Source organism: Calypte anna, chromosome 1 (genome assembly GCF_003957555.1).
Source record: "Calypte anna isolate BGI_N300 chromosome 1, bCalAnn1_v1.p, whole genome shotgun sequence".
NCBI lineage: Eukaryota > Metazoa > Chordata > Aves > Apodiformes > Trochilidae > Calypte > Calypte anna.
In genome coordinates, this window is record NC_044244.1 from 10,915,327 (window position 1) to 10,987,415 (window position 72,089).

Genomic DNA, 72,089 nt, shown 5'->3' on the forward strand with positions numbered 1-72,089 from the left:
GGACATCAGGAGTTTCTGGTCCTGGATTTCTTGAGGACTTCTGGTTTTAACCCAGTAAGAATTAAAACCAGTATAAAAAGAGTTCTCTATCTCTCAACCAGTATTCAAAGTAGAGCCAAGACCACTTTCATCATTGTGGATTAGCATACTTTAACTTAGTTTGAAGGAATAAACTGAATCACAGGATACTCTCTTCATTTGAATTGATGCTTGAAATAGATTTACATAAAAATAGGAGCTTCTGGGACCCACACAATCCATATTAACTTATTTTTACTGTTAATAAGCATTTTGTACATCAGATATGGCTCCTTCAGGACTGTACTAAGTACAGATGATCTTACACAAGAGACATACGTGTACATTCAAGCAAAGCAGGTGATGCTCCTGGGTACTGCCTGGAAGATTAGTTGGCTGCTGGAAAAGATTTCCTCAATTAGCCTGTTAACTGCACTGACTTATCATTGAATTAAAGTATATACTTTACCAAAAGTTCTTTCTTTGTGCTTTTCCCCATAGCTCATAGGAAAAATAGAAATAATTAAAGGGTCCTGGTTCTCCTTTAGTCCTTGTTTTCTGTCAGTGTGAGTCCATGAATGTCAGCATATTCTTCAATTTATCCTGCTGAAGACAACCAGGCTGAGGTTCTCAAGACTGCAAAATAAAATGCAGGTGCTGCCACATCATAATCAGTGTCTTTGTGCATGCCCATGTGTGTGCAGGCATCAACTGTAGTGATAACTTCTGGGTTTTTTTAAAGCAGACCCAGTGCTTGACCACTGCAAATATAAATATATGAGTGGATATAAATATATGAGTGGATAAAGAGATGATATACTTCCATACTTGTGTTAAGAACACATGTAATGCCTGGATTTATATGTCTGTACCCGAAAGTACCTGTACTTTCAGAGGTTTTCATCGTCCACTGGTTTGAGGTGTCAGTTATGTTTTAACTTCTGACATGAAAGTATCAGCAGGCAAACTGACCTTTAAAAGCAACCATATATGCAAGTTTTCTATTTGGAAAAATCAAGTAAGGGTAAAATGCAACTTTTGCAATCATATGAATATTCTAGTAGGGCTGAAATTGCAGATGTGTTTAAGTTGCATCCAGATCTAAGTCACACTAAAGAGAACACACATGGCTATATTTAAATCCTGACTTGTTCTCAAATCTTTGGTCAGATGGATGATGCTGAGCAAGAAATAGAATCCTGGAAAATATGGGTGCACCTGGTTACATCAAGCATGTATTTCACAAATCAACAATTCACAGAAATCAAGGAAAACCTTGGCCTTAGCCACACACTCCAGAATATTAATGGGCATCGAGATTTCTGTCCTAGTGCTGCAGCTGTCGTTCAGCAGACACATAAGATGTGATTTTTCTCTCATTGCTTTTAAAAGGGTGTAACTATTTCTGTTGGTGTCATCTGGAAAAGGAAGCAACAATTACTTTTATTTAGCATTATTTTTGACTGCCTACGCTGCAATGAAACAGGAGGACTTGTGAAAAACTGTATGACCTTTGGGTGGCGCCTATTGCAAAGCATTTGGTTTCTTTTCTTACATGATAGAGCTGAAAAAGGCCCCAGGTTGACACCAGCTGGGTAGGCTATAAGTCCCTGACTCATCTGGGACTGCAAGAGGGTGTGACCACAGAACACCAAGGCATCTCTGTCAGGCAAAAAAAAAAAAAAAAAAAGGAAACAGATAATAGAAAATCAATAGCATCTATTTATGAATGTAATTTGCATTTGGTAAGTGTGACTTATTATTTGAGTCATGGTTTTGGGTTTTATCTGGCTACAGGAAAAAAAAAACCAAAAACGCTCTAAAGATATTTTATAAAATATTAAATTTATTAGTTAAAAAAACAATGTTGATGTGTACAACCATGAATAAACAAGTCCTTGCCAAGTCTCACAGTTAAAATATGGAAAACATCAATTTTCTTTCTTTTTCAGGACAGAGTAGCATGTTTACATTACCTAAGCAGACAGTGGTAGGCTAGGTGAGAAGAACAGGTTTTAAGAAAGGCTGTGGAAGCATAATTATACTCAGAGATCAAGATCTGGCACACTTCCTTTGCAGTGTAAGTATGTGGGCTGCTAGATCATACATCTGTCACAAGTTTCAAGTTTCAAGAAGATGAGACAGTTCAGCTCCAAAGAACAATTTAAAGTTTAAAACACCTAAATTTGTAATTGTTAGTCTTGGTCATTGATGAATTTTCAGCATAAACTTGTAACTCTAAAGAATACAAAGAAAACAAATTAAGTAGATATAGATTATAGAGATAGACATAGAGATAGAGATAGAGATATAGAGATGATATATAGATTATAGATAGATAGAGATAGAGATAGAGATATAGAGATAGAGATAGATAGATATAGATATAGATATAGATATAGATATAGATATAGATATAGATATAGATATAGATATAGATATAGATATAGATATAGATATAGATATAGATATAGATAAGCGAGTATCAAATTTCTCCATCTTTTTACTTGTACACTCCCATGCTTTCTTTTTTATCCAGTATATACAAACAGAAGGGACACCAGTGTGTCCCTAAGGAATTGTGATTCTGTTTAAGCTTCCTTGCAGCTATGGCTCTGCTCCATGCTGGACTCTCTCATTTTGCAAGGAAAGGCTCCAATACTTAATAACTCAGTACCTTCTACTCTTAAAACATCTAGTTCCAGTGAGACATGAAAAGGAGAGCTACATGATCTTCCAAGTGTTTAAAGAAAAAAAAAAACAAACCTCAAATTAACCCAACAGCCTTTAAAATGACTTTACAGATAGATTTTTTTTTTTATATGTGGCATTATTAAATCAATATCTTAGCCTTTCTTGCAGTTTATGAAATCTTAGATCTATCCCATATTGAGTTAATGTTGATTAGCAGGCAACTGCTAATATGTGAAACACATAATAACTGGATGAATTTTTTACTTACTTAGATTTTCTTAAGTGAAACCAATTATATTTTTATTTATGGTCTCTATTATAGTTTTTCTCCTCAAAAATTTCTTATCACTGAAATATTTATGCTGAAATATCTAAAAATGTTTAGTTTGATTTTTTTTCCCCACTGGCTAATTTACCTTAAATTTAACTAAACCACCTTAGGAGCTTAAGTTTTGGGAATGCTTTGAAATAAGCAGTTTAAATACTGATCCAGAATAAGCTGACAGAGGAGAGAGGGCAGGAATTGCAAGGGAAACTCCAAGATGCTCATTTAATGCAGAAGCATGAATGACTCTCTGGACTTTCCTATCAATTTACTACACAAGGTGGCATTGGGAGTTTAGAGTACTCGTCTTAAAGACAGTCCCTTTGAATATCTTCTTTATTCTCTCTCTTTGTTATATCAATAGGTTTAATTCCCTTTATCTTATACCACCAGGTAACTTTATACTGAATATCCTGACTGTTACTGATATGTTGACAGAGAATATGCTTTCTCCTACATGTAATTAAAGCCCTTTTTTCCAACAGGGATCTTTGTCTGAAATAGTGAAAGACATAGAGTCCAGCAATGAATGATTTGTGGGTAAACCTAACTACAAAATGTGAAAAGCAACTCACTTCTATCCTTCTGCATTTCTCCAAATATATAAAAAAAAGAATTGCAAGCCAAAAAAAAAGGAAAAATTAAAACAGAATAGTGAAGTTGGCAATGATATCATCAGGCAATAAAAAAGCTAGTAAAACAATCTTAATAAGTTATTTGTACAGAAATAATGAATTATGTGAAGAAATGGGAAAATATTTTACAATGCAAAAGATGAGAAACAAATTTTTTTAGAAATTTACAGTTAAGTTTTACACTGATTGCCCAAGAAATCTTATCTTGGGTCAGATCTGATTTTCACCATTGATTCTCACCTGTAAGAACCTGGAGTGTGTGGGGAACACAAGGCTTGAGTGTAGCCCAGCTCCCTCCCTCCCTGCCAGGCCAGCAGAGTCAGCAAAGGCTGCTGTGTGCTGCAGGATGTGCTGACGCCATCCCACCAACACCTCCAGCTCAAGGGAGTTGAAAGCAGGGCTCTGGGGGAGCTTGGTTTCTGGGATTGTTTTAGAATTGCTTTAGTTTAGACATACTGGTGCTCAGCTCTGCCCAAAAAGTCTTCTCCTTTTTTGTAATCCAGAGCATAAATGTTGTATATCACTCATAATATATCATGCAGCAATGTGAAATATATGGACCTTCAAGCAGCTGTGATAAGCTCCCTTATTCATCAATTTACAAAATCAGTGTCCAGGAAAAGGAAAGACACCCAAAGGCCAAGAAAACCACCAGGGCTTATTATCCAACATAGAAGACTTTATTTACAATTACAGATAGGATCTCAGAAAGAAGAGTTTGAGCTTTATTTTATTTGTATTGACTTAATTAACATTTCTAATAAAAGCTTATCCAGTACTGTTTGAACAAATGTAAATACTTAACATTAGCCTTAATAACATGAATTAACAATAACTGTAACCAATGCTATTAACAAAATAACTATTAATGATCATTCAAGTGCAGTCTGGGTGCTGAACATAGTTTAAAAGTCCAAACTTGCATAGAGATCAATGAGATTATACATATGAACAAATGTATTTGTGTGCACGCAAAATTGGGTCCTGAGACATTTAAAATCATGGCCTGACTTGCTGGATCACTGCTGCTGGAACACCACATGGCACTAAACAACACTAGGAGAACAGATGCTAAGTTGCTGACAATGACTTGAAGCCAAAGAAAAGGAAGCTGAAATGCTAGTGCATCAAAAATGACAGGAGCATTGCTGTTGTTCCTTTGGTGAAAAGATCTCACTTCTAGATTCTGGCATAACAGACCAGTTTTAATAGAAAAACTTGGTGTCAGCTTTGAAACACAGCAGACCTGTGTGTATTTCAGAGGAAAAGGTGACTTGTGGTCCTAACACTTTTTTTGACCAGGCCATAGGAGGACTTAATTTGTGTCAGACTGTCCCCAGATTAATATGAGAACAGAGCATCACATATGACAGCAGCAATAATGTAGAGATGAGAGAAAGGTCTTATTTTTCCTTGACTAGCAAGCACCATGAGTAATCATAGGCATTGGCTCTTTAAGTGAGAGCAGATCTTCCCTTGAGTGCCATGTGTCCTTCAAATCTCCTGCCCTCTTACTTTGAATTTAGAGCTCATGGCTGGAAAAAGAGAGTGTGGCCACATACCACATAGACCTTGCCTTCAATAGACTTTGCCTTCAATAATCTCTTGGGATTTCATGATTCATTAGGTCCTACTCATAGCTACACAACTTTGTCCACAAGGAATATGGGATTAGAATAACAGCATTTCAGTTTGTTGGGTTTGTGCAAACACCATACCAATGATACCTGCAAAAAGATACTATCCTTTACTCGCAAGATAAATCTTTCTGGTTTCAAGTCCACTGCAGCAATATTTCCAAACATTAAGCTATGACAGGTTGTCCATTTTTAAACTCCCTTTTTCTTTGCAGTTTTTATTTAAGGAAACAAAAGATCCAAGAAGAAATCTTAAAAAATGTTGAACTTGGGCTCTCATTCTGAATTCAGAGAGTCCTGGGAAAAGGAGAGACTCCACCACACTCAGTATGTGCCCCATTGACTCTCATTTCATATGGCATTCAGATTAAATGAAAAAGTAAACTATTTATGCAGATGGCAGTGTTTGTTGCCTGTCTACAGGCTGATGCACCTCAGTAAAGAAATGGTTGGACAGAATGTTTTGTGGCAGATGGTTTATCAGTAAAGAAATGGGGCTACCCTGTTTTCATTTATGTTCTTCTATAGCAAGGAAGTGGAACCCTCTGATATTTGATCAAAGTCATTAACTCAGTCCTTCCTGTGTCTGGAGCATTCTGGAATATTTTATCTCAACCCTAAAGGGGACACTTGAGATCATTCCAGAAGGGAAGCTTTGGGCAAAGTGTGGTTAGGGCAGAGCAGAGGATGGTGTTGAAGCAACAGTCAGAAAGAAGAGCACTCAGAAGGCACCAGTGAGAGCAGTGGAGCAGGTTGGGAGTTAGTGAGTAGCTCAGGCTGCTTAACAGCTGTGGAGCCAAATTTTATGAGTTCCATCAACATACAAATGATTGTGATGTGTCTAGAAGTCATCTCCATATAAAATGTATAAACCACATATTTTAGTAAGTCTTTTATTAACATCATGTATTACAGTTAGTAACTTTACATAATAAACTTCACATTCAACACAATTCACATCCCTGAATAGAGGACAGAGCAGTTCTATTGCTTCCAATCCTTGAAGGAACAGAAAGAAAAATTGCAATGAGAGTATCTAGAGCACAGCATGAGCTCAAAGGTGTTGTCATTCCCAGTCTGTGCTCAGAGACAGAACATCAGCAAAAGGCTTTCATTTGTCTTGCATATCTCAATATAAAAAAGTAGGAAGTCGCATAAATCCAACTAAAATCCAACTGCACCTCATCTTCAGTCTGCTTGAGTGTTATTTAAAATTTGTAGCAGGGTTCAAATAATCAGTTATTTGAAAGCATAGTTTCCATGGCAGCCTCTTAAGTGATATCAGAAGTGTGGACCTTCAGAAACATTGGCTTATTCAGTTTAGTGAGTTGTTCTTCTCAAAATGGAAAAGCATGTTGAATTCCATAGCATGTGGGCTTACTGTGCCTTGAATCATACCTTTTGTCTCTGAATTTTAACACCTGCTTGGCTGGAATTTCAATTAAACATTGTCTACTTCTGAAGTCTTTTGTCAGCTGTAATGAAATAAAATCAGAATTCAGCTTGTGATGAGCTGTTTTCATCTTAAGCATGTCTCTCACTGCAGAACACTTTTTCACCATAACATTCACATCTCAGCACTTTTTAAAATCACTCCAAAAATATGTTTGTTTTCTTAGCTATTTGTACATCTGTTGACCACTTGGTTGTTCTACTCATGATGAGAGAACATTTAGTCTTAGTGAACTAGGTATGTTAAGGAGATGTTTAGACTAACATGACAGTGATGCATGATTGAGAGGAAGAAGTGAGAAACACTATGCAACATTTCATTAAAATATCATTTACAGTGGGTTCTCTGGACCACAGATAAGGTTACATCCTGGAAGAGCACAAAATCATCTGGATGTGTGGCCTCTGTCCCAGAGAAGTACTAGAAGATACTTAAGAACAGTGTAGCAGTCTTGGATAAAATGTCTGTTTTCATAAACTCACTACAATCACGATATTTTGAAATAATTTTTAAAATTTCTGGTCTTCTCATATAATTCCCAGTAGCCTCTCCTGAGTGTGTTAAGAGTGTCCTGAAATATTAAGGCTAGGAAGAGAATTTAAAAACATTATCTACATTATCTGGGTAATTTACCACCAAATAATTACTAGGTTTGTTGCCACTCAGAAAATAATGAGTGCTAATATAGTAGGATAATGATTCTGAATTTCCTGAAACCCTGAGGAAAAGGTAGTACTGAGTACCAAGCTGTTAGTTCTTACTTACTTATTTTAATTTCTGTGAACTGCATATGAAAAAGGCACCCATGAATGCGATGAACAGCACGGAACCTGCGATCATTAACGCCATCTGCAGCACACCCAGCAGCTCCACTGGACCTGTGACTTTCTTTCTGAACATTTCTGCTTTCTCATCCCCAATTACAGCAGACTGGAACAGTGCAAGAAAAATGTCGGTGAAATGTAAATTTGCAAGCTCACACTTGCTGAATATTTTCTTGCCATGTGCAAATCACAGCATGAGTTTTATTGTCCAATTTCAGGGAGACAAGACTGATTGAGCTAGTTTTTTGTTTGGATTTTTTTTGTGTGTTGCTTTTTTTTTCAGTGAAGATTAATAGGCAGAAAATATACTAACCTCATTTAGCCAAAGAACAGGAAAAACATAAGGTTTTTTAACTTTTGATAAAGCTCTGAAATGAGAAAATAAATACAATGTGTTACTTTAAGTTTGGTGCATAAGACCAGTCTTTACTTAAAAAAATTTCTTCTCCTCTAACTACATTTCTATCTTGAAGATAGTTTTGGACTGAAAAAGAAATAAGCCTACAATTAATAGCAGTCATTTTACATACTGGTCAGCCATCTCCTTCTGTCTGGTCTTCCATGTGTGGGGAGTCAGAAAGAAGGAAGGTTGGACACAACAAGGTCTTGGTGGGAGAGTCTGCAGGTCTGTGTGGCATTCACTTGCCAGACATACAAGATCCCAAAATGTATGTCTGTACAGTTACATTTGGGCCAATGTGGAAAAATGTGGAAAAATTCACCTTATGGCAGAGCACACATAAATTCTCTCTCCCGTTGGATTTACTCCAGAAAATACATCTTGCCTTCTAACTCATTCTCATGGTTCCCATTTGGGTTTTGTAATAATGTTATTTTTAAGAACACATTGCCTTGTATGCTTCTATGGGAAAATCAAATGTGTGTTTAAATATTTGGGCAGTGCCTTGTTCAAGGTATTCTCTTTTGATGAAATTTGTGTGCTCTGAAAAGTCATAACTATGACAGAATTTTTTGTTAGACAAATAAAAAGACTTTGGGATGGCATTTTTATTCCTTCTTTTCCCAATCATTTCTGCTGGTATTTTCATAGACCGATCAGCCCTCTTGAAAAAAGTCTTTAAGAACAAAATAGTAAAGCAGTACTTACTCAATTTTTGATGTAGGCCTCACAAGAAGGTTTACTTGCAATCTTTTTGCAAACTGTAGTGTAAAACCAGTTGTCTAAAACCAGAAAAAAACCACACACATTTTTTTTAATTAAATACATAAACTGAGGATATGAACTGTGTCAAAAAGCACTTCAGTAATCTTTTATCCTTATGCTTTGAAGGATTCAATTTCTATGAAATTTTAATATTTCTAAGGGTCTCTGGTTTCTCTGAGAAGTTCAGATTTTGTGGCTTTACCATAGCTGATTCTGTAATTTGCAAGTAAAACTCAAGGCAAAAAAAAAAAAAAGTTAAAAATACAAAATCAGTCATGAAATGTTTCATATAAAAATGTTTTATGATTTCTTTATCCATTTAGAAATCTGCTGAATTTTCTTTTTCAATATGAAGAATGTTTTGTATAGGGTCAAAACCAAATACTTCATATCAGAACAAACGTATCAAATAAGTGTCAGATATTTTCATCTCCTTTTTCATAAAGACAAGACAGGGTGTGATTCTTGAAAATTTCATATCAGATTTAGGAAATTGTGGTTGATATCTCTATTCCAAATAAAATGAAAAAAAGATTTAACTTCAGATTTCTTCAGTGAAGTTACATAGCTTAACTGCTAAATTATATGACTGAAAGATTTTAGTGAGAAGTCTTTAATTTTTCCTTTTCATTCAAATTCAGAGAAAAATTGTATTTTGGAACCATAGAAACACAATTCAGAAAATTTTGAAAATGCACTTCAAGGTAAGAATTGGAATGGCTGCAACAGAAGTAGAGGTAAAATTGGAGGCAATAAAAATCAGAGCTGTCATAAATTCATTCAGATTGGAGCTGTATTGGACAATCCGTCACAGAGACTCTATTAGGTCTGTTGTAGACTCCTGAGTTTACTCTTCTAGCAATTTTCTTGGGAAACAAATTATCTATATTTATTTAATATCAGTTGACATAGTAATTACACATAAATGTCTAGTTATAGATAATGAGTAAAATAAGTATAGAAGGAACAAAAGAACTTTCACAGCAAAGAATTTTAAAGTACTTGAAGCTCACAGAAAAGCTATAGCATACTTTAAAATTTGCAGCATCTATTTAATCTCACATTCCCAAGAAGTAAAAATCAAAACCTATTTTCCAAACTTTAAAAGTCAGAGTGAGATAAAGTTCTGCTCTAAATTTCTCTTGCTAAAAGCATTACACTTTGGTGAGGAGATCATGGAAAAACAAGCATGAAAATATTTCAGTGTCTGCTTGTCCTCCTATTAGGTCTTACTTTACTAAAATTAAATTTAAACATCACAGGTTTACTGATATACAGTTATTAAATATTTGGACTTACAGGCTCTATATCTAGAAATGTCTCATGCTCCTTCTCATCTGGGCTCAGGCCTTCAACATCGTGCAATATAGATTCACTTGCATGAAGAAAATGTGGAAGAGAGATATAGACTGGTCTTCCTATTGGGAAAAAAAACACCTCACCTGAATCATTAAGCCCCCTTTCATGTTCAAAGGTCATTTTCCATTCAAGCATAGTTTTCTATGTGGGCACAAAATCCTGATAAAAATTATAACAGCTCCACCTCCCCCCCAAAAAAATATTGAGCATTTCTTTGATTCTACTCTCAAGTGGGAATTTTGCATGGTGAAATAAATTGTTATTACAACTCCTGCTTGTCTGTGCTGACACAGTGGTGCTGGCAGTGTTCCCAGTTTCACACTGAAGGGAGAACCTGGCTGTTACTGTTTCCCTCCATCTTCATAATCTTTTTCTAGTAGAAAGCAAGTCTGAGTTCAATCCATGCTGTCCTCTCTGCACCAAATGCAGACTCTGTGTACATTTATTTTATTGTACCAATTCTAAACTAAGCCAGCAGTGTATCTCAGTCTCTGCATGTGTATAGAGTTGGGTATACACACTGTATGTGTGAATTATCACAAATACAAAGACTGACTATCTCTGGCTCATCCAGTCACCTCTCCTTTCCTCTCTATCTATCCATTCCTGCAGTTTCAGTGCACAGTCTGTAGTACCATAATTTAGCATAGCACTCTGGAAAATACAGAAACATTACAGTACTCATTTTACAAAATATGGCTGCAGAAATCTGAAGGATCTCACAGACAACCTGTGGAAGAATTCACAATCACACACAAACATCCTGGGGCTTTGAGTAACACCTTATCTACGGGACATATGCTTTCTCCCCAGTTAAAAGGTTTGTTTGACAGTACCATGTCACTACTATACCTGCTTTGCAGGCACCGATGTCTAAGACTCCAGCTAACGTGCAGTTCTGGGATATGACTTGATCTGTACAGAAGCAATAATTATCTGCAACTTCAGTGGGAGATGCAAATGCTTCACGAGGAACTGCGAAACGATAGAGTGAGATTCCCTTCACATTCTGCTTGCCCTGGTAAACTCCATAGATTGATCTGAATTAAAAAAGAGTTACATGTTTCAATTATTTGGCTTAAAAATCCGTATTCATGGCAATAATCTGTAAGGAACCCCTATCTGTCTCTTAAAAGAAACAAGTACTCGAAGGAGCCAGTGCCCAAGCTCCCTTCACTCTGCTCAGCAGTTTGTAGGAGTGTTCTGTCATGGAGAATACTCCACACTTTCCCAAAAGGATGTATAAACTCAGAGATGAGCACAAGAATATAAAAAAGACAGACAAAAATACTACTAATAAACAATATGCACAAAACTAACAAATTGATGAAGAGCTTTTTTTTCTGCACATTTCTACATCTGCTCTTATTGTGAAAATTTTGAAAGTTTTGGGACTGCAGGAAAAGGATACATATATATCAGTTCTGTTACAGGTTTTTGCTGACCTGATAATGCTAATCGAAGTAGTGCAGGCAACATTCTGCATATAACTTTATTCCATTGCATATGAATCAGAATAACACTTAAAATTCTTTTTGCTGTTACATTATCAACTGATATAGAGATATGTTTGTTACACAGTCATATAAACAGGGAAGAAATCCTGTATTGCAGCCAAAGAAAAAGAAGGATTCTGGGTTTGGCAACATGGACAGAGCTATTTTCTGTGACCCATTTAATCATGACCTCCAGGTGATATTTACTGTCCTTCAATAGTCATTAATTGTGATAATTAAATGGCCAGGGCAGTCTTGCAAACTGTGAGTAATTTATCCTAAAAATTATATCATTGACTTGTGCAATATTTTCCAGTTTGGGGATACAATTGCTGATCTTAAAAAAACATCTGCAAAGCAAATGGCCCACTTTAAACCTATTCAAAAGGAAACAGCTGTTTCCAGGCAGCAAAATAAATAAATGGGTCAAATCTCCCAAAGTAAATACACTGTGATGCACTTTAAATTTTTTAACATTGCCTCCAGCAATCCCTCTGGAGAACTCAGGGACACTGGATAGCCACAGAAGAACCAGGCTGAAAAGCCATCAGTATGGATTGCATTAAGCATGTTTGTTTGTTTGTAAGTACATAAAAATAAAATATGTAAAAATATCCTGTGAGAATACAATTTTGAGTATCTAGTGGATGACAGCAAATCCTGCTTGGCAGAGATGATGTTCCAGAAATGCAAAAAATGAGCCCAACTGTCCCCTCCTTTACCTGTTGCCTTCTCAGACCAAATAAGGCAGGTTATAGGCTGGGTTCTGATATTAGAAGAAGTTCAAGACTTTTAACCCTGTTGCCCTCTATGTCTTTCATAGATCTGTAACAGCTCAAAACAGTGTCAGATATTCCTGAATTATAGATCTGTAACTGTCTGAAATAAAAAAAAATAAAATAACAAAATACACTGTAAATAGCTTGCTACTTGACATAAATAAAGCTGGTAAAATCAGGTTCTGACTCTGAGCACAGCTCATTAATTTATTTGTGCTTAGGAGAAAAGATTATATTGAGCTGCCCCAGTGATCTGGGCCCCAGCAGAGCCACTGGAGTTGCCCTCTGAGAGGAAAGAGCATTTGGGTGGCACCCAGAGGGGGGTGTGTGCACCAGGAAGGGACCCCCCCTACCTGCAGATGTCGGAGGAGAAGAAGCGCAGGATCTGACTCTTCTGAACAAATGGTGGGAATGATGCCCCATCTGCAAATCAAAATAAAATAAGGGCTTGAAAACAATTCCACTTTGCAGACATGATTTGATTTCTAGCTCAACTCTCAGCTGTTACTTTCCTATACAGCTGTGAAGTAGATAAACAAAATGAGTAATTTATGAGGAAAAGATTTATGTGTCATTGTACAATGACAGGCTCTCTACAGACAAGATTGTACTGGTTTTGAGAGAGCCAAATTATGTCAGCTTTTTTCTTTTTCTTTTCACAGGAAGCTATATGATGAAGCCCTTTTAAAGATGATACAAAACCCAATTCTGCTTAACACTAATCCCAATACCTGTTGCTGTTGCTTCAAGGTTTAAGCAGTGTAAAGACCTAAACTTTTGAGATGCTTGGTTCACCTGCCATAATGGCACTCATAGCTAACAGGAAACACAGCTTTAGACTGCAAAACTGCCTATTTAATAATTGCTGCTAAACCTTTTTCCGCTGGAGATCCTGAAGCAGACCTCTTCTTTGTAAGCTGAGATCCTCCCTAACTAATGGAGAAAAGGAAACACTTCTCAGACACAACTCATCTCACCTCACAGTAGATATGCAAAATAGTTCAGAGGAAGAGCACTTTGGTGGTATCTTTTTTTCCACTTGTTACAAAAAGAACACAGCCAGTTCAGCTGCATGCTTGGGCACTGTAAGAATCCAGTGGTACAAGGACTGCCATTTTCCCAAACAAGATGTTGAACAAACCTTTAACCAGTACATTTTTTATTTCTTACTACAATTTCTGATTAGTTTCTTGGTCAGCAACCATAACCAGGGGTCTGAAAACATCCGTGATATCTTTTAATCTAGTTGGCAAGAGCAGGAAAGCCCAATTGCATGCTGTGATTTGCCCACTGCTGACAGAAGTACTTTTTCTTAAATAACATCCAAGATCATCCTAGACACACACTTGATTTCTACATCATTCTTGGAGAGTTTGCAAGCATGGACTCATTACAAACCCATACAAGATTGCTGTTTAATCTTTGTTTACCTAGATATTTACTTATTCAATATATGCTGCACTTTGGTGTGAAAGCTTACAAGATAAGAAGGAATTCCCATGCTCCTAAGATTTTTTTTAAACCCTTTGCTTCTCTAAACACATGGTCTCTCCTGAGAAGTTACCCTGAATGCTTTTGTAAATTCTGTGATAACCTTTGCTAACAAGGAAAAAGTCCCCATTTCCACATGTTGGAGCACTAGTCTAGTTAGCCAAGTATGTTTATTCCATCAGCTGTGGAAGAAGGAAAACCAAAATCCTGACCCTGGGAAAAAAGTTTTCAGGCTCTATAAGAAAGACAAAAAGTCCCAGAACCTAACAAAATATTGCCTCTTATAAAGTTAACTAGATAGTTTAAAAAGGAACTCATACTTCCTGCTTAGTAGACTTTTGAAGTCAAGTTCTGTGATGTATTTGAAGTATTTCAAAATAACTTGCCATGTGCTCTGGATTCTAAGAAAATTTATTTATGCCAGGTAAAGAAGCACATAAAAGTAAAAAAGAAAAAATTAAAATAAAATAAAAAATCAAACAACCCAGCCCCAAATCCTGCTTGTTTTGATACCTGCTCACTGAGTGCCTACAGCTGTCTGCAAAAGCCTCCATCATGACATCTGCCAGCCTCAGCTCATCAGATTGAGATTCTGCTGTCCTCACAACTCTTACACTCATCAAGAAAAATATCATCTTGAATAAACATATTCTTAAACAATTCAACTGTTTTCACGTGAATTCCAAAACCAAATTAAAAAATATTCCTCTCTAGTTCATTCATTCAGCCAAACTAATTCATCCCTTTTCACCAGCTTCCAAATCACTTGCCCGAGAACCTTATCATTTGCCACTTCAATTCCTTTTAATTTCTCATAAAAAAATTCTGCTCATTCTGGTGCATTTATTTTTGTTTTTCAGCACTGCATGTGAATGTACATTTTTAGAATGCAAAGATAATTTTCAACTGCTATAGAGAAGACAAATAATATTAACTATATTGTACCATAAAGGTAATTAGTAGAAACAGAGAGCTGGATTCTCTTCTTATGTCTCTTCCGCATTAAGTCTAGCTGAAGAGGGTGTGTGTACCCTTATTTTGTATATACAAAATAATGGATGTACAATATCATATATATTATAATAGATAGACACATATGCATGAATAGTAAGAGTACTATGTACACATTAAAAGCTAAATAGGTATTTAATACACAGAATTCTCAAATCTCAGGGGAATTAACTTAAACTTTGCATCTCATTCCCTTGCAATAACAACAAATGTGCTGAATTTTTAAAAAGCTTTAGGAGGCTCACCTGTGCCATTAACCAAATCACAGCTACCTTCCCAGTATGAAAGATCACTGTAAGATAAAAAATCAGGTTATATGTAGCATATCACACCATTTAATCCACTTCATTAACTGTATTGCTAATAACTCCTCCATAATCCTGATTCATTAGCAAAGTCAGATGATAGAGATGTTAATTCATTTATTTAGATAAAGCATATAACACAGTAGAAGAGGATAAAATGAATCTAGCTACTTTAGTATGCAAACCAGAAGTAACTATTTGTATTAAAAGTAATCAATACTTCTTTTAAACCCATGCTCCAAACAGAATCATGAGTAGCTGAAAGAGGAAGGAGGTTTAGCTAAACCCTGGGCTTGATCAGGTTTTCCTCAGATTCTTGAAGATTTTCCATTTATTTATAGCTCTTAGTGAATCAAGCCTTAGTCATGCCTTGAAAATACATATGGTTTTTAATTATACAATGCTATGATACCTTTTGTTTTTATAACTTTCAATTACTGCTGTTTTTGTAATATCTTCTTTCCCAGTATAGACTTTGTAAAGTCCATCGAATGTCCCATTATACTGTAAGAGACGCAAGAGGAAGGAATAAGAGTTAGAAAAACTGAACCAGGCTGTATCATTGTCACATTTTATTTCCTCTCACTTGCTGTCTTAATTGTTATTTACAATGATAAGTGATGGTTTTGGCTCCTCATTGATTTCGCTTACCGGGTAGAAGACTCCAAGAACAGGGTCCAAGGGGAAGGGGACCTTGTTTAAGAAGGGATCTTTATACCCCCACAGTAATTCTTTCACTGTTCTGTTCTGCAGCATGGATGATTTAGAAGATTTAATCCAAGTATTCAGTAGTAGCTGTACAAAACCGCTTGGATACATTGAAGGTGCAGCCTAAAACAGCAACAAAATTAATGTTTAGCATAAAAATCTGCATGTCCTTTAGATTCAAAACATAGAGACTGACTCCAAGAAATATTTGGCAAAGCCAGTTTCCAGAGTTGCAACTTGCTATAAGTTTATATTTAAAACTGACACTCCATAACAAAACCATTATTAGGCATAATTTACACAAAGGCAGACAGTTTGGCTTTACTTATTCCATGGGTTCACAAGACCATCCATAATCACAGAATTAGAAAACAGCTGAGAAAGCAGCTGAGGGCAGGCATCTCTGGAGGAAATCTGGTCCAACACCTCTGCTCGGGCAGGACAGGGCCACTGAGACCTAGTTGACCAGGATTATGTCCAGATGGCTTTTGAATATTTACAGGGAATAATCTCAAATCCCTATCTGTATAACACAGATTTTACCACTTTTGCTTTTCTACACCTTTTCTGTCATCTCCATATGCCACGTACTTCAGACCCATTCACACTATAAACGTGTTAAGTAAAACTATACAAGCCTTGTTACTGGGTTAGATAGGTGGTTGAGATTTGCTGTTACAATAGCAGCAGTATAAGCATATCCTGCAAAAAACTACAAGTGCTGAATATCCATTATTTCTTTACTTCAAAAGAATACATACTTGCAAAAAAAACCCAAGTAAAATAGCTATCCTCAGTATAGCTGACACTCATGTCATCTGAGTTCATGAGTGTTCTCTGGCAGTTTCACTATTACTTATTCTAACTTCCCCCATTTCCTTCAGTATCTCAACAGTTAAATATGGGCACTGTTGTTTGCTTTTTCTTTACTTACAACAACTGCAAGGTTGAGGCATGTGAAGGTATCATTTTCTGTCCCAACAGACATATCAGGTTCAAAACGAGCAACATTAGGCAACATGTAGGATATTGTGCCATCAGCGTTTTCCGTGATATTTTCTTTGGGTAAATATCTCACTCTTGAAATACAAAATGAAAACAGATTATTTTTTACATTTGAGATTTAATGTTTGATTAACATGACAACCCATAAACATACCTGACTGAAGTTTTCTGAAATACTCATGCATATGTTTGTAGAAGAATGCTGAACATTTTTAGTTGCTGAAAGCATTCTAAACTTTTCTTGTGAATATATGTAAAAATTCCATTTTCTTTACAATAATTTCAATTATGGACCATATATATTTTTATATTTTATTTTAAATTAGTTTTCATTTGTCACATTTTTTCTAAGCTTTTTCATGGTTTCTCATATGTAGAATATAACTCAGAATGTTAATAAACATTCTAAATTTGGATCTGATAGACCCATGTTGCAACAAAACAGATTGTAAGTTAAATCTGTGATGGGAATCCCTTTGATAACATTTCATATGTATGTCAAGATTTATAAGAAGTCTTTCAGCTCCACTGAGATTCTCATAAGCCTCTCAAGGATGCTCAGTCAGCACAACACTAACATACACATTTCTGACCTGCTGCAGTTTTAGTTCTAGCTCAGCTTTTCAAGGTCCCATCCTCTTGCTGACCCTTCTGTGGGGGCAGCACCCAGGAAGTATAATGTGCTTTAGTCTGTGCTTTGGTTCCAGCTCCACCTGAGAAGGGATAGGTTCTTCCAGCCTGGGCTTGAGGGGAAGTAAAGGTTCTGAGGGCAACTTCCCCATTGTCCACTCATAGCCAGTACAGGTGGACCTTACCTTAAAGCAGCTGAATCTTTGCTTCTCAAGATTGGTTTGTGTGCATATCATTTTAATTAATAGCTCAATGTGTAGAGCATCTACCTGAAAGTTGGGAGATTTTTTGTTGTGGTTTTGTTTGGTTGGGGTTTTTTTTTCATAATTCATGTTACTTCTAATTGAAAACAAAATGCCTAAAGCAAGGTTTCCCAACAGAATTTAGGGGACAGCTTCATTTTCAAAACCAGTTGTTCTACATTGCAACAAATAATAAATACATAAAGGTAAGTTGAGAAAGCTTGAGAGAGACTCAATGTTATAATAATTCATGTAGACCCAACACCCCTGGTGAGAATGACTGCAGCAGTAAGAGCTTTAATCATCATTTCTTATACAGTCTCAACCAGGCTTTGGGAAAAGATTTGTTCCTGAGAAAAAGGGCAGTAACACAAGAATAAAACATTTCTGTTTGGTGAGAATTCACCTTCTGCAGTGTTTCTTAACTGGATAGCTTCCAAATTCCTGTGTAACCCTTTCCTACACCTTCCCAAGTACTCTACAAAGAAACAAACTCTCTGTTTCCAACGTGAAAGAAAAAATATTTTAGGCATATTTAGGCACCTCAGATGTAAATAATGAAGTGGAAAAACCATCTTGAGAATATAATATGCATTTTCAAAGATATTAAGAAAAAAAGTCTCATTTTTGGAAAGCAGTTTCAGAACAAGGGTGCCAGTGGTAACTGGCAATTAGACTTAATGACTTCATTAGGGCTAGCATCAACTAGCCCTACATGAGCTTCACATTTAAAACTAAGCAAACTATTAAAAGCTTCCCTGAAAGATGCTGCATCCAAGCTCTAGCCAGTCCATTCAGAAAAGAATTATTTTCAGAGGAAAAATGGAAAAAGGAAAATCTGTAGAGTAAAAGTATGTCTTAACAAAGCAAAGAAAAATTATGTTATTACAACAAATATTAATTATACACAGATGATAAAATAATCTCATTGTTGTAGGGCATCTAGCCTATTTTCTTCAATAAAAAAAGGTTTGCAAAAGCTGAACAGAAACAAATGACACAAGCCTCTGTGTTGTGGCAAACACCTTGTCAATGAGCAATCATCTTACACAAGAATGAACAACTTCAACTACATACCTATTACTACATGTGTTTTCCCCATGTGAGACTGAATACAGAAAGTGTTAGTGATTGCTGTGTGTAACTGCAATTTAGGCATTTTTGTCAAGCTCAACTAAAATACTATGCTGGAATTTAAAAGGAAAATTTTATCTCAGCAAAACTTGTTCTGACTTTATCAAAACTTCTGCTATGACATGTAACGTAGTAAGGGGTCTTTGCTTACCTGTATGTGTAAGGTCCTTTTTGTTCAAGTTTTGGACGTGCTCCTTCATCTAATACTTCTGAAGGATTTAGCACATGGAAAATCCAAAATTGCCTGTAAATTGAAGTTCCTGGCACAACCCAGTTGGCATAAGCAATGGTACCATTTGTAATGACAGCTTCCTAAAAGGACAAAAATCAAAGCTAAAATTAACCACAAAAAATTAGTTACTAGCTCTATTTACTTTCAAGAAGATTCCCAAACAGGAAAAACTATTTTATCATTAATATGAGGCATACAGCATACATTCACCCCACATCTGAAGGCAGCCTGATATTTCTGCTCAATAACAACAAAAGTGAATCCCTCTAAAAAAAAAGATTATGTAATTGATACTACAGATAGTAGCTAAATCTTCCTACTTCTGTGGCCAGGCAATGCCTTAGATCCCAGATACTTGCAAAATCCACTGATTATTTGTAAAAAGAAATTTTTTGAATGACTGAATGACACCCAGTAGCTTTTAGAATCCATAAACTACTATCTGCAGATAGCCCAGGGAAGGAAACAAGAGTTATATCCGAACATAGCTCAGGCACTAAGTATTTGTACACCCAGAGAACGCACATGGTTTTCTCTCAAGACTGGTTTTTGTCAGAAAACTCTTGTCTCCAGAACTGAGATTTTTTAAGGAATCTCTCTTGTTTTAATAACATTTCATAAGGAAAGTTTCCTATGTCTGAGGAATGAGGACAATATATGGCTGTAAGGACAAGACAGGATGTAAGGACCCACCCTAGACAAAAGTCTATTCAGTCCCTGGGAACGTACAGTGAGAAGAAGAGTTTGAAGGTAAGGCTCCTGTATGGCCAGGAGAATGCCTGCTTTGCCTGGTCCACATCAGGCCTCTCTCTGTATGATTTTCCCAAAGCTCTGTGATAATGTAGTTTTTCCTTTTGATAGTAAAAATTCAGAAAAATATTTTCAACAAAAAGAAAAATCTAGGCTGAGTGGCTCCAACATTTAAAACACTTTTTTATTAGAGTTGTGTGCTAATAATTAATTAATTTTCACAGCTGCTGGAGTTCCAGGAAACAGAAGGCTGGAATCCCTCAAGAGAACAAGAAAAGATATTTTAAATTAGCAGTTGCTAGATTTTCATTCCACCTCAATTTCATGCCTTTAGAGTTTGCTTAACAACCACTATAGGAAAAAAAAAAAAAAAAAAAAAAAAAGAAAACCAAACCTGATAAAATTTACATGCATTTGTGTGAGAGAGAAAGGAAACCTTGCCAAAAATGTTATCAGTTTGAAGTCTTGTACTCAGACCCAAGATCTAAAAATCTCTTCAGCATGCTCCAGCACAGATATGATCCTGTGTGGGACAGATCATCTCCTTGGTGAAGAGAAAAGTTTACATGATTTGGAAATCATCTTTTCATTTTCCACACAGAATTACTCAAAGGATCTGGGAGAAACAGACTGATATAAAAAAAGTACAATTCAGTCTGCTCAGAGCCAGTCTGCTCAGCAGGCTCCTGGGATGGAGGCAGATGCCAGGATTTGTCCTCCTGCTTCTGCGTAACTGGGGTAGGGAAAAGGTTAAGGATTCCCGGCAGCTACATTGTGAATAGGACAATCTAATCTGTCTGGATGACTACAACACACAGGTACAGGGGCTGAACAGGGAAGTTTAAACCATGTAACAACAGGATTTAAAGTCATGTTACTTCTTAAGAGATGTCTTCTCCTTTCCTTATATCCCTCTGCTAGGGGTTACAAGATGATACACTAACACCTCTGCCACAACAGCACTTGCCCAGAGGGCTTTAGCCATGGAACCTCCCATCCTGGGCAAGCACATAAATAGTCCCCAGCTTGCCTCCAGATTTAGACATTTCAGGCACTTTCAAAAAACATTTATTCTGCACTTGAGATTCTGTGTTGACTTGGAAGAATATGAGGAATATGCTTCCTTACAGCTTTCTCCATGTAAATGATCTTAGTTTTTCCAAAGGGTGGATCATCTCTCTACTATTGAAGGGAAAGCTAAGTGTGTGCAGGACTTTATACCAGCTTTTTAATATAATCAGGAGAACATTCTTGTAAGCTGAAAAGCAGTCTGGGAGAGGAGCCTTTTCATTTACTTTTTGTACTGCCCTTTACCACATTTTACTACTTATCAATCTAGAACAACTTTACTGTCCACCTAAATAGTAGGGGTGGTTCTTGATTTTCCATGCAAGAATAACTGCTATGGCAATAATTGCTATACCCTTAGGAAATGCCAACATTCAACAGAGAAAAAATACTTTGGACATTGCTTAAAGAAGTCCCTTTGGGACCTGAGCACATGGGACAGGCAGGTCACAACACATTACTGTGTGGGTTTGCAGCCCACCATCTACTCTGTGCCAATAACACTGTGGACACTCTTGAAGGATGGTTCAGGGGGGCATCTGATCCAGCCTGACATTGCTGCAGTTAGAGGAGCAATCCAGGACCCACAGCACCTGAGCCATATCCCTTCTCCTTCCTTTGGGCCAGCAGTCATTCCTTCATTCCTCAGAGAGCACTTTCTGGCTGCTGGACTGGAGCAAGGTTATTTCCTTTTTTTTTTTTTTTTTTTCACTGGATTACCTTTTTACCAGTGAGCTACTTGACTTGGTGGTGTGAGCAGTGAGCAGGAGGAAGGATTAGATGAGAACCAGAGCTAAAACAAGGGAAGCAGCAGAACAAAAGAGGGAGGGGGAGGAAGGGAGCAAGACTATTATCTTTGGTGGCATTCAGCCATCATTGTTAGTACCCACAAAGGAGGTGTATATGATTCTGCCGCACACACAGAGACTGCAAATGATGGGTTAAAGTGGAAGAAAATCCAGAGCTCTGTCTTTATTTGTGTCTTCATTTGATAAAAATAATATAATTACACCAGCAAGCCTTTGAGTTTGATCACTGGTGAGCCCAGCCTCTCTATGGCTGGCCACTTGTATATTTCCCTAATGACACTGCCATGTTTTGTGATACTACGAAAGGGGGGGCATTTTGGGAAACTACTAATTTGAAACTGGTAATATGTTGGGGGGTATGAAGGCATGAACTCCACTCATGCTTAATCAACTTACTTTATTGTACAGAATTCTAATTAGAAAAAACTAAGGGCAACTAAGCCCAGAGAGAGTAAGCCAGAGCCTGAGCCAGAGTCTTAGCCCCGTATCGTGAATTTGCTACAGATCTATAGACAGCCAAAAACTACTGAATGATTAATAGTTTTGTTTGCTGCATACTCAAAAATACCCTGTTCCAAAATGATATTCTTAACTAAACCATTACAATAGGCTGCACCTGGCACATCACAACACTCTTGAGAAGCCAAACTCCCCCAAGAATTCCCAGGCTGTGCATCTCTATCTCATGTGGCTGCATCTGTTCTCATGGTGGTCACAATAATATGAAACACCTCTCACCTCCCTAGTAAATCTACAGCAGCTCTAGCATCTTATGCAATAGTTAACTGTTAGCAAAAGTAACTATCCAATATGTAATTGCTACACAACCAAGTTATCTCATGACCTAACTCTGCCAGACTGAGAAAAATCAATGGGAACTTTAATCCTTTTTGTTTCTGACACAATTTTTCCCCCAGTTGTGGTGTGTCAACTGGCACTACATAAATTCAAGAAATGCTGAGCAGTCAGCAATATGAACTTGCTTGGGTTTTGTTGCTTAACATTCACCTACATTCAGCCATCATGATTGCTGATGAAGAAATATGAAATGTAAGACAAAGTTGCTGTCTTAACAAAGGGTCTGGTCACATGGACAATGTCATTTTCTGGGAACTGAGAGATGCCATGAGTACTTTAGGCTGTAACAAAATTGTTATTAGTTTATGTACTGTAAGTGTTGAGCTGCACGTATAAGCTGGAGGAAACACACAGTTCTGTAAAACCAAGTTAAGTTCCAGGAAAACAATTAGTCTGCTTTCATTTTTTAACTGAAGTATCAATAGCCCTTTATTACTTTGTAAGTGATGATTATTAGCTTATTATTAGCTTTCTATACAGACTTTGTTGGATCAGTGTAATTTCTGAGTCCCTGATGATAAAACATTAAGGAAGGCAATCAAGATTATCATTTATAATGCTGGAATACATGATTAAATCACTTATGTTCTGCTGACAGACAGCAGTTTCTTTAGCTTCATTACTTTAGATAAAGAAGTGGCATATCAAGATCTCAAACACAGTTTTAGATCAGAAGTGTTTCCTATGCCTCCAGCAGCTAAGGAGATACAATCTGTTCCATCACAGATAACAGATATGTAGAAGACAGATGGCTAAACATAATAGCTAAAATCGATAGGTTTATTTCTAAAAATAGCAGAGTTGTCTTGAGGACTGCAACAAGAAAGCTGCTCTGAGCAAATATCTGGCAAATAAAACATGGCTCTGTGTTAGCAATTAATCATGAATTTAATGTGTTAAATAGCATTGTGTTGCTTTTTGTGTTGCACCTCCCCCCTCTCTGGGTAGACTTAGTGCTTAAGAAAACTAGGAATTTTGCCCTTTGGTATTGAAGTCAAATGAAACCTTTATAAGAGTGAAGGCTCCATTCCCTGAATAGTATCAGAGCTGAACTAGCACAGCCCTGATCTCTTTGGATGGATCCCTGCCAAGATGCTGATGGTGCTGTCACTTTGAGTGTGCACTTCATGTGACAGGTTCTTTAATGGTCCTTAAAAAGGTACAGAAAATCTATGTAATGTTGAGAGTCTTTAAGCTTGCTGGACACAGGTGTAGGAACAACTTATTCCAAACAGATCTGAGACACAGGTAAAGCAGTCTGGGGTTAGAGCAGGTAGCAATGTCTTTTGTGTTGAAGCACAGATGATAGTTTATAAACTGGAACAGGTTTAGACAGTTCATAAACTGGAACACATGAAGAGGTGCTACCTTGGTGTTACTTATTACATGGAGTTTGTTTGGGCTGTCTACCAATGGACTGCTCATGGGGGGATAACAGTACCTGCCTCCCAAGAGATAACAGCCAATACCCTGAGAGTCTCTGCCAAATTTCTGAGGGTAACTGATATTGTCCATATGCTAATGGGGTCCTTTCTCTTTGCTGCAACAACAGTATGCAGCCTTCCAAGAAAACATGACCTGCAGTGTTTACTCAGTCTCATCTCTCAATGACTGTAATAAAGAAGAAATGATGTTGGTAGGGTTTAGTAAGCTGTAAACATGTGCTTAGGGGAAGAGCACTCAAGCTCCTGCTGGTAGCAAGAACAAGAACAGAAAGAACTATTGATTGTATTGATTTTTGAAATTAAATTTGACCCTGCTTACTGGCAGATGCTCAGAAGCTCATCTGGACTTGCTTGAGTGTAAATTTGGGACACTGTAATCTGACTAGTAGGTCAAATGTTGTGGCCAGCAGGTTGAGGGTGGTGATTCTTCCCTTCTACTCTGTTCTCGTGAGACCCCACCTGGAGCACTGTGTCCAGTTCTGGAGCCCCTATAACAAGAAAGACATGGATGTGCTGGACCATGTCCAGAAAAGGGCCACGAGGATGATCAGAGGGCTGGAGCACCTCTCCTACGAAGACAGACTGAGAGAGTTGGAGCTATTCAGTCTGGAAAGGAGAAGGCTCCAAGGAGACCTTATATTTTGCCTTCCAGTATCTGAAGGGAGCCTACAAGAAAGCTGGTGAGGGACTTTTCAGGATGTCAGGCAGTGATAGGACCAGGGGGAATAGGTACAAACTAGAGGAGTGTAGATTTAGATTAGATTTTAGGAAGAAGTTCTTCACCATGAGGGTGGTGAAATACTGGAACAGGTTTCCCAGAGAGGTGGTGGAAGCCCCATCCCTGCAGGTTTTTAAGGCCAGGCTGGACAGGGCTCTGATCAACCTGATCTAGTGGGAGGTGTCCCTGCCCATGGCAGGGGGCTTGGAACTAGATGATCTTGGCTCCTTCCAACACTGAAAATTCTATGATTCTATATCTTGATAACAAGTTAATTTGTGGCAATTTGATTTGCTATAGCATGAAGTGTCCTAAAACTGCTCATTCAGGAGAAAAAAAAAAATTAATATCTGTTTCTCTAATCCAGCAATAACCTTTTGTCCCAAAATTTACTTTCCTATAAATATACGGTGTTGCTGTCAGCTTGTGCAAAGAATTGACTCAAGCAGTGAAAAAACTAGGGGTCTTTTTCAAGCTTTGGACTGTGTAGAATTTGAGACATGATTTTGCATAAATTTTAATATCTGAAACAGTTTTTCACTTTTATTAAAAAGTCATTTTGACATTTATTTATTTTGATCCAGTGGGTGGGAACCTCAGTTCAGGCTTTGCCTCATCTGAGTCCAAATGGAAACACAAATGCTTACAGGCCATTGATGAGAGAACATCTCACTTAATACTTTTTTCCTGTCCTAGAAATTCTTAAGAAATTCCGAATAAGATTGCCACTGAAACTGATCTATATCTTCTAGATATTTCCTAAAAAAAATTTACATTTCTAAAAGTGAAATATTTCAGGAAAAAAAAATGTGTTTTCAGTATGCTCTGTTTTGTTTGCACTCCACTCTAAATTTTGCTTAACTATAACTGCAGTGGCCCAACACAAGCAAATCAGAATTAGATTCAAGCCCCTCTTGTGCATCTGCTGAGCTGATGCCATATTTCAGATATTACACCTCAGGTGATCTTTTCTGAAGAGGAATTGTCTTATGGTCTCATGGTCAGCATGATAAAAAGGAATAAAAATAAACCAATATGACTTGTGCTTAGGAAAAAAAGTATGTTTACTTAAATAAAGCCTCTACAAAGTTATTTTTTGATGTTTTATATGACTATATGTATCAAACAAGCTACCTGGAAATAGGTACAAGCATATAAAACATGATCACAACGTAGAAAATTACGAAGAAGTCGAGGAAAAAATTACTCCGTCTAATGCTTTACCACTAAGAATTCGTTCAGGTCTAATTTCATATACAGACATTTGCAAACCATGCTGTATAACTAGTTCATTATTTCAATTACACAGATGAACACATATTACTAATAATTATAATCTGTTTTCAAAATACCTAATGGCATAAGACAACATTCTGAATTAACTCAAAGTAAATATTTAATGTAAGAACACATTTTTAAAACCAGGTACTTTCTAGACAAACTACCATTTCCTCAATATGTCAAACAATTAATATTATATGCAAATAGCACGACCTTTTGGTAAAATGTTGCAAGGTGAGTGAGACATTATCTAGGGATAATTAATTTTTTATTCTCTATAAATTTGAAAAATTCATTAGAAATACAGTAAGAACTGGAAAATTCCTCTATACCTAGATTTTCTCTGAGCTTGCTGAAAAAATTAAAATACTATATAGATAGAAGCCATTCTTTTACATTAATTAAGGAAAAAAAAAAGCTATGGTAGAATCAGAAATGAGTCAGGGCCTCAAAAAACAATTTAACATTTCCTGACAGTTCATATATCCACCTCTACAACTGACTTCAGTAGCTGTTGAGTTCAAGGCAGTCTTCCAGAAGGGTCTTTGACTAACTCCAAGATCTCCACAGTCTCCAGCACCACAGCAAATCATTAGGAGGCCTGGCCAGCAGTCAAAGACCTTAAGGCTTTTAGATTTTTAACTCTAGGAGATACCACCTTGTCTGCAGAGACTCCATGGTTGACACCTCAGTGCTTCCATGGTCTTTCACTCCAGATTGTTCCATTATTTAGACCCTCAGTTATACACCCTTTTCACTAAAGATTTAAAAAACTGAGACAAAACTAGATTTCAAGGAAATGAAATAATCTGAAACAACTGAAAAAAAATTGTGTTTGGCAAGTCTACAACTCCCTACTTCAATTATTCTTTCCATTACTTTGGTCAAGGAAATGTACATGATCCCACCCTGTATCCTTGTGGAGCACATGGTCACAGAAGGTGAGCTGAATGCATGTGAATATAGGTTCTGCATCAGAAATCTGTTAGATTATTTGCATTTTGCAAATCTGAGAGTGTGGAGGGAGTATGAAAATAAGAAAAAAAATGCAGAAAAGTTTATGTATCATCAAGGGGAAAAAACTAGAAGCAGAAATAATGAAACTTTAAAAAACTTACATATAAATTAGATTATGCAAAACACATATTGAAAATGTATTTTAGCTTCTTATGTGAGCCATGAAGGACAGCAAGCAGAAAACATGGCAATATAATTAATGTATTAAAAGAATATTACTGTTGCTTCTATTCCAGGGGAAGTTTTGATTACAAATACTACAAAAAAAATAGGTTGAATAAAGAAAAAGAGAAAAGGAAAAAAGAAGAAACAGAACACAAGATTTTGAAATAATGTCTATTCAATACCCACAAAACATATAGACTGAAAAAAATCTCAAAAATACATACCTTTTTTATTGCTCTGCCTATAAGGTAATCTCCAATCGGTATCAGAGCTCCCCCAAAGATAGCCAGAATACCACTGATCACAGCCCCAGTGATGAGCCCACAGTTTCTGTTACAGCCCATCCCTCTCCTTTGTCAGGGTCCAGGCAGACAATGTAAAAATATCCTTGCTGTAAGGCTTGACAGGTCTTTTCTCACTTCTTAGTCCCAACAGACTCACGGATCTTTCTGAGAGAAGCTGCTAATACAAGGAGAAAGTGAACAAAAATCACATTCCAAAGATCAAAGTACAAAGTGCATGAGCTGAAGCAGGTAGGAAGATAACATGTCAAAAAACAGCCAGCAGGGACAACCAATGGAAAAAAAAAAATAAAAAAAAAAAAATTGCATGTACTTTTGGCAAGCAAGTCACTTGTTCGATATCATCTTTCTTCCAAATCTCTGAAGACCAATAAGTTCTTTCAGTAATTTTTTTTTGTTTGTTTTGTTCTGTTGAATTCAAGCAAAATAACATCATTACTATTCAGCTGACACTTTTCCTCAGGCAAGCACCTTCCCTAAAATCCCACTGTGCCAACGGAGAAAACTATAGTCCTCTGTTTTTATCAGGGCCCGAAATGCCTGTGACTCCCACTTCAGGCAAAAGCAGGGGTTCACACCACTGGTGTGGGCTGCCCAGGCTGTTTCTGCAATTCTAAAGCAGGTATTAGCTGCAAACTTAATTACAGATTCAAGGCCAAACACAGAGAGCAAAGCAAAACAGAAAGATGGAGTGGAAGAACAATTCAAACTGAATTTCCAGATTAGTCATGAGGATTAAAGGTATAAAAAAATTTCATGGACTTCTAAGTAGTAAAGCAGGTTTAGGAATAGCATGTATTTTTTTAAATGCACTTATGAGGTCCTTTTTAAAAAAAAATACACACACAACATGCACTGGCACACAAAGTACCATGGTCAGCAGGCTAAGGATGTACACTTCCCTGTCCTACCATGTCCATAACCTGATACCAGACTCCTCCTTTTATCTACATTGGAAACCCACCTTTTGTCTGCTCTCATGTTAGCAGTTTATGGCTACCCTGCCATTAACAATTAATATTTCTGTGCATTTGAGCTCATTTGGTATTTTACTCATTTCTCCTTGAATAAGTGCAGGTAGAATAAACAAAAGGCTACTTGCAATCTCAGAATAATGGCTTTCCTATCAAAGTCAGGCACCCCATCTACCTACCACTAGGTCATTCCTTGTGGTACCCTCATCAAGACTTTACTTTTTGGCTGTTTTGCCTGCATATGCAAGGGACCAAGAAAGAAACGTTATTTTGCTAAAGTTTTTGACTTTCATTGGGACTGCAAGGATACTCTTCACAGATGTAAACCTGTTTTTTCTGCTGGAGGATGTACACTGCATTTGCACCACAGGTTTTCTTCATTGCTTTCCTTTCTAGTACCTCTGTTCCTCTCTGACTGTACAGAAACTCCTGAAAGGGGCAAAATTAGGAAAAAAACAATTCCCCTAAGTTTTTATGAAACTTGTTGCAATTTTCACAAGGATAACTGAAAGATGGCTGAAATACAAAAGCACCAAGATATTAATTGATATAACCTAATTGATATAGCCTAATGTGGCTAACCACAAACTTCAAAGCAAACTCAAATTGGGAATTCATTAGACTTGAAGAACTTTCAAGTGGAAGTCATTAGGACCAACTCTCATATTTTTGTAGTCATGTTCAGATCAGGATCTTTAGTCTGGCAAAAGCGATTTGTAACACAACTGTGCAACTTATGGTGTAAGTGCTGTGGGGATTTAAAAAATCTGATCACTTTTACACAGTGCAGCAAACCTAAGGAGAAGTAGAAATCCTACTAAGTCAAAATGTGAAAAGTACATATTTCAAATTGATTTTTCCACAATAATGTAAATTCTTGCTTTTTTTTTTATTATTTATTTTTTTTGATTGGGGAAATAAGTCATCTTAATATTTAAAACAGAAATCACCCCTTCCACAAGTGTTTAAGGAAAGCTGTTAGAAACCACGAGAAATCATTTTCTTGATTTACATAATGGAGCTTTTTGAATTCAACAGAAACACATCTTCCATCAAAATACATTTCCATCTAAGCTTCTACAAGCTATTCCTGTGGATTTTGTTTGTGTTAGGCAAACCAGGTATCCCATGAGCAGTAGCACTAAACAGCTAGAAAGTAACTGGCTGCTAATAAATAGAGAGTATTCCAAGATTTTGCAAATTGTAAAATATTGACCTTTTCCCCACCAAACACAATGCAATAACAGTCTAGACATATCTCAATTTCTGCAATTCAGATTATCCATTACACAACTGCAATGAAGAGCATTTACAACATAATAGTTTCACATAGAAGTCAGGAAGCTATTCTCATCTAATACAAATGAATGTAAAATATTAAAAGTGTTAATAAAGTAATAATTGGGTATTAATAGAAATATTAAGTTGAACATTCCAAGAAGAATGTGGTTGTGTTTGAGAATTCATGCTCGAGCTGAAATAATTTACCTTAAGCAGAATAGAAAGTACCATTAAAAATAAGATATTGTCTATGAGACTATAGTACCATTTAAATACAGAATTGACTACAGGAGTAATAACAATATTCACCTGTTTCTAGAATGCTGGATATATACTTTTTAAAATTGTTCCAATTGACCCTAATAGAGTATTGAACATGGAAATGGTCCATTCAAATCTTTGAAAAGACAGTTTATTAGCAACATAATAGGAGGAAAGATGCAAAACATCATTAAACATTTTTCCCCACTTAACTTACACCTCTGTACACACCAGTAAAAATCCTGAAACTATTAAATGATGCATTTGCAGAGAGAAGAGTTTATTTCTGAGATCTTTTTCAGTCCTTGACACATTTTGAATTTATAGTTTTGAGCTTTTTATCTGCAAAAGTAAATGCTACAAATATTACTTTAAAAAGGTGGATTTCTAATATATTCATGTGACTCCAGAACTGTAGTTTCAATAATAAAGGTTCACAGAGTAAAATTGGGAAATCCAGCAATACCGAACATAAAATACATAATAATCAAGCATTTCATTAATACATTTAAAGTTGCACTGTTTCTTGAAAGCAGCTTTGAAAAAACCTGCCATTTTATTTTCCTTTACAATTAATTATTTTTCAAGAGTTTCCCTCCCAGTGATTTTAAAAGTATTTCTGAGGAAAGCCCTCTGATTTTAAAAGCTGTATGAGATGACTCACCTTGAATAAGGGCAACTGACTTTTCAGCTGAACATACAAGTACTTAACACATGACTTGCATCAAGTTACAAGAAGACAAGCAGCTAAATCTCCCCACCAAGCACATAGCCTCTTAACTCTGAGGGAGTGTTTATATATTCCAAGTGACGTCAGGTCCCTGTTTATCTTTTTTTCCAAAAGAAAAAGTTGTATTGGTGCTTTGGGGGGGGGGAAGGGGCTATTTTTACAGTCTGACTAAAAGCCACTACCTACATCTCGTGGTAATATACTTAGCAGCTGCAATCTGTCAAATTTTGATCCAAGTAAGTCAAAGGTCAAGGACACAAAAGGGTAAATCACTTATTTGTCTGCTGGTCACTACTCTAGCATACATTTGCTTTAAAAATGCTCATGTTAGCAAGTTATGACTAATAAGTTCCTGACAGCTTCTTTAAATACAGAGTGTTTTCAAATATTCTTTACTGCATAGCATGCTCTGCTGCTTAAATATAGCCTGACTACTGCAGTAACTCCCCATCAGAATAAAGGCTAAATACCTTTGCAGTTTAATCATCATGATAGAGTATTTTTAAGTAATAACTTTCAGGAAATGTCAGAATGTTTTTAAAGGGTTTTCGGTTTTTTTTTCATAGGTTGAATTACAGCATTTCCTCATAAAGTGCTAAGACTCTTCCTCTTTTATGGCAAGTTCAATGAACTTTATCACAGAAGCTTCTTCATCATAATGCATTTAAAATCAGGTATTTTTGCACTGACATCTGTGTAGAACAAAGTGTCACCCCCAGCAAAGTGTCTACTAACAATTAGTGATAATCTGTTTTGCAAAATTTTGCACAATTAATTCACCCCAGGAGAATTAAATTAATGGATATTTTAAAAGATTCCTATGGCAGCAGCAAGAGGAAGTTATTTATATTTGTCTTAATTATGAGAGAGAGAAAATATTCCTCAGAATAGATTCTTAGGGCCAGGCTTTTAGGTTATAGCACAGAATAGTTTGTCATTCATATTTTCAGAATTTGCTATGTGCTTTGGCTGATTGTTTACTGTTCTGTTTTTGCTATCACCCTGTTTGAAAGCTAAACTTTTGTGGAGGAAGTTCCTTTTTTCTCACCTACTTCTTCTAAGCAAATCTAACCTGGACAATTTTTTATCCTGGCAGTGAAGACCAGAGTGAAAGTGAGCCTGATCCTTTGAAAGCAACTTGCTGCCTAAATCTCACTGCCAGGCAAAGTTATTGACCCTGTATCTCCAGTTTAACAAACACCTGCAAAATGTGGAGTAAATTTGTTTTCCTGTATTCTCTAAATAAAGGGTGGCGTTTCACTGCTGAAAGAAGCAGTCTTCCACGTCATGGTTCACATGCACTGCTTTTCTGATTATAATTATTTGTATTGGACATCTTTAGGGTGCTATCCTGCTGATGCTTTCCAGGATGCCCACATAAATGTTCCTGCATTCCTGTGGGGATTCTCTGATGTGCAGTATAGGACAGCATGATTTTATATTCCTGCATTTCCGCAGTCATGATATTAACAGTTTTTCTTCCCATGCTTATTATGAAACTTTTAGAAACAAATGGTAAGGTTAATCCCTTGTCAGATGTGGAGAAATTATCAGATGTTACCTGATATTAGCAAGAAAATAAGAAAACCCCAGGAAATTCGTGTCAATACTTTTGCACCCTCCAAATTTCTCAGAGGATGCTAACTTAAAAAACTGAACAAACCAACCTTCTAGCTCTTAGGTAAATGCCAAGTCTTGGGGCAGAAGATGAAGACAGTGTCCCTAGCATTCAAAACATGTTTTTTTCTAATCTTTTGAAAACCCTTTCTGTTTGAAATAACAATGTGAGGAATGATTTTGCCTGGATTTGTTATCTGGCTTATTCTATGAGCATCATCTTACATGGCTTCTACAGTCCCTACCCATTATCCGCCTGCCAGTCATTCTCTGGATTCTCCACAGTTATTAGGTCCCACGAAAAGGTTTGTATCTTGCTCAGTAGTGAAAGATTTAAAGCATTAAAAAAAAACCAAACCAAACCACAACACAACACAAAAATGAGAACATGTGGCTCATGTCCCCAAATAAGCTCTTCCTGATTCCCCATACTCATGTTTACTCATGTGCACTTAGCTCTACTGAGAAGAACAATGAATCATCTACAGAAGAAAATGTGCAATTTGTCACCAGCTGGATGAGATTTCTGTCTATGTGTATTGAAGATTCTAGAAGGTTTTCCTTTATTGGAAATGAAATTATGCCTCCAGAAAAGGTAGTTTGATTTCCTATACAAATAAAAACCTTCAGTGTATCACATCATCACTTTCCATGTAAGGAACAGAACATGAGCTATATCCCCAGATTGACTTCCACAATTTACTTCACTTCTACTGCACAAAAGCCACCCCTGGAGTGAACATGGCCAATCCTCATGTGTTGCCTATGAAGAACTTGGCTATGTATCAACCATATTATAAAAATATTAATATAGACCTAATATTTTTTCCTACATTACATGTTCACTCTTTGTCTCAGTTAGTCTCACTGTGACTGCTACGTTTTACCACCTCATTTTCTGAAAGCCTCGAGATAGAACAGAGGCATTTTGCAGGGGTAGTCACCTCACTTTAAAAGAAGGAAGTATCAATATATTCCAGTTGTATCAGTTTTGCTTTTAATATCTTACCTTTTGGGGCTTTTGATATCTTACCTTTTAGAGAGACATAGTTTCATAGCAACAATTCTTTTTTTGTTTGATTACAAATATTTTTTACAACTAACTTTATCCAGGTAGAAAGTAGCCATTTAGCCCAAGGAACATGAATCAATTTCCTCTCAGTGGTTAGAGCACATCCACAGACTCATCCCATCTATCTTAAGTGTTTATCTGAGGCAAGGATGTTTCATAGCCTTTGAAGGTATAGATACTTCTCCTTTAACTGCAGAGGATCTAAGCAAGTCACTTTAATTAAACATCTAACTTTTAGAAGTTTAATGTTAGAACAAGTCTGCTCAAACTCCCCAGAAAGGTGTTCCAATTTTTCTCCCTTGTTATAGTACCATAGTACCATGTCAACAGCACCAGGACAGCTACACAAGGTTCTGGTAAGTGCAAACACGTTGTGAAGCAAGGAGAAAACATCATGAGAAAACTTTAAAATATTTACCACCTGACATTATTGGAAAGTTTGGCCAAAGACTGAAGATGTGTCATGGCAATTACTTGCCTACCTCTCATCATAGACTTTTACTGCTGTTTGTCTTCCACATTTTCCAGTGGGTGCTCTGAGACCTACTCAAACCATTCATTTCAAGCAGTCCTCAGCCCCGTTTAAAAAGATCCTCCCAAACATGCATTAGTAACTGATTTCTCATCACAAGAGCTTAAAAATCTCATTCCAAACTGCTGTGTTGCTCCTTCATCAGGCACTAAAGACTCCCAGTTGTAGCTTTCCCAGCCCTGTGGAGCATTAGGATCTAAGGTTCTGTCCCTTGTGATACTCAGTGTGCTCTGATGATACAGAAAACCTAAAATACCATTGGGTCAAGCCAACTTGGCAGCAGTACAGTGGAAACAGCATGATACATTTGGCTCCTGTCAGTGATGAGTTACTCTGTCAAACTGTAACTAGGTTCTTTAAGGGGAAAACGGGTGATGGAAGACCCAGCAGCTGCTTTGGTTCATTTTTTTTCCCCAGATCATTTCTGATCTGATTATGATCTCTTTTTTTTATTGACTGTGGCATGCATAAGTTTATTCCTTTTTCAGTGCTCAAAATAATTTTTTACAATTTATTTCCAAGCAATTTTAGCTGGGGAATCAGGTGGAGAAAGTCCAAGGGAGGCAGGGACAGAGCAGACTTTGAGTCTTCCACTGCTGTGGATTCATGTGAGAGTCACTCAGAATGTAGATACGAAGGAACTTCATGGAATTGAAACCAACACATAAGCTGTAATATAATAACTCAGGCTTCTGAGTGAGTCTGAAGCAGCAAAGAGATATAAAAATCTGTTACCTAAAGAGCTGGGTCAGTCTATTAGTGCTAAAGCTGTTTCTCACTGAAACCTAAGCAGGGAACAGAGAGGAGGCTCCAATGGTAGGGGAAAAAATATTTGGAAGCAAACATCTTTTGAAAAAGTACAAGAAATTTATTAAATCCTGCCCCTACTTGGATATATTCTACTTCTTGCAAAATGCTTCTCCTTGGCTCAGAAGTCAGAGAATAATTCAAAACTCCTTCACTGGTGCAATACCTGGTTGAGAAATATTTACCACAATGAATCACCCCAGACAATGACAGAGTCTTTGATGAATGACTGCACAGTCCTTCTGTTTGCTTTTGCCTACCAGCTATACCATAATTTAGCTGTGTAATAAAGAACAACACGCGTAGAGGGAATTTTTCAAGTTAATGAAGAGGTAAGTTTGTGGTCAACGTTTTGGTGACTTCTCAAGTGTGAAGACCTGACAACTAACTGACACCCTTTTCTTCCAGTTCACATATTCCAGACCTGGAGACTTGTCCTTGATCTGAGCAACATTATGAAGATCTTTCCCAAGACCTCAGTTCAACCTCAAATACAAGGTATTAAAGCCAAACCATGAGTTGACAGGAAAAAAATACATGCTCTTCATCAGGCAGCCCAAGAAAAAAGCATTACTTAACCAGCCATATGTCCTGGAAAAACTCTTCAGCCTCATTTTCAGACTCAGAATTACTGGCTGGGGATGTAAGCCTCTGCCAGAAAAACTTATGTTGTCAAGAAAAAGAAAGAGTGATATAGAAAAGCAAGGGAAGAATTAATACAGCCCAAACCCTTTGTTGATTAAACTTTCCCCCTTGGTGTTTGTGTGTGGGGGGAAACTCAGCAAGAACAGCAGTGGCACCATGGAACCAGTGGCAACACTTTCAGAAAAGAATTTCCCTTCCAGCTGGCAGTAGAGGTACAGACCCTGGGAGTCTTGCCTACCAGTCAAAGTGAGGAAGAAACAAAGTTCAAGATAATGTGTGCCCGTGGAGTTTTTCACCTTTTATAGCCTTCCTCTATGGATCTGATGAGCTAGTTTTTTATTTAAACTACCATCTTACACAAAAATTTTATTATACAAATTTTCTTATACCAAAGGACACTTTTTCTCTTCTTTATTCAAAGTGTTAATCTGCTATGAAAAAAAAAGATTTTTAATTTTTTTTCATATTTTTGAGAAGAGATTTCATTACTACAATGAAAGGATAAAATATAGATCACACACAAAAAAAACCCCAAAACAACCCCACAAAAACCCACAAAACAAAACAAAACCAAAACCAACCAACCAAACAAAATATTAAGTCATCCTTGCCACAAAAGATACCTTGGCAGCACCTGAAGGTCTACAGAGTTTAGGAAACTTTGTGAAGTATTATTGCAGATTAAGATAAATTGACAACTATGAAGAACAGAGAAGTAGAAAAAGTACTAGCAGTGATTTCTGTGCACTAGCAGTGGGTAAATAGGCAACCAAAAATATATCCTGAACTTCTCCAATCATGTAATTTGCTGATGCTACTATGTTACAAAAATATGTGTATAACTTTCAACTATATAAAAAGTATTTCCTAAGTATAATAATTTAACTGGAAAACCCTACATTTCTGGTAATTTTTCTGGTTTTGCCAGTTCTACAACTGCTTCTGAAGCCCCACTTGTGGAAAAAAAATCCCCAAAACTAGACAGCTACAGACTCTGCCTTTTTTATGAAATGGAGATTTTTGACATGTTAAAAAAAAAACAACAACAAAACAAAACCCCCCAAAAAAGAACACTGAGTTAATATCACAGTTATTATTTCATTTGTCAATCAGACCACTAAGATAGCACAGGTTACCAGTAACTATATTACTACATCCTATACAGGACTACATAACTACATATGATAGTACCTAGTAGTAATTATGTAATTATATGACTACAATATATTTATTGAGTCTATCTCAGGACTTCCATATAAAAATTAATTTTATATGTGTTACAGCAGAATCTTTACTTGATATGTATAATAGTTTTAAACCTACACAGAAATGCACATAGTTGTTTTTTCCAATAAGTAATATTACTACAATATTTCAAGATGTACATTTCTAACACACTTATAAAACATGCATATTATGGCTGGCCATACACTTGATATCTCTCTGCATTCAGATTTTTTCTAATAATAAACGTTCATCTAGTAGACTTTTATATGTAGGATAATTATTCATAGACAAGTTATTATATAAACTTTTTAGTTACATATTTAAAATATTAATACATTCCTTTTTAATTACAATGTATAATTAAATAGCAATATAATAAATATTATGATATTAATATGCAAGTGGAGTAATTTGACCATCAGTATATTTACTTTTTCTAAATTTTAGTGAACAGGCTCTTTTTAGTGTTACAGCAGTCAGGAAATCAAGGTTGAATGGCATCTGTTTTTTTTTTTTTAACAATTCAAATACAGAAGAGCATTTTGCCAGTGGCAGGATGCAGGTAGCATTCTCAGAAGAAACAAAACCAATGTCCACCTGTGTGCTTAGAAGCTGCATTTAGTCTGGGAGGAGTGTGACATACCTGGGTAGAGGGAGAGCTGCTCTCACTACTCATGCCACAAGGAACTGGAAAGCTGCAGAGGAGCCTGCTGAGTTAGCTCCTTACTCACAGAAAAATCAAGTTGCTGTAGCAACCCTGTAGTAACCCTGTTGCCCAGTGCCCTGCGAGTCAGTTGATCTTTCAGCAGCCACGGAGAAGTGGAAAGTTGCTCAGACCTTTTAAACTCCTTTGTAGCTAAGCTGTCTCCAGTGATAAAGAATTATAAGACTTCTGACAGCAAATATCAGCAGTGAGAAGCCTGTCTGCCAAGGCCTTTCATAAGATAAAAGCTGTCCTGGAGGGTTAACAGGATCCTGAGGTCAGTATGACAGGACCTTTTAAAGCTACATCCCACACACTGTAACTCAGGAGGCATCCCATGGCATAAGCCTCTTTGCCTGGATTCCTATGAAGTTTCTCTTTCTCTACAGTTAGGCAGAAAATGAAGTAACAAGAGAAAGGAAGAAAAAAATATACTCCTGGCATTTCCATTACTCTGGATAAATGCTGCTGTTCTACCTTTGGTCTTCTTGGAGTCCTGTTGATAGCTTCCCATGTGGCTTTTGGAGCTGAAGCCTCCAGCTTGCTGCCAGACTTTCCCTCTGTCTTCCTTCCTACATGTGCTTCCTTTTACTCCTGTTTCCTTCCCCAAGACTCTCCTCCCTCCTCCAGTTCTCTATATTACTCTCCCACCTTCTAAACTATCAACACAGCAGTCACACCTCCATCAAATATATCCTCTGGTTTATTTCCTCCCACACTTAATTATCCTCTAGTTCTTTATCCCAGATTCATAATTTACAGCTTTACATCAATTCTGTTCTCATCCTCTGCCATTAACATTTATATTTCCCAAAACCTCTCATAATACTTTTTCCTTTCTTGCCCTACTTCCCTTCCTCTCCCCCTGTCTGAAGTCCTGGTATATAACCTTCTTGCACTATCAGTTAATCAAAAAGCTGATTGAAAATTAAAGACAGATTTACCACTGCTTTTAGATTAATCTTTCCTGGAAAGGTTAATTATAATTTATAATTTAATTTCGATACATTAATCCTGTAATGTCTTGTTGTGTGTTTCCCTTCCTAAAACCTCAGAGCAGTAAAGTCCACAGTACTCCTGATCATTATCTTGTCCCTTCCCAGCTGTCATCCAGCACTCTTTTTGAAGCTCTCCCACTCCTCAGAAAATGAATATTGAACAGCTTCACCCATAGAGAAAGAAGCAAACGTGCAACGTAAGGGAAAGTAAATCTCATCCTCGACTTACCTACACCAGAACTGTGCAAGGTGAGGCTGGGAAGAACTCAGAGCTCTCTGAATGCAGGATCAAGCCATTTCAGTGGTGAAACAGGCGTACTGGACCACCACCATCTGTGCCATGCCTTTCCTTCTACCTCACAGCAGCTAAAAAGGAAATGGGATATATCCTTCACCTCTCTTATGCTCTGAGAACTCAGGGCACTCGTCAGTGTTTCGCATTTAAAAACAATCCTTAAAATTACATAGGATGAAGATTACAGAATTGTAAACATGCCATCACAACATGAAACACCCCAGGCATGTTTGTGGCAGAGTGCACACCCTCCATATAATTACACTCAGGCTTCTCTGTTTTAGGCGAAAAGTAACAATAGCCACTTATCAGATTCCCAAAATGGTATTGGAGAGGATTCAGCAGGACACTCCCAAGACTTTCTGGGTTGTAACAGCCACAGGATTACAGACATATAAATTCACAGTCCTCCAGCTTCTGGTAGCCATTTCTTCCATTCAGTACTCTGGTCTTTTAAGTGGTTTTCTAGATAGTTTTTCACCAGTCTTTTCTTCACAACTGCATTTTTTAACTTGTAACAGGGACTTCTCCTTTACCTAAGCCTTGTTATCAGATTGTCTGCCCACTGCCTCTCAGAAGACAATCTTGACCAAAACAGAACAGCACCTCTAAAAATCTTGGGCAGACAGAAATGTTCATGTCAGCACTGCACCTCCTGCAATTAGGAAGATTTTTTCCACAGTACTTCTATGTGTAAGAACTGTTACAAGTTACACACTCTAGAATCTCACTGAAAATTGTATTTTCCAAAGTCCTCAAGGGAGAATGCCAGTACCTTGATTAAACACCATGGGCATCTATCAGCTGATACCTGTTGGCTTGCCCACCATGCCTCTGTCTATACTTCTAATATGTCTGATTTTTATGTACACATGCCTAAATAGTATCTGTGTGCACAGTCAAGTAATCTCCTGATCACAGACAGAAACAACTGTAGTGGAGATTATTTTCTTCTATGCTTCCCTGGCAGATCGCTCTCATCCACTAGACTTTAAAACAAACAAACAAACAAACAAACCCTAAAACCAAATAGCCCACAATCAACAACAACAGAAAAAAACCTGGTGAAAGACAACTTCTTTACCATTTGGAGACAGCAGATCCCAATATTCTGATTTGTCATTTGCATATAATGAGAAGAATCTTTCTCTTGACAGATATATGTTGCTTCATAAACTAGTGAGAGTGTCTTTCCTTGTATAGTAAAGATATTTTCCTGAAGGTATTTTGCTTTCTTATGCCAAAGTAAAATATGAAAGCCCTCTTTTTAAAGGTCAATTATATTCTATTTTTGACCCATGAAATATTTAAATATTTGTACATGATTGCATGTACATGTGAACACACAGGCAGGTTGACTTATTTTAATTTCAAAGAATGTCTCCTGAAACTTACCGTGTAGCTGAGCTCTTTTGCCTCTTGTAAGCTTGCCTAGTGCCATTTTCCACCATGAAAACACCCCCAAAAATGCCACCTTTTCCTTGGAAACCTCCATGTGTGTTTCACTGAAATACATGTGGCTGGGAGGATTTCTGCCCACACAGACCTTTGAAATTGTGTCATGATTCCCAGCACAACATTAACCAAGCCATACTTCTCATACCATTCAGGTACCTCAGATGAAGAACAGGGTAGTAATGTAGACCTATTTCTTTGGCATGTTGCCATGCTTGGTGCATTACTCCAGCTGAGGTGCCATCTGAGTTGCTGCAGGCTGCTTTTATGTGGCTGCTGGAATTCTTTACAGCCTTCCTTTTCTTACAATGAAACATCCACTAACAGATTTCCACTTTTAGAACTATACCTCATCTGAATACCATTTTGATACCTCATGTTTAATTTACATTGTGCTCCAGGCACATGCCCAGTGCACAATCTATAGATGAGATAAGACTATCTTACAAAGCATAGACCCAGTGCAAATGTGCTGACTCAACACATCACCTAATCTCACTTGCTGATCTTTCTGGATCACCTGAAAAAATATCTTGTTCGGATCTTACAACATCAAAGATCAAAATCTATTATAAACTTGTGTTTAACAATATATGTGATATCCTCCACCTTACTGCAAGAAATATTCCTGCCGTTGTTCCCTGTTGCAAAGGTAATGTGCATGTGCAGCCCTCAAGCATCCAGTGGAACTGAGCTAGTTAACTATTTCCTGTCTATGAACTTCAGTAACTTTCTTCAGGACTAAAAGTTACCTGATCTTAATTCTTAAAAAATAACACAAAACAACAAAAACCATACACTGGAACATGGAATTTTTTACCTGAAAGATCCTTAGTACATTCTGAACCAATATGCATTTTCTGGAGTAGAAGAAATGAACTGCCATTCTGAGTAGGATTCATCTTTCCACATCTAGTTGTCCATGTTGTAGTTATCTAAATGTCTATTCAGAATCTTTTAATTGTCTTCAGACAAAAGATGCCTTTCTACTATTTGAGTCCCCTCATCCTTACTAAATAATAAATTAAAAGTAGCTCTCATGAGCTACTTGCCACAAGAGTCTATTGCTCTGCAAAAAAGTTAGCTTGAAATATTTCACACTGTGAGATAAAGTTTCTCCTTTGTCCCTAAGCAAAAAAATAAAAGGGGTATTTTTCAACATTTTACCCACAAAGGCATGCAAAGATTCACTCCAAAGATCTTGAAGAATTTTGGGGATTTCAGAAATAACCTGTATTCAACTTAATAAGGCATCAGAAGGGAGCATAAATAAAAAAAAAATATAACTTTATATGACAGAGTCTCATCCTCATTTCATAATTCAGACTTATATGATTCTAAGACTTACTTGCTATGGGGAGAGTTGCGTTCTCAAAGTGGCATAACATGAATTTAAACAGCCTATGGGCATTGTTCCTACGTTTTGCTCAGGGTGAATTTCATCACAGTTCAAAGAGCTCATATGTTTCTTTATTAAATAAACATAAGATGAAATTGCCCTATCTGGTTCTTTAAGGTTTTTAGTGTCATTTTATTCTACTATTCTTTATTTCACCACATTGTAATGAGTAAAAAATGTAATGCACAATTAGTTGACAATTAAAACTTGTCAAACACACTGTGCTTTCAATACATGAAGCCTAAGCTTCATGAATTGCTGATGGAATCCCAATCAGTGTTTTTTTTCAAACAGTTTAGGAAGCACATATAAGAGCCATCACATAAACTGAACACTTATTGCTCTTAATTAATTAGATATTAAGATATAAAATAGGTCAATATTAAGGCTTAACAAGGAGCATGCTAATCTAGACACACCTTGCAATGCTGAGTGATACTAATGCAACAGGATTACACTGACAAATATTTGACAACTATTATTTCTGCATGGCATCTCTTACAAAAAGAAAAATAGGAGCTCTTGCAGTATGCTGCATTTCTGTTCACATTTAACATGACTGAGCTTGTCTGCTGTCCATTGCATGAAGTAATTTACATTGAATAAATGAATTTACAATTCAAGTAAAATAACAGGATAGAAAAAATATTTTTTTTTATGAAAAATCAAAATAACTCCTGGAGAGTTCAGTTCTGTCTGCATGAGAAATGCACTTCTTATGGAGTTTATAAAGATTCAGAGCTTTTGAAAGTAGTGTTCTATCTGTTTGTTTGTTGGGTTTTGGTTTGGTTTGGTTTTTTTGTTAATAGAGAGCCTACGAATCTATAACGTAATGAATAAAAATGTAAAGAGAACTTTATACAGTGCTAATAATTCAATGCATGTCCAAAGGTTAAAAGTTAGTTTGCATTTAGAAACTACAAAGTGGCACTGCTCCTTGTTTAATGACAACCCACCCCTGCCAGATTTACTCAGGTAATTGAGTGTTCAGAGCAAATCCCCACAGGCTCTGCAGGGAAGCTGGAAGAGCTGGCAATGGGTGCTGAGTCTAGGTGGTGAGACTGGAAACTCCTGTGTCTCAAAACAAAATGTCAGAGTAGGAATTTTTCCTAGGCCAGCTGCCCTTGCCCAGCACTGCTGACAGCAGTTGTTTCCTTCTGGTCGTATCCAAAGCCACTCAGAAATAGAAGCCAAACCAAGTGACAGATCACAGGAATTCAAAAGAATTTACATCAGCAAATTAATGCAGTTACATAAATATAAGGCATAAAACCCAGAAGTTCTGTGGTACTGTTAAATTTTTCAGACATAATGCCTATTTATTTCCGTGTGTTTTAAGCCTTGGTATGGCTGAATACAACATCTCTGCTGTATTTCTGTAAACCAAACACTGAAATATCCTAGTGTACATGACTCCTAAAAATGTTATTCTCATAAGCCACAAATTATACTGGATGCCTTCAAATTTACATAGCAGACATATGAAGGCTGCTATTTGTCCTCTGGAAAATCAGACACCTATTAACTTAAATTCCCATGTTCCCCAAAACAGAGAGATATAGGACTGCCAAAAGACTGGTTAAAATAACAATTTGATAGTTACTTTAAAAATGGAAATGGTGTTTATTTATACAATGTTGACACAGTGAAAACTAAAACTACTGGTTTAGATTATTTCAATTTTGCCAAATAGCAATCATTTTTAATCATCAAAATATAGAAATCTCTGATATAGATTGATCAGGTGGATAGGTCTCTATTTCTTAAAACAAAAGTGAAAAGACTTGATGTTGGGTTTTTTTAACCACAGAACCCATAATTTTGCTCACCAGATTCAGCTGGAGGTTTCCCAGTAGGATACTCACGGTACTTAGCTCCTCTCTTGCTTGAAAGATCATTAAGAGCTGTTTTTCATCTCATCAGATTTTCATCAGCTTTCATTTCTTCAGCCTCTCCTTTATAGTTTTCAAATACAAGTGCCATATCTGTAAAACACCTTTTGATGAAAATGTAAGGTTGAGCATGCTATACATCTTTTGAAAGAGCATTGACTTTCAGTATAACCCATGAGTGTTTCAGCACAATCCTTCTTGGAAGTTTTGATTTACAAGTATATCTTCAAGGACATAGGAAGGTGCAGCAAGGAAAGCCATAAGCTTTACAAAGGACTGACGGACAGTTCTTTTCTACTTTAGCAAGCACATGTCTAGATGAACTTACCTTTTCTTTTTTTTCTTTTTTTTTTTTCTTTTTTTTTTTCTCTGCTGAAAATGAGAAAGCAATGTCAAATTCAAGAAAACTAAATTTTTCATAGAGATCTCATGCATAGCTCATGCTCAGCTCCCCATAGCTTTGCATCTGAAGCTAAACTTACTAGAAGACATACTCTAAACAAATAAACAGATTATCTGAAAAATCAGGGCACAGATATATCATCAGAGGATACCATTAACATTAACATCTTCATACAGTAATTTAATATTTGCAACTTTTACCTTTTAATTTTTTATGTACAAACTGTAAGCTTCAATGATGTGGTTATTTCATTTCTGAATAAAAGCTCCTTTAACAAGGTACATGGATGCCTGAACTGCTCTTGCTTCCTCGAGGCAGCATTCCCCTGTGACTTGACCAGCATTAAGAATTTGATCTATTTATGTCTTGAATAAACATTCCATTATTTCAACATTTGCAAAAATAAACTGCTAAATGAATTTTTCCTTTATGGAATATGCAGACTTTCTATCAAGAAGCCCATATAACAACTTGTATTCCAAACCCTCTGATTTTTGCATTATTATCAGGATTAGAATGCAAAATCTGGTGTAAGGAATGAAAATATTTATATCTTGTGCTCAAAGGCTCTCTGCCCTACTGGGCAGATGTAGCGGACGCTGGTCCTTGTTCAGTTAGGAAGATACAGAACAAAATGTCACAAGAATGCTTCTTGCACTTTGTGAGGACTTGGAACCACAAGTTGCACTTTGGGTCTCTAATGAATCTGGTAGTAACTGTGAGTAGAATAGCAGCAATGCTGGAGAGTAAGAAGTCAAGAGTGAGAAACTTTGAGATTGAGACAGATCTTAAAGTTGCACAATTCATACTTAAATAAGTGCCAAGATGACTATTTAGAAGCCAATAGCCCAAAAATACTTTACTTCTCTTTTAATTTTTAATACTTAGTTCAAGACACGCCTAAACAATACCTTATTATAGAAAAGCTGGAAGGCAATTTTCAACTCCAAAGAGTATGTAAGAGGGTAAAGGAAGCTCTGATGTTAATAAGGGAGAACCAGACTTAAGAAATAGTATCTGAATAGCCTCAAGGGACTTGACAGCAAATAGAACAACAATCCTCAAGCATGACTATATTTCGGAAGGAAATTAGGAGAAAAGTAAAGAAAAAAACCCCCAACAAACTAAGCAAGTGTGGTGGGTTGACCTTGGCTGGCTGCCAGGTGACCATGAAGCTGTTTTATCACTCCCTTCCCTCAACTGTGCAAGGAAAGAAAACACAATGAAAACCTTAGGAGTAGAGATAAAGACATGGAAATCACCAATTATTGTCATGGGCAAAACAGACTTGTCTGAGGGTAATCAAATGTATTTCATAGAATGATTTTATAACAGTAGTTTAATTTATTGCCAATTCAACAGAGCAGGATAATGAAAACAAATCCAAAACTGCCTTTCCCTCCTTCCCAGGCTCAATTTCACTCCCAGCTTTTCTACCTCCTCCCCCTGAGCTGCACAGGGAAACAGGGAAGGGGGGGATGGGATCTGTTCACAGGACTTCATCTCTGCCACTCCTACTCCTACTACTTTTTATCTACTCCAGTACGGGGTCCCTCCCATGGCATACAGTCTTTCATGAGTGCCTCCAAGCTGGGCTGAAGTTCTTCACAATTTCCTCCAGCATGGGTCCCTTCCATCGGGTCCAGTGTGTGTCTCCAAAGGAGCCACAAGTCCTGCCAAAAAAACTGCTCATATGTGGGCTCCTTTTTCATGGGTTTCTGGATTCTGCTAGGGGCCTGCTCCACTGCAGGGTTCTCACAGGGTCACAGCCTCCTGTGACCACAGTCCCCTACCTGCTTTGGCATGGCAAGGTAGGAATAGGCTATTAGGTGAATGTCTGCTCCCCTGCTGAACCTCCGTAAGGTGCCTGGGGACAGTCTGCCTCACCATGGGATTCACCATGGGCTGCCAGCGAATCTCTTCTCCAGCATCTCCTCCTTCTCCACTGACCTTGGTGTTTGTAGAGTTGTTTCTTTGACATATTCTCACTCCTCTCTCTCACAGCTGTTGCACAGCTTTTTTTTTATTTTATTCACCCTTTCTTAGATATGCAGTCACAGAGGCACTGCTAATGTCACCAATTGACTCAGCTTTGTCTAGCAATGGGCTCCATCTTTGTGTCAGCTTTTATTGGCTTTGTCAGTTATGAGGAAAACAAGCAACCACTGCAGCCCCCTCCCCCAGCCACATAAACCTTAACACATAGACCAAATATAGCAAGGAAGAAAAGAAAAACCTATATCTTGGGCACACGAAACAGTAAACCAAGAACAGTATCTTCTGGTGACTTCGATTTAATGAAATCAGTATTTCTGAAAAATGCTTCTAGATATTATAGCTATAGCAAAAAACAACCAACCAAAAAAGGCAGGTTGTCATTGTTACAGAGAACTCTAGTGACTACATTTTAAGTATTGGAATATATTATTATTTCATAATTATTGAGATTAAATAATTTTTAACTGGTTTTTCTCTTTTCTGTATCTCTAGATACAGAAACTACATCTCTGCATCTTGAAAACTACACACACAAAGAAATTGTGTGTGTGTAATTGCCTTTAAAGTTTGTAGAAAGAAATGAAAAAAAAATTACAAGAAGGAGTGCTGTCTTAGCAGTTCCTTAAAAAGGAATATATGCTTACTTAAAATAAATTACAGACTTCCATAAAGTGCCTAGAAAGTCAGATTCCCTCCCCTGGTTTCACTGAGGATCTGTTACATTTCAGTGAAGAGATCTGAGTTTCAGCCTTCTTTTTTTTTTTTTTCAACTCAAACAACTTTCAGACACCAATTCTGAATGTCCTTGAAAATGAAGTCTTTTTCCTGCAGAATTCAAATCACACTGATGGAGGAAATTCTTATAGTAAACATTCTATAAACAGCCCTGTTTGGGTAGATTAGCATTTCTGGTTCTTCTAAGCTCACACTGATTTTCTGGCAGTGAAAAAGTAACCACCTAACTGAAAAAGTAAGAAAATGTTCTGGAGTTTGTGGCTATTTCAATAGCATCTAAGGAACCAGTTATTTTTTTAAAGTGTTCAGAATAAATTTCTGTCAATTAAATCCCATTAAAATGCACCATTTTTAAATGATTTCCCAGTGTCACAGGGTAACTTTACATAGAAGTACATGAACAAAACAAGGAAGACATCACTTAATTAAGAAGCAGACAGGCCAGACCTTGTCTCAGTTGTTGAGATCAGCTATGAGGATTTCTCAATTGTTTTTTTGTGCATTGCCTATTTCTAGCTTCGTCATCCATCTAGCAGTTAGAAACCTTGTCATGTATAATTGCTGCCTAAATCACTCATTACTTCAAGCCAAGCACATGATTTAATGCAGACCTATTTAAAAAGAAGAATTCAATAGGAGATGAAGGTTTGATGAAAAAAACAAAGCTATAAATGCAGTAGCTGAAATGAAGTGATAAACGAGTATGTGCTTATTTTCATTGTAAACACTGGTGTTTTGCTAGGAGATAAGGGAATGAACAGGATTTTGAAGGTATATTCATTTTGTCATGTCATGAGAGCTTCCAAGAGTACCTTGGTTTTCATGACATGCCACTGTGACCATTATTTTTTCAAACTCTCCTATTCTGTTTGATTAAAATAAGGCTTATCTGAAATGTTCAACAGCATTAAATATGTTATTAGGCTCTAAAATTTCCACACTGTGTAGAGCATTTTTCCTCATGCTGAAGGAGAACCTTCAACTAGGTCAGGCTGAACTGCAGCTCTGATGACTGCAAATCCTTACTTCCTTCCCTCCCACTTCAACACACCTGCTTTAAATGATCTCTTCTTGATAGTTGTGAGGAAGAAAACAGAGTAAGTGAGGCTGAACAGAGAACTATCTGGATAGATTCTTTCTCTCATAGTCATCATGAAGAGTTAATGCTCATCAGGTGCTCCAACAAAATTTGAGGTTTTTTTTATCTGCAGCTGGGGTCATTTCTGAATAGATATGAATTAAGGGGATGGGAAGTGACAAGTGGCACTTCACAGTTCTCTGTACTTTATTCCTGAAGAAGCTGAAAGCTCAGTTATGTGACCTATGGAGGAAGAGTCTGTTCTGTATCTAGCTATGACTGGTAAAGAGAAGCTAAGCAAAAATTTAAGTCAACCCATAAGCCTTGCTTGCACAGACCAAAACTGGTTCAATAAATGGAATCACCTTTTGAGAAATATATCAATATGTCCTTATGTCCATTGTTTGCAGAAAAATATCTTAATGTGGGGGGGCCAGAAGTTTCAACCACATTAGTAAATCCAATACCTAGTGTTCAAAGTTTCTCAGAACTGTAACAGTCTGGAAAAACATGCTCATAAATGATTAACAGAAAAATTTCCTATCTGAGGCAGGACTGGTAGGAGTTATCCAAGTTATCCGAGTTTTCCATGTCGTTGTAATGAGCCCTTAGCTTATTCTGCTTTATGTGAAGTGGAAGGTGTTAAAAATACAGTGCAGAAAAGTTCTGGAACATTTATTCTTTATAACTCTGACCTTAGAAATAAACTGAAACAGTAGAGGATTATTCCATTGTTTAGAATCCAGTCCAAATTATATTAACTCATTAAGTGATAGTGTTTTATTCTAAAACAGTGAGATGCAATGATTATAGTAATTTTACCAACAACATGGACCTTAATAAAACTTTCATTTAAAAAAAAAGAATCCTCATCCTTTACATGTAAGCACAGTGGTTTTGCAGGAAAAGAAGACAGCTGCTATGAGCAGAGATCTGAAAAGTAAGGGCTGTACAGAAATTTAAGAGGGAAGGAAACCCACAGCATAGCAAAAGTGGAAAAGATTTAATAAGGTGGTAAAAAAAGGCAGTCAGCTTCTTTTATTAACCATGTCTTTTGTCAAGAAGTTTATCACTTCTTCACAGTTTTTTTTAAATATTGAATTTCCACCTTTGGAGTATTTTGAATTGGCTGTAATGATAGTCAAGTCCCAGCTCCCTCTCTGCTGTTCTATAGTATGATTTTATGTATATCAAAGGAGCAAAATGGGATTGGCTGAGAAAGAACCTGAAGTTTATCTCCAGTCTGTAACATTATATCCTTAACCACCAGACTCCTACACAAAATGAAAGTACTTTTGGCAACAGCACAACAACCTGCTTATCAGGTTTAGGTTCATCCCATTCACTAATCTGAATTTGAAATGGACTTTATTTCAATTGTCAAACAGTTTGATTTTTTTTTTTTAGAAGGCTGACCATGCTTTTAAATATCCAGTCTTCAGGTCCACAGGGAAGTATCTAACACAGTAATCTGATACCAATCTTACTTAGAACTCAAAAAAATTCTTTATTAATTTGAATCTGGGAGGTGATATGAACTCTGTTCTAAAAAACCTCAAGAAAATAGGTAAATACCAAGGAAGTGTTAATAAAGACCTTCCCTTTGTCAGGGAAAATCATGCCTTAGAATTTTGTTTGAAGAAGTCAGTAAAAGTGGACACAGGACATACCATGGATGCAGAGTAAATTGCAAAAATAGAAAAAAAATCAGCAAGAGAAAGTAATATTTTTATATATATATATTTTAATAAAGCTAAGAGATCTAGAGGGGAATTCTCTAGAGACTTCTGCTGGAGCTTGTGAAGGTCAGCAATACTTGAAGATTAGGCTGAGTAGGTGTCACAGTTTAACACTGGGCCAGCAATTAACAGAATAACAGATGCTCTCTATTAATCCCCCTCCCCTTCCTGAGAAAGGAGAGAGAATAAGAGAGAGAGATTTACAGTTTGGAAACTAAACTACACAGCTTTAATGAAACAGTAATGATAAAAAAAGGAAAAATTATTAAATATATATAAATATACAGAAAAATATTATCACGTTCCTCCACCTCTCCCCCAGTAACTCTCACATCACCACCAAGGCTGCAGGGCAGCCCTGGGAAAGTCCAGGCTGGACTCCTGAGGTCAGCAGCAATTGGGAGCTGGAGGCAGGAACACATGGATTCAGGCTGGCATGGACCACAGGCAGATGAACAGACAGAATCCTCCCAGGAACAGGTGAAGAAGGGCCAAAGGGAAGAGGAAAGGGTGAAGGCAAAGGTGAAGGAGCTTGAGTCTCATGATCCTTCAAATTTATACTGAGTATGACATGTATGGATGGAATACTCTTTTTGGTCAATTTTGGTCATTTTTCTTGTCTGCTTCTCCCTAAAGGAGGGTTGCAGGCATGACCCCTTTACTCCCCTTCTCTTTCCAGAGCACAAGATGTTCCTCAGAACCAAGCAGTGGCTTTGGTTCTGCACACCAGTCTCTAGCTGTAGCTATAAGCAGAGGAGACACTGACTGAGAAACTTGCTGTTAATTTCAGCAAGTGCAGCTACTTGTGAGAGACTTAGCTGAAAGCAAAATTACAAGACAGAAAATTAGCTCTATCCTGGCCAAAAACCAGGACAGTAGGAATAATGAATTTAAAAATGTAGTAATGTTAATACATTATTAAAGTAGGGAAAATGAACACTTACTGTGAAGAATTGCAGAAAAGTCTCATTACTGAATGGCTATGCAATAATTTTTCTGAAAAGGTAAATGAAGTGATGTACATGGAATACAATGTCCTCATTTAGCTGGAATTCTGAGCTGTTATCAGTCAGGAATCTGTGGGATGAGAGATTTTGGACAGAACAGGCATTTCCATTAATATGTTCTGAAAAGCAGTTGGAATAGCAAATATAATATTGGAAACTGTATTGAATTATTTATCTTGCTGAGGTAAGACATGACAGATTTCTGCAAGTAGAGTGATAAAATTAAAGTGAATTGGAATTAAATCTATTGCCTCAAAGCAAAAAGCCAATCTAATTTAAAAAAAAATACTTGTGAATTTGTTTGTTTTGCAGGCATCCTTTGGTCATTCCAACTCATTTCACTTTGGGATAGTCTGAAAAGCAGTTTGAGTAGAGAAAATTACAAGATACAAATATCTGATGGTACTGTTTTGTGTAGCAAGATTTTGGTAGTGGGGGGGGGGGAGGATAAAGGATTATCTTTTTTGAGAAGATGCTAGAAGCCTTCCCCCTGTCAGAGGAGGGGAGAGCCAATGCCAGCCCGCTCCAAGGCAGACTCACTGCTGATCAGAGCTGAGCCCATCAGTGACATCAGGAGTGCCTCTCTGATAACACATTTAAAACAGGGTAAAAACCAAACACACTGCACAACAGCAATTGCAGCCAGATGGAGGAGTGAGACTATATGAAGAAGCTCTGCAGACACCAAGGTCAGTGAAGGAGGGGGAGGAGGTGCTCCAGCTTCCAGGGGAGAGATTCCCCTGAAGCCCATGGTGAAGACCCCATCCTTCTGCACTGCTTATGGGGTGCAGGTAGAAAAAATTAGGGGTGAAGTTAAACCCAGGAAGAAGGATGAGGGTAAAATTTTTAAGATTTGGTTTTATTTCTCATTATCCCACTCTGATTTGATTAGCAATAAATTAGACTAATTTCCCTAAGTCAAGTTTGTTTTGTCTGTGATGGTAACTGCTGAATGATCTCTCTGTCTTTATCTTTGCTTATGAGCCTTGTGTTATATTTTGTCTTCCCTGTCCTGCTGAGAGCAGGGCTGATAAAGAGAATTTGGTGGACACCTGGCATCCAGCCAGGATCCACCCACCAGACAGGTGGGTGTGTAGATTGCTGCTAGTTTGGCAATCCAATGTTTATTTGGTGTGTAGGTGCACTTCTTTTCATTTATGTGGTTGATAAGGAATCTCTGCCCCTAGAGACTATGTTGGGTGTATTCAAACTGAGTGGATTACTTACAGGAATCACAAAGAGTTTTTTCATAAACACAGTTGAATGAAAATTGAGTATCATAGAATCATAGAATCCTAGGGGTTAGAAGGGACCTCGAAAGATCATCTAGTCCAACCCCCCCTTCCAGAGCAGGGCCACCTAGAGTACATCGTGCAGGAACGTGTCCAAGCGGGTTTTGAATGTCTCCAGTGAAGGAGACTCCACGACCCCCCTGGGCAGCCTGTTCCAGGGCTCTGTCACCCTTACAGTAAAAAAATTTTTTTGAATATTCAACTTGAACCTCCTGTGCTCCAATTTACACCCATGTTACTTGTTTGAATATCTCATTGGATTTGGAATTACAAAACAGCCATGTGGGATGCTTAACAGAAGAGGGCAGCTTGTTTGTTTCTTTGTTTTCACTTTTTTTAAGACTGTGGCTTTTGTGATGAACTATAAATTTTATTTCCTATTTAGATTTTATAAAAAGGGAAAAAGGATAAAAAAAAGTAGTGAAGTATTCAGGAAATGTTGCTCTCAAATGACTCATTGGTAATTACAAGTAATATCCATCAAATTTTTTCCCAATTTTTATTCTATCTTCTACCATTATTTAACTCTTTAAAGTCAAAAGATTATTTATATAATTTAAAATAGATCTTTCTATCTGACTAATATTTCTCTTTCTTTCCCCTGATATTCATTATTTCTCTCTTACTCATAGCCATTAATATTGTCTTTATCTACCATCCTTAATTTTTAGGTTTCTTTTTACATAGAAATCTATCTTTCTCAAAAGTAATTCTTATTCTTTTTCTGCACAGTAGCCTACTTTCCAAATATATTCCTTATTCTCTTCTGTATTGCAGTAATTACCTCCATGGCCTCTTTGATTTGGTGCTGGAACAATATTTTCTTACTTGTGTTCCCTGACCTCAGTGAGTCACTCTGAGTTCACATAGCTGTATTTCCTTTAGTTTAAATTCCTGCAAAGGATCTCAGGATTTCTGGCCAAGATAACTGCCTGCTATATCAGTCCCTGTTGGGAAGAATGCTATAGATCTAACATCAGCATTAATAACGAAATGTGATGACAGGACAACCAGAAGCTTTTTTAGACCCTATCTTCACAAAATATCCTCTGGACTTTTCCCTCTAGAACATATTCTCCCACATGCCATCCTCTTGCCTTTGGGTTCCCTGCTGCTGAATACTTTGATGCTCACACTGATCCCAGAAATAAAAATCATCTGAAGGGTCAGGGACTGGAATAAGCACTAAAGAAGGAAGATAGTGACAGTGTGAGGTACAGAGGTGCAGAAATGGCTCAGTTTGAGGAAAAAAGGGAACAAGGAGTTAAGCTTTCCTATACTGTGGAAGACCAGATTAAAATCAAGATTTTCCAAGGATCTCCTGAATGGCATATGTAAGCTATTGCACTTCATACCTTCAAAGACACTGAAATGTTGCAATCCTCCAAACTCATATTCAACCTCTCATGTAAATGCTAGCATGAATTTTGTGTCCCTTGTAGAAAGAGCAGATAAGGGACAAGCTAGATAAGCTATCCAAGGAAGGGAATATAGGTTAGATACATGCCTCATTCCATGCAAGATGTTTAAACCGTAAGTTCTCAGCTACGTAGATGGATTCCTCTATGGGTAGTTGTTTCTCCTAAGTGAGATTGTAGTCAAGGTCACTTCCATTTCAAGATTTGAATCAGTGAATACATCACCATCTATCTTTGAAGAACTTTTGTCACAGTGCTGCTCAGGGGATGACAAAAGACTCAGGTATTGGCTTTCTCCTGCCTGGCTCACCAAATTTAAGACTCCACCCTACATCTCAGCAGCTTTGAGCTTGTACACTCTGACAGAAGAAATTCAGGGTCCAAGACAACAGACCAGCATGTTTATTTAGATAAGTAATGGAAATCTCACTATTGAGTGTGAGCATTGTCTGTGTTTAGCACTTCTCAGTGCAGCAGCTCCTTGACTGTTTTGAACCACTCCAGATAGCTCCAGCACTAAGCATTGTGGATATAGGACAATCAAGGTCACTCAGCCTCTGGGATCCTCACTTGGTTCTGATCCCTTTTCATTCAGAATATCTGTAGATTCCCAGAGGCCTTAGGTGAATGTAATTTTTAGTCTGCTTGGGGTTTAAAGGTACCCCAGGCACCACTAGCTTAGCTAAATGTATCTCCCTCTCTGCTCTCTGAAGGATGGAATCTGGAGAAGAAATTCAGATCTTTGGCACTTTAGTCCTCTTCTGCTTCGTATAAACTGCAGGGGGGGAACTGAAGTGACTACCTCATAACCTTGCTGAGTCTGCTAAATGTTTGGATTTTGGCCAGCCAATCTTCAGGTTAATTTCTCACACTGGCACTGAGGAGGAATATTTATGTAAGTATAACAAGCAGAGTGACTGGTACTAGAGCAGAGAATTAATGCTATGCATGTACTTAAGGATGAAATATTATAACATTCAGTAATGGGGCCAGGGCCCTTACTTAGAGGCCTCATCTGGCAGAAAAGTCAATAGGATCTTTTTGCCTATATGAGGACCTTGTAAGAGAACCTTAGATTTTTCCACTTTATTTACTCCATGCTGGCACTCTAGTTTTCCTTCAGAAAGCTGGAACACCAGATCCAGGTTTGTTCTGTTTGTTTTTCTTCTTAAAATATACATGAACTAAACTGATCTTAAAGAACATGCTAATGGTAATTTAAAAAAAAAAAAAAAAGAAGCAGTGTAATGTTAGTATCTAGGAATGAATACTAATGATAATTATTCATTAAATAAAATAATAATTTTAAAAATGTTTCAAGTAAGAATGTTGCACAAAATATAGTTTAATTAACACAATACTCCCTAATCCAAAATTGCAGGGTGTGAACCAAATATTCCACACTAGCCAGACTGCACGTTCTGGACCTTCACCACAGCATCATCTTGGCCAATGGTACAAGATCTGCAATCTTGATTCAGCTCCTGTGAAGGGCAATGGAGAAAGCTCTCCCTGTTTTATTGCAGTGTTTTTTGTTTGGTTTCTTTTTTTATAATTTTTTCATTTTGGGTGCTTTGTATTTTGTATGTTTCATAACCTGTGCCTGTGCCTACAGCTAAAGGTAGAAATTGCAACCTGCAACCTGGCACCTCCTGAAGCAGTGCACTGAAAGCATTGCAAGGGCATGATAATCATCTCTATTACTTTTTCCAAGGAGGTGACATCCCTAAATCCTGCATGCAATGACTCTTTCATAAAGTTCCAGCACATTCAAGACTGACAAAGAAAATAATTAAAACCCTGCAGCTGTGCAGGCCCCATGGGCTAGGGCAGTGGCTGACAGCATCAGGCTGGGCTGCAGTGGGAATCTGGGTCATGGACAAGGTGAGGGAGGCCCCAGTAGATGTGGACAGGGTTCATAAGGACTATTGGTACCCTCAGGATACTGACAAAAAAAAAACCTGCAGACCTTCACAGACTTCTTGATTTAGTTTCAGGATTTAGAGGAGCACCTCATCCTCTGTGCTACACCATCCTGACTCTGCATGAAGTGTCACTCCACCTTTCCATTATTTATCAACAGTCCTGGCTAACCAGGGGGCTTCCACTAGATTGGAAACTAGCAAATGTGATGGCCATCCACCAAAAGGGCCCAAAAGGATGATCCTGGAAACCGTAGACCTGTCAGTGCCAAGGAAGGTTATGGAACAGGTTATCTTGAGTGACATCACATGGTACATACCAGACAACCTGTGATCAGGCCCAGTCATCACGAGTTTATGAAATGTAGGTCCTGTCGGACTGATCTCCTTCTACAACAAGGTGACTTGCCTAGTGGATGAGGGAAGAGCTGTGGACATTGTCTGCCTGGACTTTAATAAAGCCTTTGACACTGTTTCCCACAGCATTCTTCTTCAGAAACTTATGGTGCAAGGCTTGCATAAATCCACTGCATTGGATAAAAAACTGGCCGGATGGCAGGGTGGTAGTGAATGGAACCAAATCTGGCTGATGCCTGACCACAAGCAGTGTCCCTCAGGGTTCAGTACTGGGGCCTGTTCTTTTTACTGTCTTTATTAATGATCTGGATGAGAGGATTGAGTGCACCCTCAGTAAATTTGCAGATGACACCAAGCTAGGTGGCTGTGTCGATCTGCTAGAGGGTAAGGAAGCCATACAGTGGGATCTAGACAGGCTGGATCAGTGGGCCAACGTTAATTGTATGAGGGTTATTATAATTCTGGATAATCCCAGAGTTTCTGCTAGATCAAACAGATAAAACATGTGAAATCCTATGACTTGAGTGCTTCACCTCTGCTGTTACCTAATATGGGAGTTGAGTTAAAAAATAATAATTACAACACTTAAAGTATAGCAAGTACACAGCATGGCTTGAGCTGCATCCAAATCCAGTTTCCAGGACACAAAGACTTTCTCCTAAGTTACTACAAAAGACTGATTCTATCTGTGACTTCCCAAATTTGATTTACAATATCACATAGCCTTGAGGCAAGGGAGAGGAGCTGTATCAACCACATCACGGGGAGCTGAGTATGCTCTGGAGACAGATTTAAGGTTGAGCTTTAGAAGCACATAAGGAAATCTGCTCCAACAATATGATCTTGCAAGGTAAATGAACAAAATGTAAGAGGAAAGTTACACAAAGTTAGCTTGTGCAGTAAGTGAGACTTGTGACAGGAAAGCCACTGGTCAACACTCGCTTCCATACAAAACTACTTAAAGATACAGTCAAGGAAATCCTTCACACAGCACTGATCTTTCAGATATGCTAGCTTGACTGCAAAATAATATAAGCTTAAAATAAAGCAGAAATTCCTTTTGGGTATCAAGGTATGCATGGTGCTTCCTTTCAGTCAGATGAGCCATGGCAGAAAGCACACAATGGTGGTCAGTAGTTGTATTGAATACTTTTAGGTCCAGAGAAGAACAAACTCCTTTGGCACTTGTGGCCAACAGATGATTAGACACTTATCAGCAAGGACAATAAAATTGATTACACTGTTTTCACAGCAGTATCATCAAGAGACACTCTTTACATTCTCTGAATTACTACACAGGGAGGAGCAAAACTACTTATACAATCACATGTAGGAGGATGTTTAGAAACCCACTGCCTAGCTGGTATATGTTGGAATGTTGGAATCTACAATTCTTCACTTGCTTAGAAGCACAGTTTCTTTGCCCAGGATGAATACATCCCTGGTTGTTGCATGCTCAGATGCTGAAAAGTTTTGGACTTGTATGAACATCTACAGATCACCTTAAATTTATTCAACACTGATCCATCATGAGTAATTTTCCTCATAAACATAAGGTTGCCTATATAGATGATCTGAATACCCACATAGGATGTGGCAGTTGTGGATTTAGTTATCTCTGCAAGAAGGCTATAAATTCCTGTCATCAAGAAAGCCTTAACTATCAGTTTAGATTCAATGTCACAAGCATGACCATGCTTACTTCACTGTTCCTCCCCACCCCGTTATTTAAGAGATCCCATACAAGTTGCACTGCTCCCTTAATGTGATTCTTATCTCTTCCTTTAAGTGGTTTGCTATTATGCCTTTAATCTGGTAATTAATAGTTTTTCTATTATATGGTACTTTAAGACTAGATCCAGCAGTTCTACTAGTTCTACTAACTCCTGAGTTAGTAGAAAACTGAATTTTACAGTCTTCAGTCTGGACTGTGTTACTTCAACTTCTTTTACAAATAAGGGATGTAAATTGTCTTCCCTATAAATTTAAGCTCCTTAAGCAATTGAATAGCAATAAGACACTGACCTCGCTGAGTAATCAGTGCAATGTTTTGAGGAGTTATGTGGATAGCATTTTGTCTCTCTTTTCTCATGGAGTATGTTTTTCAACAGAAGTTATGTTTACTTCTTTAATTTACTCAGTGTAAGTTCTCTTAATTTTTTTGTCAAATTGTTATTGTTTGACACTCATTCTCATTATACCAAGCACAGCAGCCCATGACTTCAGCAAGCCAAGTCTTCTTATCAGTACTATCTACTCATCAATATCCCTTCTTCATTCACTTCTTCCTTCCTGGGCTTTTATCTGATATAATTCCTGTCCTGTGGAAACCCTAATATTTTTTCTTAGCACCTTGCAATACCAATGAATTATTGTAGCCTAACATGCTCTATATTCTTACACATACTTTTTATTAGCAGTAGTAGAGATTTAAAAAAATAATTTGCAAACTTGTGACAAATAGTAATGTATTTCTACTTCTATCTTCTAAATATTTTCTGTACATTGGTTCCTTTTTATGGGAATTCAATGTTATTTTTATAATTAAGTACATTATCAGATATTGCAAATATCTTCTCCAGATCTCTTTGCTAATAGTTAGGCCTATTTCCTCTTTTTCCCTTTAGTTGACATGGAGAAAAACTGATCACCATCCTCTTTACTACATTCCATAGTACCATAGTTTTATGCCCTTCCAAGTCTTCTTGACCAAATAAAGTAAATTCATCCCTTCTGTAGAGGGAATCATGTGTTCTCATATCAGTCTTGGCTTCTCTTCTGCACATTCTCCAGTTAGTCTGCATTCTTCTTATCCTGCTTACAATCTTCCTAGCTTCATTAACACCATAAGAAAAGTATATTACTTCCTTTGTAATGCAACTTTTTAAAAAAAGGATCCCAAAATTATGTTGTGTTGGGTTATTTGGCTGTGGGGCTTTTTACTTTTGCCTAAAAGTCTCAGATTATTGAGCCATATTAAGATACTTAAAGTCTTCCTAAATAATGGACTTTACTGATTCTAAAATTTCAGATAATTTCTGAAGTTTAGTAGGATTTTGCATTGCAATCCTCTTGACGATAGTATTTATAGTCCTCTCAAAAGTGAAGTACAGTTATTCTGTTGGATAAGACAGATAAAATTACAACAGCTGTTTTACTGTGGTTTGAAATTTACAGCCCTCTATCTGTTGAGTGAGCTGACCAGAAATCCTCTACTTCCTTTATGGCTCCTTCCCCACCCTCAAACAAACACAGACTGCTTACTACTCTTGTGGCCATGCACTTTTATATCTGAGCCTTGCCTGGATGAAATAGTGCTGAAGAACACAGGGCCCCTTCACCTTGTCTTAATGTCTCCTCCTTTCCTCAGATGTTCTGTCTGCTCAGTATTCTTGTTTAACTCAACACCTTATCAGTGTTCTTGTTTAACCAAAGAAAAGTCTTCTCACTTCAGGAATCATTTAAGTGTTTGCAGGTCCAGAAAGGTTGTTCTACAGAACACTCCTCATAGGAGAGAAGGTCAAACCTTTCTAGTTCCTAAACTCATATTTGCAGAAAATGACCTTACCCTCAGTATCTTCTCATGAGGAACATGCTCCCCATATACTGTTATAGACTCACTCAAAACTCATCTGAATTCAAAGCCTGAAGGAAGGACCACTAAAATAGAATTACCTTTGTTGCTCTTTGCACAGTCCTACATATTTATATGTTGCACAGTTCTACAGCTTTCTGTACTCAGAGCAAGAGAAAGAGAAACTTTCCAAGTCTTTGTCTAGGGTTCTAGTTGTCCAAAAAGCATAGGTCAAATTTTGAAGTCAGCTCAACTAGAGTCAGGGCCAGTCTTTTCCTACTGATATTAACATCAAGTGATTACACTCAATTCATTGCTTTTCATGGAACTCCAAATCTGGTTTCTAGACCTCAGGCAAGGGATTTATTCTACAAGTTTAATATTCTTAATCATAAAAATAATTAATAGACCTTCCCCCAAATTGCAGTGATATTCTAAGTACTAATGTATTACAAGTTTTGTAACATTCTGTGAAATCTTAAGAAAGATTGTGCTTAATTAATTACTGTTAACATCATATATTGACCTGAAGGCTCAGTGAAGAAACTGTAAGTGTTTTTAAAAACAACTATTTTCTTTGAAGTTAACAGCTTAAGAATGTTGACTTCCAAACACAAAGTCTAAGGGATGACAGATGTAAAGAGGCCACAGGACAAAGGATCTGTCTACAAGGCAAGTGGTTACATGCATTGCAGCTGTGTGTTACAAGCATTTGGATGGTCATGGCCAGACAGACATTAATTAAATGGTGACACAATTTATGTCAGATGGTCAGCTTGAACACCATGCCTGAGTGATGAGAGTGTCCCTTCATCAGGTGTACAGCTTACTAACTGCCGTAATTCAGAACTGAAAAACTAGTTTTCTTGGGCAGTAAAGGGTTTCTGCACAGGAAAGAGTGCATTGAAGTGTCTTTTCTGTAATGGAAGATCTCCTGGAAAACTACTTTTGTATATACATGCAAAAAGAACACTTCATAGAACTATAGAATGGTTTGTGTTGAAAAGGTCCTTAAAGACAATCTAATTCCAACTCCTCTGTCACGGGCAGTGACACCTCCCACTTGACCAAGTTGCACGTAGCTCCATCCAACCTGGCCTTGAGCACTTCCAGGGAAGGGCAACCACAATTTTGCTGAACAACCTGTTCCAGAGTCTCACCACTCTCACACTAAATTCCTTTCTGTATCGAATCTAAACCCTCTTTCAGTTTAAAATCATTCCCCCTTGTCCTAACACTATATGACATAGCAAAAAGTCCCTCTCCAGCTTTCTTGTAGCCCCTTCAGGTATCAGAAGGCTGTTACTAGGTCTCCCTGGAGCCTTCACTTCTCCAAGCTGAAAAAACCCAACTCTCTCAGCTTGTCTTCATAGGAATGGTACTCTAGCCCTCTGAACATCTTTGTGACTCTCATCTGGACAAGCTGACAGCTCTATGTCTTTCTTATGTTGGAGGCTCCAGAACCAGACACAGTACTACAGGTGGAGTCTCACAGGAATGCAGTAGAGGGGGAGAATCATCTCCCTCAATGGACTGTCCATGCTTCTTTTGATGTAGCTCAGGATAGGGTTGGCTTTCTGAAGTGCCATCATAAATTGTGGCTCATGTTGATCTTCTCATCAATCAACATTCCCAAGTCCTTCTCCTCAGGGCTGTCCGTAATCCACTCTCTGCCCAGCCAGTACCTGTGCTTGAGATTGCCCCAGCCCAGGTTCAGGACCTTGCACTTGGCCTTGCTGAAATTTCTGTGGTTTGCATACACCCACATCACAATCCTGCCAAGGTCCCTCTGGATGGCAACAACCTCTTCCCTCCAGAGTGCTGACCACACCACACAGTTAACTCGCTGAGGATGCACACAGTTCCACTGTTCATATCACCAACGAAGATGTTGAACAAGACCAGTCCCAGTAATGAACCTTGAGGAATGTCACTCGTTGCTCATCTCCACTTGGACATTGTGATCATGACTCTTTAAGTGCCACCGTGTAGCCAATTCCATACTAACTGCTTAGTCCATCCTTCATGTCCATATCTCTCCAATTTAGTGGCAAGGATATCATGTGAGACAGTGTTAAATGGTTTTAAAGTCCAGGTACTTCACATCAGTTTCTGTTCCCTGTCTACCAACACTGTAACCACATCATAGAAGGCCAGAGAATTTGTCAGGAACAGTTTACCTTTGGTGAAGCCATATTGGCTCTCACCAGTCATATCCTTATGAGCATTCATTTTTTCATTTGTTGTGTTATTTTAAGCATTCTTCATCTGTCACTGGGTGGTCATTCTCAGCCCTTAATTTGTCCCTTCCGCTCGGTCATTACAACCTTCTTTCTCTGTGTTAGCTTCCAGCTTGTAACTTCTCTAATACATTGAACTTGAAGCTGCACAAACAGAGAGAACACTTATGATGTTAAGAGTGTAGGAGGTGCTTAATTAGTTTAAATTCATATCTAATATTTATGCCTACTATATAAATATGTCCTCCAGGGACCAGACAAACAATTTAACCCCCATCTTCATCGACAGGTTTACAGCATAATAGAGATATTTGGAGGGCCTGTTAGGAGTCAAACAGAGTCAATAAGGAGTTTTTCAACATCTCCTGGCAGGATGCTCATGTTCTGAAAATTTATTTTAAACATAACTTCATCCCTCACTATTGATGAAACTAGTTTTATCACAGCTCATATAAACTGCAACATTTTGTTGCAGAGCTAAAGATCAGATCTAGAAAAAAACTTGGATCCAAAGTATCACTACATGTGTCCTATCTCCATGTGTCCAGGGAACAAAGAAAAACCCTACCTATATGTTGTAGAACATTGTCTGAAGGATGATTTTCAAAAGGCCGAACTCCTGCTCATGCTGCCATGGTTAATCTACCACATCAAACTGCTCAGTCCAAGTATGTTGGAATTCCAGACTGAACTGACTCAGCAGAAATTACTGTCAGGTGAAACACAGATGCATAAGCCAGAGTCCAAGTTGGATATAGTAAAAATGACAGCCCCCCAAAACTATTACCTGCAGATCAAGTGGATTTATAGTAATAAACTACAATAAAATAAATGAAAGTATAAATCAGAGCATCTTACAAGAACTGAAAGAGAGGATATGATTGTGTTGCTAATGGTATACATTACACTGTCATTTAAGTTTAATTGTTGCTGATAATACTCCCCACTTCCTTAATGACAGTGGCATGATACCAGAGCAGAAATATTTCCCTCTTATTCAGAGCCTTAAAGGCACACAGAGGATTACGGTGCCACAGAAGATATCTGGGCAACTGGTACTGCATAATCACAGAGCTACATTGCTTGATCATGAAGTCTATGACAATAATTATTTGCTGGCAACAGGCAGAAGAATTCATAATCAGATCCCACTGTATCGAGCACACGTTAGCCTCTTTTTTTTTCACAGCCATTAGATATGTGAAGCTGACACAGGTTTAAGCAGGGAGAGATTCTCACTATATTATATCACCTTCTCACTATTATATCTGACTCTTGCATTTGTATATAGCACTGTGTGTTCTTGGATCATGCTGCAAAGTTCAAAAGTTGCAAGCTGAAGTTAGAGAAAACTCATAAGTCAATCTCCTACCTGAAGTGAATTCCTACTCCTTTTCTTCAGCATAACATCCTTAGACATATCAAGTAAATATATGTTTGGCTGAACTTGAACAAAAAGCAGATCCATAACAAGCTAACTACAGAAATGTGAGCTGCAAGGGTATGTCAAGAGATCTTGGGTCCAACTTCCTGCTTAAAACACCAGTTTAATCAATGCTCTATTTAATCAGCTCTGTTTAATCAGTTTAATCAGCCGCATCTTTGATTAGTTATGCCTTAGAAACCTCCAAGGAGAAATTCTCCACTGAGTCTTCCAGTGCTGCTGCATAATCCTGCTCCCACTAAGTATAGAAACGTTTCTAACGTTCAGAAATGTTCAGTCTCTGGTTCTTTTCTCTTGTTATGCATCTGCCACTACTGAGAAGTTTTATGTTTTTCCTTTATACTTCCCTCTGAAGAAGTCTTCAACTGCAGTTACATTGCCCCTTAGCCCGCTCTATTCTAGATTAAATAAACACATCAACCTCAGTCTCTTCTTACAAGTCACTCTCTAGGCCCCTAATCATTTCAGTGTTTAAATGGATTCTCTCCAGTTTCCATTCTGAGATGGTTCAAAACCGTACAGAATATGTAACATGCATTCACACTAGCACCATGTAGAGAGTAATAATAATTCGGTCATTTTGTTGTACATGCTTTCCTGTTCAATAAGTAGTTTGTATTTTCTACACTGGGAGCACACAACTTGGTGTCCACCATAGCCTTCTAGGCAAGTTTGCAGCTCATCAAGTCAGTTTGCAGCCTACAATAATGCCTGGTTTTTTCCTGCCTGCAAGCACAAAACTTCAGGCTTCTTGTTGAACTTCATAAAATTTCTGCCTAGTCTTCAAGTGTCTCAAAATCTCTTTGGACTGACTGAATCTCAGTTGTCAACATGTCAATCAACTTACCCAGATCTTTTGTCACCTATAAATTTTCTGCGGGTGTCATCTGTCACATCATTTGAGATGCTGATGATGATATTCAACAATATCTGTCCCAGTATTGACCCCTGAGGTACTGGTTATCAGATGCCAAGTAGATGTTAAGCCACTGCCCGCTATCATTGGAGCTCATCGTTTAATTCAGTTTTTAGCCCATCGAATGCACACTTCACCCAATGCATGTTTCCTCAGTTTAAAGTCAGGAAGGCTGTGGAAAATGGTGTAAAAAGCCTTATGAAAGATATCCAGTCTCAACTGCTCTCCTCTTGTACCCTGAGCCAGCCATTTCATCATATAAGGCATTCCAGTTGGTCAAGAATGACCCATGCATTTTTGTAGGTAATAGATGGTCATCCTTCAATCACACTGTGGTGAATACCATGTAGCCCATGATTGTGAATACACTCAGCTTTTTTAAGTAGTTTTTAATTTATTGCATCCTTACCTTTGTCTCACCTCCTTTCCTGCCTCCTTTAGGAAGTGATTTAGGAGCAATCTTTATGGTGACTGAGACAAAAAATTCAGTGAATACTTCAGTCATTTCAAAATCATCTGTCACCAAATTAAGTCTCCCATTCATCAGTGAAAAGAAATATCTAAATTTTCTTTTTGCTGATGCCATGTTCTCAGGATCCCTTCTTGCAGTGTCCCTGGGTAGGTTTGGCTTTAGGTAAGCTTTTGATGTTTTCTGATGTTTTCACTAAACTCCTGAAGATGACTGAAAGGTATTACTGTCCTTTTTTGCACTTCTTCAATGTGCAATAGGTTTTCTTAATTTCATCATCAGTCATTTTGCTCTCTGTTTAATGTGCTTTAGATAAAGTATCACCTCGGTCTTTATCTGTAAACTATCCCTGTTGTGGAGCCATTCCTCAGGCAAAAGCTGATTATCATTCACTTGCACTGGATTGCTTCAAAACTGGCTTCTAGCCAAAGACACAGCAACTGCAAATGCCAGTGGACTTTCTCTTCTGCTCTAATCCAGCAACCTACATGAGAAGATGCATAAATTCAAGTGAAAATCAAGTATGTTCTCTTGAAGCCCAAACTACTCCACTAATCTCAAAAGTAAGGTCATTAAATTCTGTGGCTTGCCATACAACAGGAGTCAGAAGGTTGGTTAATCACAGGCTCACCAAGGTGTTCAAGGTTCAATCAATACCTTTTGGTCCAGAACCCAGACAACTTGTACCAGAATCTACCACAAATCTGCACTTGCTTCCTCTTGTTGTGAGACTAGTGCTCCCCTACCTTTTTGACTGTGATGACACTGAACATACTACCACAAGATTTAAAAAAGGTAGCTATAAACTTTATCGTTGCACAGAGATCGTGCTATCTGTCCCTGTGTTTTATCTCAGGTCAGAAAGAATGCTCTAGCAAGAAGAATTTCAAATAAAACTTTTTTAATATTTAACTAAGCTTATCAGGAATAGGGCAACTGGCAAGCAATAAGGTGCATTTGGAATATTGCTTGTTATTTTTACATAAGCTTTATTACTTGATATAAATGACATTTCAGTCTTGGTCAAGAAAAGTAAGACCATTTATCTGGGGAAAATGTGTTTATATTCCATTATCGAACATTTTATGGCAGCCTTTTATATGCCATATAAAGAGCCTAAATTACATTTTATGTTCATCAGGAATAAGAAAGGAAGATAACCATTTTATTAGTTTGTCAACAACCACATGTATGATGTAGAATTTTGAGATTTGTTTGACTGTAAAATGATATTGTAAAAAGTGCGTGTGTATTTGGCCAATATTTTTTGCCAAAATCACAATAATGACAAATAGGTTTTTTGCTGTTTAAGTGAATGATTAAATCAATAGATCGTTCAAATGTATATATATAGTAAATTTCTGAAAAATTTACTATGGGAGAAATGGATGTGAAGTGCTGCAAGAAAAAGCAGGGCTGCCAGTGGGCTGAGACACCTGATGGCATCTGATATCCAGCAAGCCCTGCTCTTCACCTACTTGCTAGCTAACAGGAGAGCATCTAATTTTAAAGTATCAGCATTTTCCTAGAGTTTTGTTACAGCAAAAAAATTACCAGCTGCTATTAGCAGTTCCTTTAAATTATTAATCCAGCGTACTCTTTGCTTTGCCAAGTGGTACATATAAACTACTCAAAAGATTTAGATGTTTTATTTGCAATAATGGAACATGGCCATACAGCAAACATGCTTTACCCCAAGCATAGTGATCTTCTTCTGTGACCTTCTGCAATTACCAAAGGCTGTTTGCAGATCCAGAGACTTGTCCACGAATTTTCCACTGCCTGTGGTGGGTCACAGCCAGTAAGAACTGATTGCATGAGGAACGTAACTTGGACGGATTCTGCTGAGTAAGAGGTTTTGAAATGTGTAATCCAGCTATTGCATGAGTAGCCATTATTCTAAAATAAGGAAATTTACTTAAAAAGGGAACTTTACATAAAAAAGGAACTTTACTTTAAAAAGGAACTCTGGACTGAAGTTCTTCTCACAAAATGGAACTGTTCTTACTGCCCTAAAGAAGATGTGATAGGTGGCTGCTGTGGCCATTAAACAGCTTGCTTTCTATGCAGTGCTTGTTAGGAACAGCTTTTCTTTCTGAAGTCTTCAGCTGTGCCTCTGGAGCAGTACAGAACTGCTAGCTGGCCACCTGGTTTTGTGCAGTGCTGTTGGGAGCAGCGTGCCAAGATTTGTATAAACAGTTTGTCCCTGTTGTTTCACTGGGAAATTAAAAAAAAAAAAATTGTGACATTTCCAAGTGTGTTTAAATTTGAGCCTTCCTGCATCTTGAAGGATAATCACATTTTCAAGTTCAGTAAGCAGGAAGTGGAATCTAATCACTGAGCAATCAGGGGGAAGGACCTGTGCTCTAGTAACATTCCTGAGTTGTGCTGAGCCATAGCTGTGGGAAATGCAGGGATACCAGTTCCTCTGAAACAATATCTGTGAGACCATGTGATAGCAAGAATACTCCAAAGAATGATCTGCTCAACATGATGCAGTAATTACTATCAGAACTTACACTACAATGTAGAAAAATTCTCAGTTTCAGTCTTCCAGTTAAAAAAGCATGAGTATAGTTACAAAACACAAAATCTTTTTTTAACAGATCCATTGTTGCAAAACTATCCAGGCTCTTAGAATTGTTCGTCAATTAATGAAACAATTGAAGATGGGAGGGAAGGAAGATTAGGAGCTATAAAATTATTACTTTGCCATAAATACAAGGAGGTTTCAGCCCACCACCTGCGTTTCATATCACCACCTAAGCAATGTTCTATTTTTTTGTTAAAGGCTCAACAAAAGAAGGAAACAGGCAGAAAGTAGTTAAACAATTTCCTTACCTTAATAGCTGTTTTTAAGTATCAGAAACACCCTTAAAAAGCAAAACATCCGAGCAATTTCTGAAGTAAAGTTCCATTCATATGTAGTAAGTCTCACCTGAATTCCTATTGTGAAAAACACAAAGGATGAGATTCAGATCACCTACTTTGGTGTCAGTGAAAAACCTGAAGAGCAATTAAGAAGCCTGACATAAATAAAGAGAATCCTACTGTTCACTCTCCAGCATGATGTAAACCCTGAATGTGGACAGGTTCAGATAACGTCTGTTTTATATCCTATAAGGTCCTTAAAATTATCTTTGCCCAGAGTAGGCGCTGAGGTTGCCACCTAACTCCCATCCCAATTCAGGCCTGAAAATATGATCTTAACATTCAAAAAAGAAGGGAGAAAATCCTTCTTCTGATGTTTCCACTGGTACATAAGTACTAGGGGAAAAAAAATTGACTATCTATTCACTGAGTTCCCAATCATTTTATTTTCCAATCCCATTTTTACTATCTTCTGCTCTTGGTGGAAATGTTTGAGCTAAATTTCACACTCAACATCTCTTTGGAAAGTTCAGGATAAGTCTGGGGTGTGATGGCCTCCTCCTACAATTGATTATATCACAAATCTTGGTGCCCAACTTCAGAACTCTGACTTGCCCCACAGGTGCAGGCGAGCCCTCCTACACACTAGGGTGGCCAATTCAGGTGATGAATCTGCATATGAAACCTGGATCAGATCAACAGGTGCATACTGAGGAAACTAGGCATTCCTGTTATTCTGGATGCATTTCATACATAGCTTTCTATTTCTTTAATACTGTTTTGCTCACTCTGAACTCCCCCTTGAGCCCTGGAGTCCTTTTAAAAGCAATGCATGACCACATGATTGGAGGCTGTGGGATAAATCCTCAGCCTAAAAATAGTTTCTGAAATCCTTGTAATTTTCTTGAAAGTAAGTAAACAGCTATGTTTTAATGTGGCATACATCATTAAAGCATGTGATGGAATATTTCAGTGTAACATTCAGGAAGGAAAAGGAAACTATCATGTGGATTTTTGCAAGTAGCCAAAAAGGCTGTTTGAGAAAGAAGAGCTATGTGAGAAAGCTATGTGTAAAGGCACATTAAGAATCATGCAAATGAGGAGAGAAATCATCTTGTTGAAGCAAAATCTTCAGATTTGCCCTAATTCTAACACAAATAATGAGCAGCAGTACATGAGACATCAAGAGCAGTTCCATTCTGTCTCTCTGGGTTTAATGTGTCTGGATTTAGTGTGCCATAACAATCCCTGTTAGAAATTAAGCCCATTTGTTCGCATAAAATGAAGAGATTTTCACAGCTTTCACACAGAGTTTGTCCCAGTGTTTAACTATAGTATAATTAGAAGTCATAACATCTGGTAGAAACCTTTTCTATAAATTATGACCATCTTTTTTTATGACCTGAATGTCTGATCTCTGTTCTCTTCAAAATGCATGTTTGATAATTTTTAGGCTGTCACAACCACTTCCACACTTAATTTCTTTGTTAGTATGTTTTCCAAACTAAAAAATATATCTGATATTTTTCATTATGGCCATTATTTCCATAAGTTCATTTTTTTCCTAGTGCTTAGTACAACTAGTCTTTGCTTTGTTACTTCGGCATCATAATGCCCCTTGTAAATTCTTTATTTATAGTGGAAAAAATTATCTAAGGTGTCAAAATAATTACAAATAAAAGATGCTTCATGGCCATACTTTCAGATTGCATATGTTACATTAAACAAAGACATTTAAAAAAATTGCTGTGTATGTCTTGTAAAAATTAGGGAATAGTGAAGGTCTGTTGCTCATTTCATTTACCTAATATTTACTTTCCATGTGGTAAGGTGAATGTGTTTAATATTTTTGTCTAGAAAGCCCCTGACATTTGGAATCTTAAAATGTGTAAAAAGGGGAAAGGTTATTTCTAGATTTTGACCTCCATTATGAGTATTTGCTTCCAAGAGGATTCTCTAAGGAGATGATAGACTTGAGCATTGTCCTGTTTGAAACTGTATTTCAGCACTGTAATCTTATCTCTGGAAAGAACTCTCCTTGACTATGTTGACTTGGATACTACCAGCTACACTTCCTTTCAGGTATGTCTGCTATGACAAATCTACAATGCTAGGACAGGCAACATATTCAGAATATGACTGCATATCAGCTTTCTTCTTTCCCTGAGTCTATATGGAGAACTGAAGCCTTCAACATTTGTCTGCCCCTAGAGATATGACCCTATTTTCCCCCACATAATTTCCACATACAACCACACAGGCTGAAAACAAATCAGAACGTGGTCTATAGTAAAACAGATGTTTATCTACAGTGGACTATAAATCCATTTATTCAGACACCCAGCAGCTACTATTTTTTTTGCCTTTAAATTTCATTTATACTTCTTTTTCTGCTATAGAAAACGGTTCTGTATTATTTCTGTTATTTTAGTTTGGGTTTTTCCATTCTGGAGATTTGAGTTCTGAACAAATGTACAAATGTTTTTCTCTTCAGACTACAGGGTGAGGAACAGGTAGAAATTATTCCAGACATTAATTTCATTCTTAGTTGTTAATTGGATATAACCTCTGAGATGGAAATGTTCTTATAAAAGTGAGACCTAGGTTAGACTATACAATTAATATAGTAAAGTGAAATTAAATGCTTTATCTTACATAAAAAACAGGAAGAAAAAAATTAACAAAACCAAAACAAACAAAAAAACCACCACACACACAAAAGATCTCTTGTCAACATAAAGATGTGTGTGGCTACCATCACTGGGACTCCTTGTTTTCCATTGCTCTTGATAACTGTTTACTCATCTTGTGGTCATAGATCAACCACTGGACTATTTTAGTTCAATATGTGTTATTTTAATGTAACTTGTGTTTCTATCAATAAAGTTGTTTCATTCTGTCAGTCCAGTGTGTTGGAAATTATCACTAGGTTTGGCCATTTTTCTGCTTCTTGTTAGTTTTCAAAATTTTTTCTGAACTACTCATGAGATCTGTGTGGACCTTTTGCCCAACAGGTCTAGGAATTTGTCAGGATGTCTCCAGATGACTGCCACTGTCCTCTGCAAGAAATCTCCAGCAACAAGTCAAAGGTGATAGTGCACTGAAGTCTGGAAAGGTTCCTAAAAAACAAGATCTTTACACAATGTTTTCTTAAAATGAGAAACTGAACTTTGGCTCTTGGAGGCTCCCCCTGGACATGGATGACATTTTCATTTTTCCAATGACTTTGAGAAAAACAGTTCACTCATGGCTTCTGTGGTAAAGAAATCTTACACCAGATTCTAGCATGAAAGAGGGACACTTCTTCAAATTTTCCCTGGAGAATTGCCGAGTTTAGGGCAGTGAAAAAAAGAATCTGAAGGATTCTAATGAAAAATATATGCTTCTGATGATAACTCTGCTCAGAAGAACTTTTGAGAATATTAGTGAGAGTACTACAAATGGAAATAATAAAGATTTTAGCTTTCTTGCTGAAGATTTTTAGCATTAAAAGATGAGGCCTCTATACTATATGCTGCAAGTGTGTGAGGAACTTGAACTCCAGAAATTTCTATTGTTTTTCATTGACTGTAAGAAGAACAGAAGGGGTCTAGTTTAGATGTAGACTTGTACACTGCAGGCATCTGCAGACAGCTGCAACTAATGTCAACAAATATGTTTCAACACTGTAACAGCAATGACAGGGTGTAGTTGGATTAAACATTCATGATTCTAACACATTATCAACAAAGAACACACAACATAAAAGTAAAAAATAAAATACTGTTTATATATATTCTTTTTTTATTTGTTGCCTCTACACCGATGTGGACTTTTAAAAGAATATGATACAGTTGACAAATATTGTTTTGCTCTCATAGATACAAAGATGTGCAAACAGGATGCTCAAAAGGGCATCTTGGGCTAGCAAACGGTGACAAAAAGTAAGAGGATCTTTCCGTTCTTTCTCACATAGCGTCACATAATTAGAACTGCCCCTGGAGAACGTGATGAGCATTTCCCAAGGCTCACAGATTTCAGAGAAACATCCTCTTCTGTCTTTGGGTATGTCTCTTGGGGATCTTTTATAAGTTGCATCTCTTCCTCCTACTCTTATAGTTCTCAGAACTCATGACATTTTTGTCTTTGGCCACTGCGATGTCTCTGATATACAAAAGACAAAGGTAAAGGACAGTATCTCCCACTGTAGGTCTCTATTCACAATGACTTATCTGTTTTCCTTTTCTGTTTGTTCTTTTCCAAAAAATTCTCCTCAGTCTTGGATATTGGAAGTGGCAAGACATTTTCACAATTTCTGTTATGGAATAAACTGGGGGGCAGAGTAGGAAAATAGACTACTCTGCTTCTCTCTTGGGGTTATGGCAGGAGTGAGAGGAAGCTGGAAGATACCCAGAGAGGACTGAAGAGACCTCTTTGCTAAATTATCTCTGTGTTCATATGGGATACATGTATTGGCTTCCTTGTGCACAAGGGTCAGCATAGATTGTACTCTAAAATAAGAAGGATGCTGCAACCATCTGAAGAAAAGTGCATTCTTGAAAGTGTTTGTCTGGCTTTTTGACTACTTGTCTCCAACAGCTGAAGGTATTAATGAACTCACAAGGCAAAATAATGCCTCTTCTGACCTTTTGCTTTCTCAGTCTATGACTATGATAATGCTAATCTTAACTCAAGGGGTTTCAGCAGACAGGGAGAGAGAAGAGATGACTATAATAAAGGTTAAAAAATCCAGGAAGATACAATGTCTTGGCAGCCAGCATCCTGACATGATGGAACTAAGCAATGCCATACTAAAATGTTAATATTGCATGACATACTGGAAAGACTTCCTCTAGAGTCAGGATCACACCTGTGATCTAAAGGATTCTTTTGCTGTAAGTAAAACTCCCATCTCGGATGCTGCAGATTTGTGCATATTGTGGGCACAGAAACCACCCCAGCCTGTTCTCCTCATGCTGTAGCATTCCCTTGAGAAGCACAGGAAGCTGTCATGCAGAACAAGGTTTTGAGAGATCCAGAAAGGCATGGAACAACTTGCAAACACTTAGTCCTTCACACCATTCCAGCTTCAGAATGTATGGCTTACACTGACAGAAACTGAGGACAATCATCATAGCCCACCTCAAGTGAGTATAAATAAACTGTCACAGCCTTCAAATCAAACACGCTGTAAGTAATCCTC

The 72,089-nt window shown here is 37.4% G+C and overlaps 1 protein-coding gene across 2 annotated transcripts; it reads right to left on the reverse strand.

Moving 5' to 3' along the window:
- Window positions 1–4,312: 4,312 nt before the first annotated feature.
- On the reverse strand, window positions 4,313–30,827 carry CD36 (CD36 molecule). 2 transcript variants are annotated; one of them, XM_008493019.2, is made up of 14 exons: window positions 30,737–30,827; window positions 27,479–27,713; window positions 19,063–19,223; window positions 16,835–16,979; window positions 15,844–16,023; window positions 15,605–15,696; window positions 15,133–15,179; window positions 12,739–12,808; window positions 10,963–11,150; window positions 10,051–10,169; window positions 8,695–8,768; window positions 7,900–7,954; window positions 7,528–7,692; window positions 4,313–6,784 (listed from the first exon to the last, which is right to left on the reverse strand). In XM_008493019.2, exons 2-13 carry the CDS (start codon window positions 27,596–27,598, stop codon window positions 7,528–7,530), a joined length of 1,416 nt encoding a protein of 471 aa, XP_008491241.2. In that variant the 5' UTR covers window positions 27,599–27,713; window positions 30,737–30,827; the 3' UTR covers window positions 4,313–6,784. The 2 variants fall into 2 exon arrangements, with proteins under 2 accessions (XP_008491241.2, XP_030301281.1); XM_030445421.1 differs by having other exon boundaries at window positions 27,479–27,716.
- Window positions 30,828–72,089: the final 41,262 nt, after the last annotated feature.

Bases quoted from the DNA above. Each gene is read 5' to 3' on its own strand.
- CD36 (XM_008493019.2), bottom strand. From the start codon at position 27,598: ATGGGCTGTAACAGAAACTGTGGGCTCATCACTGGGGCTGTGATCAGT. The intron at 16,024-16,834 runs GTAAGTAAAGAA...TTGCTGTTTTAG, and splicing joins GCCTCAACCTTGCAGTTGTT to GCTGCACCTTCAATGTATCC. The intron at 8,769-10,050 runs GTAAGTCCAAAT...TTCTGGTTTTAG, and splicing joins CATTTCTAGATATAGAGCCT to ACAACTGGTTTTACACTACA.